The 71,369-nt window shown below is 44.2% G+C and overlaps 3 protein-coding genes and 2 long non-coding RNA genes across 6 annotated transcripts; 1 reads left to right on the forward strand and 4 right to left on the reverse strand.

The window, feature by feature from the left end:
* Positions 1 to 17,853: 17,853 nt before the first annotated feature.
* dhrs13b.2 (dehydrogenase/reductase (SDR family) member 13b.2) lies at positions 17,854 to 23,266 on the reverse strand. Its single transcript, XM_060074190.1, has 8 exons — positions 23,083 to 23,266; positions 22,812 to 22,988; positions 22,431 to 22,706; positions 21,450 to 21,782; positions 19,700 to 20,050; positions 19,302 to 19,391; positions 19,182 to 19,201; positions 17,854 to 19,007 (listed from the first exon to the last, which is right to left on the reverse strand). The coding sequence occupies exons 1-8, from the start codon at positions 23,126 to 23,128 to the stop codon at positions 18,993 to 18,995; spliced, it is 1,308 nt and encodes a 435-aa protein (XP_059930173.1). The 5' UTR covers positions 23,129 to 23,266; the 3' UTR covers positions 17,854 to 18,992.
* A 38-nt stretch (positions 23,267 to 23,304) lies between these two features.
* Positions 23,305 to 30,994, forward strand: gemin4 (gem (nuclear organelle) associated protein 4). 2 transcript variants are annotated; one of them, XM_060074188.1, is made up of 6 exons: positions 23,305 to 23,425; positions 24,080 to 26,146; positions 26,426 to 26,579; positions 28,766 to 29,036; positions 29,777 to 30,511; positions 30,677 to 30,994. In XM_060074188.1, the coding sequence occupies exons 1-6, from the start codon at positions 23,395 to 23,397 to the stop codon at positions 30,896 to 30,898; spliced, it is 3,480 nt and encodes a 1,159-aa protein (XP_059930171.1). In that variant the 5' UTR covers positions 23,305 to 23,394; the 3' UTR covers positions 30,899 to 30,994. The 2 variants fall into 2 exon arrangements, with proteins under 2 accessions (XP_059930171.1, XP_059930172.1); XM_060074189.1 differs by having other exon boundaries at positions 23,350 to 23,545.
* A 206-nt stretch (positions 30,995 to 31,200) lies between these two features.
* Positions 31,201 to 33,551, reverse strand: LOC132473899 (TLC domain-containing protein 3A-like). Its single transcript, XM_060074191.1, has 5 exons — positions 33,324 to 33,551; positions 33,147 to 33,230; positions 32,060 to 32,279; positions 31,827 to 31,922; positions 31,201 to 31,724 (listed from the first exon to the last, which is right to left on the reverse strand). Exons 1-5 carry the CDS (start codon positions 33,443 to 33,445, stop codon positions 31,446 to 31,448), a joined length of 801 nt encoding a protein of 266 aa, XP_059930174.1. The 5' UTR covers positions 33,446 to 33,551; the 3' UTR covers positions 31,201 to 31,445.
* A 2,807-nt stretch (positions 33,552 to 36,358) lies between these two features.
* Positions 36,359 to 36,618, reverse strand: LOC132475298 (uncharacterized). Its single transcript, XR_009529855.1, has 2 exons — positions 36,495 to 36,618; positions 36,359 to 36,440 (listed from the first exon to the last, which is right to left on the reverse strand). It is a non-coding gene; the product is annotated as an uncharacterized LOC132475298 (long non-coding RNA).
* A 21,902-nt stretch (positions 36,619 to 58,520) lies between these two features.
* Positions 58,521 to 61,445, reverse strand: LOC132475220 (uncharacterized). Its single transcript, XR_009529837.1, has 4 exons — positions 61,199 to 61,445; positions 60,763 to 60,857; positions 59,013 to 59,136; positions 58,521 to 58,603 (listed from the first exon to the last, which is right to left on the reverse strand). It is a non-coding gene; the product is annotated as an uncharacterized LOC132475220 (long non-coding RNA).
* Positions 61,446 to 71,369: the final 9,924 nt, after the last annotated feature.

Genomic DNA, 71,369 nt, shown 5'->3' on the forward strand with positions numbered 1-71,369 from the left:
TTCTGACAATATTAGTCAAAATTTGTGTTTATATTATATTACAACATCACAAGTTGAGGAATTTATCACAGAAAGCGATGGCATATTTTAGGTTGTAAGTTTTAAGACGAACACATCGCAATGGAACCTCCGACCACCCATGTGCGCTATAACATTCAAGACAATGAACTACGAGAGCACTTAAATACGTAATAGTTAGAAGTAGTACATTTATGCATTATGTTATTTGCTCAATTTGCTCAACCTCTTAGTAGCCTACCCTAGAAAGCACATTTAACTGTGACTGATCCAAAACGAAGGAAATCCTTTACTATGTACAGACTCAGTTCAGTGCACCCTTTCCTTTGTGAGGTATTGTTTGTTTTCACCACAACCGTACTGTGCCTTTTTAAAATATTACCTATATATAATGGATTACCCGTGCATCGACCTGTTTGCCTGACTAATGTAGTCTCCGACTCCTAGCCTGCTCCCTGCCTGGACTTCGCCTACCCATCAAATTTCCTGTGTATGAACCCCTGCCTGTCCCTTGACCCATCTCCAGCCTCCTCCTTGGGAATTGTGTTAATAAACATTCTATTATGCCTTGCGCTTGAAACCTCTTTTTGGCATCCTTCGTATTCATTACAGTCAGGTTATAATCACAAAACAATTTAAATGTATACACTACTTTTGTATACTTGCACCAAACTTTACTTCTTGTCTCCTGGTATTTTTGGCCACAAGATATTGTGGCTATTTTACAAGGGTTTGGGTTTTTTCTGTAGGGAACAGTTGCAGGGCTCATTAATGTAATGTGTGTTCAACGTTGATATCTGTTGATATTATATAGGATTTCTGAAAGGAAGTCTATTCTAGAATATTCCTCAAAATCAGAAGTTGTTAATTGCAATTACTTTATGCATACATATACATATGTACATCCATACACATATTCATAATATGTACTGTTCATTATATTGACATGGTAGGCATCAACCCTGGGAGCATTTTGAATGAGTGAGTAGAATTCTGCCAGCATGAATTGGCTGTCAGAATACAACGCCCCCCGCCCCCCCCCCCCCCCCCCCCCCACCTGCCAAATGTCCCCTGTTATGACTACACGTCTGAAATTTCTACAGTCACATCCAGTCGCCTAACGATGTAACCCCAACAAATTTGAAGTGTCTCAGACTTTGCAAACAAGAAATAGGAGGGGGGATTGTAATACGGCAGGCTAAATTGCCTGACAGAATACAACCCCCCCCACCCCCCCCCGCCAAATGTCCCCTGTTGTGACTACACGTCTGAAATTCACATCCAGTGACCTAACGATGTAAGCAGGGCTGGACTGGGACCAAAAAATGGCCCTGGCATTTTTGGCCATGGCAGCCCACTATGATTATTTATACGACATGCGGAGGCACACAACATACCAGAGGATATATCCGCATATTGTGCTGTTTCAACAATTAAAATAAAGCGAAAAAAAAATTATACGCTCTTTCACTATACTTGCAGAGACTTTTGCAGCTAGGATAAATCCCCTCTGAAATTACTAATGCTTATAATATTTGGAGTTTGAACCGTCTCACAATCAGCAAAAAATGCAAGAACACAGAACAACAGGATGAATATAAAATATATGTATTATTTTATTAAGGCCTACACTAACTAAAACACAACAAATTATAACACAAGTCAAAGTGGCACCCTAAAGTATGAGAGAGAGAGAGAGAGAGAGAGAGAGAGAGAGAGAGAGAGAGAGAGAGAGAGAGAGAGAGAGAGAGAGAGTCTCCGCGCCTCCTTTACGTTTCTTCTCCATTTTTCTGTCAGTTAGTGACGTGACTGATTGACAGCCGAGGCCCAAGGGGCGGGACCTCGGCCCTCTGCTGTGTGTGTGATAGGGCCAGGGCCAGCCCAGAACCAATCATAATGAGTTATGGCCTGGGCCAAAGTTTTATTGAACTTTCAGGTTAAGTTGGCAGCCCGCGTGACCGAGACGGAAGGAACGGTCCTCGGCCCTCGGCTGTGTGACATGGCTGGCCCGGGCCGGGTGCATTAAAAAAAAAAAAAAAAAAAAAAAAAAAAGTAAACCTCAAGTAAACCCTCGTCGGCCCAAAAAGGCCTGCCAGCCCACCGGGCATTGCCCGGTACGTCCGATGGCCAGTCCAGCCCTGGATGTAAGCCCAATAAATTTGAAGTGTGTCAGCCTTTGCAAACAAGAAATAGGAGGGGGGTGATGAATATGGCAGGCTAAATTGGCTGGATATTGAATATATCCAGTATATATATATATTCAATATGTATTCAATATAGTCAAAATATATATTGGATATATTGAATATATCCAATACCCTTCACAGGCCACCACAGGCCTGTGAGCTGTCACTCACCTAAATTCTCGTGATAATTGTAGAAAGGTCACCTGAAGTTCAAAGCCGAAGACTTCATAATGAAGAAAATGTTGTCTTTTCAGTAACACTCAACACTCAACCGTCAATACGTTTCTCAGACTTTGCAAACAAGAAATAGGAGAGGTGTGATGAATATATATATATTTTTTTTTTTTAACCTTTATTTTTCCAGATAAAACATTAAGAACAGTTTCTTATTTACAATATTGATCTGGTCCAAGAGGCCCCACCAGGAATAAAAGGTACAAATAACAAAAACACAAGCATGACTAATTTCGACAAATATAAAACGGATATACAAATACATAACCTATGTACAGAAAGAAAATAGAAAACACCAATGCACTATAAATAATAATGATAATTAAGATGGGTCAATGTTATATTGTGTGTGAAGGGTGTAATGCAAATGAGAAACAGTGGAATCAACAGGAGCAGGGGGGGTCTACTAAGACATAGTTAAGTTTCTGCTTGAAGGCAGACTGTGATATGAAAGCTGTAAGTTTGAGGGTGTCTTGAATTTTGTTCCAGTCAAAAGCTGCTGCAAAATGAAAGGAGTTTCGGCCGAAGGTAGTCCTGGTGAGTGGGTCGATGAGTTTGATAAGCTCAGATGATCTTGTGCGGTAAGTGCTTCTAGAGAGATGGAGAAGGGAGGAAAGGTAATACGGGGTCTTGCCCAGGAGTGTCTTATAAATAAACTGAAGCCAATGTCGGAGTCGACGGGTTTGGAGCGAGGGCCAGTCCACCAGTTTGAAAAGTTCACAGTGGTGTGTATTAAAGGGAGCATTGGTGGCAAAGCGGATAGCTGAATGGTGAAGAACGTCCAGTTTGTGTAGCGCTGTTTTTGAAGCCATTTTATAGATTGTATCACCATAGTCAACGATGGGCAGGATGGTCATTCTTACAAGTGTAAGTTTAGCAGAGCGTGTGAAGGATGCTTTGTTACGGAAGAGAAAGGCCAATCTGGCTTTCACTTTAATCTGAATATTATTAATATGGGTGGAGAATGAAAGGGAAGAGTCCAGCCAAAGCCCTAGGTATTTATAGGACTTGACAAACTCCAGTTCGGAGTTGTCAGCGCAAACGATCTTGGGGGGGCTGGAGGTGTTGTTTTTTCGATTGAAAAGTATGCATTTTGTCTTTTTAGAGTTGAGCCGTAGGTGAAGGTTGTGGAAAGAGTGCTCAATAGAAGTGAGACTGTCTTGAAGAGTGGAGGCCGCGGAGCAGAGAGAAGGGCCAGAGGCATACAGGATAGTGTCATCAGCATAAAGTTGGATCCGGGAGCTGCCTGCAGCCTTGGCCACATCATTAATATAAATGGAAAAGAGGATAGGCCCCAAGATTTAGCCCTGAGGCACCCCTTTAGTAATGGCTAGTGGCTCCGACAGGATGTTATCTGTCTTGACCTGTTGGATTCGGTTAGTCAGGTAGCTGGCAAACCAGTTGCAACAGGTGGGGGATAAACCAATGCTGGAGAGCCTACCCAAAAGGGTCATGTGATCAACTGAATCAAATGCCTTGGCTAGGTCTATAAAGCTGGCAATACAGACCTGCTTGTTTTCCAAGTCAATAATGATGTCGTCAAGGACCTTATGTGTGGCTGTGATGCATCCGTGGCCAGAACGAAACCCAGATTGAAAATCAGACAGAATGTGATTTGTGGTAAGAAAAAAGTCCAGTTGTTTGAGGACCAGCTTCTCTAGCACTTTAGCCAAGCATGGCAAGATGGAAATAGGCCGGTAGCAGTTGGGGTCGGAGCTAGAGCCACCCTTAAAGAGTGGAAATATCAAAGCTGATTTCCAATCAGACGGGAATGCAGAGAGATTAATGGACAGGTTGAATAACCTTGAGATTGGGTCAGCAATAAGATGAGCGGCTGCTTTGAGAAACTTTGGGTCCAACCCATCAAAGCCTGCAGACTTATTAGGGTCCAATCGGGAAAGTTCATCCCGAACCTCAGTAAATGAGAATGGTTTAAAGGAAAGGCTGGTGGTGATGGAGGGGGAGGGCAAAGTGAGTGGTGGGACGCTATTAAGGTCAGCAGAAGTCAAAGCTAGAGTGGGGTTTACAAAGTAATGATTAAAGAGAGTAACCATGCGACACTTGTCGTAATGACAACCTTGTCAAAAACCATGGATGCAGGTAAGCTTGGAAAAGAGAGTTTGTTTTCCATGGACTTAACTGCGGTCCAAAACTTCCTCGCATCAGTACCACACGATGTAAGCTTCTCCTTGAAGTAAGAGATTACTTCAACAATATGGCAGGCTAAATTGGCTGGATATTGAATATATCCAGTAGCCTATATATCTATTCAATATATCGAAAATATATATTGGATATATTCAATATATATTGAATATATATCCAATATATCCAATATCCTTCACTCTCTCGAAGGCGAGGCTGTGCTCACTGAGTCTGTACATAGTAAAGGATTTCCTTAGTTTTGGATCAGTCAGTTAAATGTGCTTTCTAGGGAAGGCTACCAAGAGGTTGTCAAAATTGAGTAAATAACATAATGCATAAATGTATTACTTTTAACTATTACGTATTTAAGTGCTCTCATAGTTCATTGTCGTGAATGTTGTAGCGTACATGGGTCGTTGGAGGTTCCTTTGCGATGTGTTCGTCTTAAAGGGACTCTCACCTTTGTTGCATTTGAGAATTACAGCACATTCAAATCATCCCGCCTTCCTCCAATGCCCCACCCCCTAAGCGTTATTTTTTAGAGTACAAAACTAAGCGTTATTTTACTGAGTACTGTAACGACCTCGCCGGTGACATAATGATGTCGAGTCATTAGTAGTTGAAGGTAGTTTTAATGAACCAAAACCAGGTCACTGAAACCCGTAACATTATAACCAACGGCAGAAAACCTAGACAAAACAAACCCCGGTTACCCCGGCAACCCCCAACACGGTCTCACTCGCGTGCAGGCCCCCACCCTCCTGTTCTTCCAAGGCCCTCCCCCAGCTGACCTAATGATTCGCCCCCACGCTGATTGACAAGAAGAACATTACAATACATGCACACAGAACAACTGGCATAACGGACAACGAAATATAATGTAACACATAACACACAAAGTATTCAACTGTCCCAGGGTCGCTACAGTACAAAAGTTCTAGACTCCCATGGGTTATGTTTAGACTCCCATGGGTTATGTTTAGACTCCCAGGGGTCATAATATCTACCATCCTGGAGCTCCAGATTAGCGTGACAACGTCGCGTCTGAGCCCGAAATGGGTCCCGTAATCGCACTGAGTGTGGCGGTTGGTTGCCAACGGTCTGGAGGTCTTCCTGGAGCTCCAGAGTAGCGGGACAACGTCGCGTCTGAGTCCGAAATGGGTCCCGTAATCGGACTGAGTGTGGCGGTTGGTTGCCAACGGTCTGGAGGTCTTCCTGGAGCTCCAGAGTAGCGGGACAACGTCGCGTCTGAGTCCGAAATGGGTCCCGTAATCGAACTGAGTGTGGCGGTTGGTTGCCAACGGTCTGGAGGTCTTCCTGGAGCTCCAGAGTAGCGGGACAACTTCGCGTCTGAGTCCGAAACGGGTCCCCTAATCGGACTGAATGGTGCAGTTTCAGTATGCCGTGGACCACTTTGGTCTGCCATCGTCAGTCGCTACGGTCGCTACTCGCTACTGTCTGCCGTGGAATCAAAACAAACCCTCTAGTTGAGGACGCGCCTTGATGACGCGGGCCCGAATGCGCCACAAGAAGCAGACGGAAAACCTTATATATCCATGCAGCAAACAGACAGGTCTGTCGGCCAATAAGGTCATTCGGTCCGAAGAATTTTATTGGTTGAAGTTTTCACTAAATATTATAAGAGTAAAATAATTGTTTGTTTTTACTCCTGGTGGGTCTGTCTTGCATATTAGAGTGTTATTACCTTATTAATACCAATTTAACCTTATCCAAAAAAAGTGTAAAAATGCAACAAAGGTAAGAGTCCCTTTAAAACTTGCAACCTAAAATATGCCATCGCTTTCTGTGATAAGTTGCTCAACTTCTGATGTTGTGATATAATATAAACACTAATTTTGACTAATATTGTCAGAAGGAAGAGCGCCTCGAACTAAATGAAAGTATGGGTCGTTGACAATAAGCGAATGCGCGTTCACGCGAAGGGGAGTTGTAATATGCAGGGGGGTCAAAATTCGGCACAACACCGGCCGCTCGGGAAATCTACCGAACCTCCCGATGGCCAGTCCGCCCCTGGTCTTTGGTGTCTAGACTAGCCCTCCAGGCGGGAAATATGTTAGATATCTAAAACAATAAAGTCATGTGACCTGAGTCCACATCTCTGGTTTGACATTCCGGCCGTTTCTAAATTCCTAGCACGCGTACTACGGACTCGATGACTTGCAAGTACGTACTTGGCAAGTCCGTACTTCAAGCACAGACTTGCGAGCACGCGAGTACGTACCTGCAATTGGAACAGCAGCGGACTCGATGACGTCACCACCTCTGCTCGTCCGTTAACTGTGCTACGGCCTCATTTAGGCATATACTACTGAACAATATAAAAAAATTATAGAAAACAAAATCCCAGCCTCTTTCATTTTCAAATAGTATGTAAATATTCTGAATGAATAAAAATTGAAAAGATATGCTTGTCCTGTCATGTGTATAAGCTATACACACACGACATTATATATATCCTATTACTCGCTTGATGCGTACTTCGAATTGGAACAGTGCTCGGGCAACGACTGATGACGTTTCACGAGTCCACGAGCACACGAGCACGCACAAGTACGCGAATTGAGAAATAGCCTCCGTTCTGTGGAAGACGAAAAAGCTGCAACCGTGCTCTGGGACACGATTCAATAGATTGACGGTTGTGCGCATGAGCACGAAATCGCATGATATAGGCCGTTTCTCAATTCGCGTACTTGTGCGTGCTCGTGGACTCGTGAAACGTCTTCAGTCGTTGCCCGAGCACTGTTCCAATTCGAAGTACGCACAGAGCCCGTCTACGAAGAGCCTGGGCACTTCCTATACGCCCCATTGTACCGATCTTGGTTGTAGTTCCATTAGACATCCACTGGGTGTGATCGCGGGCGAGTCCAGAATGAATGGGAGTCTATGGGGCTAGACGGCTAAATATGTCTCTTTCACCTGCTTGTCGTTGAAATATCGCAAATTGTATTGTAGATTCCGCAAGTTCAATATAGATTATAGTTCAAAAGTTGAATGAATGGGTAGTTATGTCCTTTTGATTTCTTACAGTTTGGGCCGTTGTTGGCCGTACAAGCTAGCATTCTGCTAATGAATGCTGATTGGTCAGGGACGGACTTGCGACTGATTACGACCAGAGACCCCTCTTGACGGCATCTGAAGCTGAAGCACGATCAGAAACATTCCGTCGTAGTAAATTTTTTGCGTACTGTATTTATATTTTCCTGCAGGCCCTTTTATTTTTTATATAGTTATGTATGGTGAAAGTACATGGGCATAATGGAATTTCTTCCATTTCTTGTGTTCAATGTGTTATATACATGGTAGGTAAGGTATGACCACCTTAAATAATACAGTCAATGTCCCGCTCAATATCATTTCATCTGTCATTGTCTATTTTTCGAAAATAAAGATAGTTTAAAAAAAGAAATGCCTCGTAAATGTGCAATGATAAACTGCTCTAACAGTGGAAACGGATTGTCCGTCCTTTCGTTTCCCAAGGACAGAAAAGGGTAACTGTGGAGGTGGGGCGGCGTCTGGCCTGCAGGGGGAATATGGAGCACCGGGTCTGCTGGGGTGATGGGGTCTGATTGCGGACAGGTGTCTGCAATCTGACCCAATCAGTAAGTGTGTATTTATGTGCCTGCTTGAGAGAGCGTCGTAAGAGCACGAGACGGACGGAAGGAACATTTTGTTCGTTTGACATTGTGTTTGTTTGCTCCGAAGGAGAAATAAACAGGAGTTCGCTCCATTTTCGCTGGAGAACTGTGTCCTGACTCTTCTCGTACCCCAAATGGCCCGCCATTGGGTTGTAATGCGCCGCCTTGAAAATCATTTCCCGGCGGCTCCTGGGTACCAGCAACTGGGTAACAATCTCCTCACTCTCAGTGTCACGACCCACCCGATAAAGCCTATCCCTAACGACCACAAAGTGTGGGTAAGTCAGAACTGCGTCTGGCTGTACCCTCGAACCATCAATAGCAATCACTTGGTCGAAGGCTGAGCGTAAAGTAGCGTCACGAGACTGCTCGAGGGGGAAATCGTCCACCGGTGGGAATCTCGGCGCTCGGTCCTCGGGTTGAGAACCTCCCGCCTCCTCCCCCGATTCCTAATCAGCGTCGGACACCCTTGCATCGGCGCAGAACACAGCACATGACCTACATGTCCCTATCTGTTGTGTCCGCACCCCCGTAGACTCGCTAACCGCCCCTGGAAACCCAGCCCAAACTAACCGTAGAATCAGGGGGTGCGTGAGGCTCACACTAACCGCCGCCTTGACTCTATGCGTTTTCCCCCCATAACGAATTTCGATAGGGACCAAGGGATACGTGTGAACATCCCCGTGTATACATCTCACCGAAACGCTCGATGCCTCTATCAATGCCTCGGATCGCACCAGGCGCTGATGGATCATGGTCTGCATACACCCCGAATCCAACAGCGCCTGTTACGTACCCCGCTGTACCTTCACCGGGATACGGTACGCCTCGCCGGGACCGTGGGGAAAAACCGGGGCACCGGTGACGCGGACGACCTGGCCCACCTCCATCAACGGACAGTCCCGCCGAAGGTGGCCCGGCCGTCCGCACCGCCAACACGCCTCCCCTGCCGTCTGAGTGCCCGTCTGCGGGACGGGGTGGGAAGGTGCACTATGTGCCTGCTCCTGACCGGGACCCCCCCCCCCATCTCGCCCTCGGCCCCGGGGTGGGCCTGTCCCGCTGCAGGGCTGCTGCACCGGTCCGCGGGCTCGGGATCGGCGGTAGTCGGTCCGACAGCGGGGGAGCCAGGTGGCCCTCCGCGATGTTGACGGCCACCGAGAGGCTCCCGGGCTGGTGGTACCGGACCCAGGTTGATGTTCTGGTTGGAAGCCCCTCGACGAACCTCTCCAGGGCCACCTGCTCCACTATGTCCTCCAGTGTGTTTCGTTCCGGGTCCAGCCACCTCCTCGCCTGGTCCCGCAGCTGCTGGGTGTAGGTGAAGGGCCGGTCGCCGTTGGTGAAGGCCAGGGCCCGGAACCGGCGGCGATGTTCCTCCGGGTTTAGGCCCAACCGGTCCCGGATTGCCCTGGCGACGATGTTGAAGTCCTTCTGGGCCGCCGCTGGTAGGCTGTGGGCCGCGAGCTGGGCCTCTCCCGTCAGCAGAGGCAGGAGACGGTGGGCCCACTCCTGCGGCGGCCACTCTGAGACCTCGGCCACCCCCCGGAAGGTCTCCAGAAAGGCCTCTGGGTCGTCAGCCTCCCCCATTTTGGGGATATATATTTGTCGCCCCGGTCGGGCTACCCCGCCGCGTTATCCGGAGCCGAGTAGCTCCCGCATGGCCTCCCGGTCGGCGGCCAAGGAGCGGGCCAGCTCCACCAGGACCTCGTTCTGGGCCTGCTGTAGCTGGGTCTGTAGCTCTGCTGTTTGTGCCAGGTGTCCGAGGACAGTGGCCAATGGCGATTGTTCCATACTTGACTCGCCCCACATTGGGCTCCACTGTAACGGGTTCAGAAGAGTCAGGACCCAGTTCTCCAGCGAAAATGGAGCGAACTCCTGTTTATTTCTCCTTCGGAGCAAACAAACACAATGTCAAACGAACAAAATGTTCCTTCCGTCCGTCCGTCTCGTGCTCTTACGACGCTCTCTCGGGCTCGCAGAGAGCGTCTTCCTTCTCTCTCTCTCCAACCCTCACTGAAAGACAAGCAGACACATAAATACACACTTCCTGATTAGGTCAGATTGCAGACACCTGTCCGCAATCAGACCCCATCACCCCAGCAGACCCGGTGCTCCATACTCCCCCTGCAGGCCAGACGCCGCCCCACCTCCACAGTAACGTTCTTGCTTGCTCCTGTATGAATGGTCCTAGGCTACCTGAGGCTGCACCTGGTAGGGAAAGTTGCGCTGGAGCCCGGTTAAAATCGCGAGTGTCGAGTATCGAGACTCAAGCACTTAACTTACCTTAACCGATTGTTCCATACAAATTGTTTGTTGACGATTTAACAACTTCAACATCTGCTATTACTGTAGTTCTTTTTTTGTAGAACTACTTGGGCTAATGACCTTGCACAGAGCGAAAACCATCTACACCCCTGGTCATTGATTGCTATGCATTCACTGATCTTTACAGATGGGTTTGTTTTAAGCCATTGAATATAATTACTCTGCCCTGCAACACATTATAAGCTACGCATGTTTGTTAAATGAGAAATATGGTCTGGGTCACATTGAAACAGTAACAGTTGTATAACAGTAATTATACAAACATTATACCAACATTGCAACAGGCAAGTTTATTCAAACATCACAATAACAAGAACACAATAAGAACAGTAACTAATAGTAAAAAAAAGAAAAAAAAAGGGGGTATCAAATTGTTTCACGAATATCGGTATTTATTATTTTTAACGTTTTTATTAGGCTATCATTGAATTCTCCAACCCGTCAAATCCTACTTGTTTTTCTCAGACGTTTTCACTTTTTCGGAGCGGGACAGCTAGCTCGCCCGGCCAGCTTCAGCAATCAGTCCTCAGTTCATAGATGATTACCTATTATAAAAACCTCAGGCAGATAGCCGTAACTCGACAGGACTTGATATGATGGCCTTTATTATGCATTCAATTAATATAGGCTTACACGTTCTATTTTATCAAGGGACAATTGAAGAAACAAGGGCCCTCATCGAGTGGTGGCGGCAAATGAAGCTCGGTTCACTGGCCTCCGCAACTCCTCTGCTACGGGATGGGAGTGAGTATTGATTGATTTTGAGTGCTTTTATTTCTTGGGGACGGTTCAAGTCGGGTTTCAGTAGTCTTAATTTATTATGAATAATATGTTACATGTTATTATATTATATTATATTACATGTTCCTCTCCTGGAACCGTCACCTTATCGTGGTGGAGAGGTTTGCGTGTCCCTGTGAACCTGAGGGCTGTGTTGTCTGGAGCCTCGTGCTCCTGGTAGGGTCTCTCATGGCAGAGTGGTCTCAGGTCAGGGGCCAGACTAAGAATGGTTCAAAAACCTCATTGAATAACTTAAGAAGAGGAGATGTCACCCGGCCCGGAGGAAGCCCGGGGCCCCCGTCTGGAGCCAGGCCCAGACGGAGGGCTTGATGGCGAGCGCCTGGTGGCCGGGTTTGCCACGGAGCCCGGTCGGGCACAGCCCGAACAAACTACGTGGCACCCCCCCTCTCTTCATCCCATGGGCTCACCACCTGTGGGAAGACCGGTTGGGGTCGGGTGCGCAGCCACATTGGTGGCAGCGAAGGTCAGGGGTCTCGACGGACCAGATCCGGGCGGCAGAAGCTGGCTCTGGGGACGTGGAACGTCACCTCGCTGTGGGGAAAGGAACCGGAGCTTGTGAGGGAGGTGGAGCGCTATCAGTTAGATCTGGTGGGGCTTACCTCCACGCACAGTCTCAGCTCTGGTACCGTATTCCTGGATAGGGTTTGGACTCTATTCTTCTCCGGAGTTGCCGAGGGCGTGAGGCGCCGGGCGGGTGTGGGGATACTCATAAATCCCCGGCTGAGCGCCGCGGTGTTGGAGTTTACCCCGGTAGACGAGAGGGTCGCCTCCTTGCGCCTAAGGGTTGTAGGGGGGAAAACTCTGACTGTTGTTTGTGCGTATGCACCAAACAGCAGTTCAGAGTACTCGGCCTTCTTGGAGACCCTGAATGGAGTCCTGTATGGGGCTCCAGTAGGGGACTCCGTAGTTCTGCTGGGAGACTTCAACGTGGGCAACGATGGAGAAACCTGGAGAGGCGTGGTGGGGAGGAACGGCCTCCCTGATCTAAACCCGAGCGGTCGTTTGTTATTGGACTTCTGTGCTAGTCATAGATTATCCATAATGAACACCATGTTCGAACATAAGGGTGCTCATAAGTGTACCTGGTACCAGAGTACCCTAGGCCGAAGATCGATGATCGATTTCGTGATCGTGTCATCTGATCTGAGGCCGCATGTTTTGGACACTCGGGTTAAGAGAGGGGCGGAACTGTCAACCGACCACCATCTGGTTGTGAGTTGGATCAGGGAATGGGGGAAATTTCCGGATAGACCTGGTAAGCCCAAACGAGTAGTGCGGGTGAATTGGGAACGTCTGGAGGAGGCCCCCGTCCTAGGTATCTTCAACTCACACCTCCGGCTGAGTTTTTCTGGCATTCCTGTGGAGGTTGGGGGCATTGAGCCGGCGTGGGCGGGGTTCAAAGCCTCCATTGCTGAAGCTGCGGTGGCTAGCTGTGGCCTCAGGGTCTTAGGCTCCTCAAGGTTCGGTAACCCTCGGACACCGTGGTGGACACCGGTGGTCAGGGAAGCCGTCCGATTGAAGAAGGAGGCCTTCCGGGGTATATGATATCCTGGAGGACTCCTGACTCGGTTGCAGGGTACCGACAGGCTCGAAGGGCTAAAGCTGCTGCCGTGTCGGAGGCTAAGCAGCGGGTGTGGGAGAAGTTCGGAGAGGCCATGGAGAAGGACTTTCGGTCGGCACCAAAGTGTTTCTGGAAGACTATCCGGCACCTCAGGAGGGGGAAACGGGGAACCATCTAAGTTAAGTTACTCTTAACTTATATATATATTCATATAATATATAATAATAATAATAATAATAATATAAGATAATATATAAATATATATATATAAAGTCGTGTGTGTATAGCTTATACACATGACAGGACACGCATATCTTTTCAATTTTTATTCATTCAGAATATTTACATACTATTTGAAAATGAAAGAGGCTGGGATTTTGTTTTATATCATTTGTTTATATTGTTCAGTAGTATATGCCAAAATGAGGCCGTAGCACAGTTAACGGACGAGCAGAGGTGGTGACGTCATCGAGTCCGCTGCTGTTCCAATTGCAGGCTTGCGTGCTCGCAAGTCTGTGCTTGAAGTACGGACTTGCCAAGTACGTACTTGCAAGTCATCGAGTCCATAGTACGCGTGCTAGGAATTTAGAAACGGCCATAGGCTAGGACTGTGATATACAGTATATATATATATATATATTTATTGTCATTTCACGGTTCCCTGTGAGACCAGGTCGACTCGCTCATTGAAACGGGAATCCGTGTGTGTGTCACGGAATATCAGTGTCATTTACTTGCATTGGAGCAAATAAAGTGCCTGGTGTGTGCCACGGAATAACAGTGTCATTTACTTGCATTGGAGCAAATTCCGTGCCCATATCACGGAAATCGGCGTATTTCCGTGATGATCCCACAGATTTTGAGTTAAGCGTCCCCGGTCATTTCACGGATTCCTGTGAGACCAGGTTGCTCTGGGTCATGAGCTTTGAGTACGTGCACGAAGGGATCACGAGCGGGGAGCGGGGGTGCAGTACGACCGTGATTGACGTACTTACTGTCCAATGCCACTCGGTGGTTCTGGAAATCATTGGCTGGAGTTTTTCAAGCCCTGCCCGTTCCACAGATGATTGACTTGTTTAATTTGCATGTCAATACTTCTAACTCAGTGGCTGTAAGTGGGTTATGATAAGGATTTCAAGTAATTTTGCAAAAATTGCCAAAAAAGAGATTTCCATGCACAACCTTTAACAACGTTGGTGTATTACAATTCATTATTTGGGTAGGCTACTCCAACTTCGTTGCTGGTCGATATGTAACCATTTACTTTTATATCAATTATTGATTGCATTTTTCATAAATAGTTAGTTGTAAGGATTCTGTTTCTTAAGCAATAACAGAAGACAGTACAATACAGTAGGCCTGATTTCCTCTGAATATTGAAATGAAAAGATTCTCACAATTGTATTTCTGTCATTCAGATCTGACGGGTCTATGTATGGTTCGTTCTTTGAATATTCAGATTTAAAACAGTGGTTTTTTGTTTTTTTCTGATTTTGTTTTGAATCTGAAAAAGGGCAAAAGGAATAAACAAATAATCGGCATTTTATTTGTGTTTGTGTGTTTTGTGTGTTGGTTTTTTAAACCCGAAACAGAAAAACAAAAATAGATACATTTATAGTTATAGGCTACACCAGAAGGCAGAACGCAGCGAAGAAAAAAGAGCCAACCACCTAAACCAGCAAGACTGTCTGTTATATTTAGCCTTAGTTATGGCCGCACTTGAACCTTATGGTGATTTTATTCGTGAACTATTTGACACTGGAAAGATACACGACGCAATCAGTACCGCTCTAAAGCAATCTGGTGCCCCGAAGTGCTCCGTTATGACGGTGAGGAGGTTCTGTGTGGAGCAAAACCTTCGAAGAAGAAATCTAGTTTCCGATTTAGTTTCAGATCGTCCACTCGCAGACTAAGTCGCCGGCTCCCACGGAAAACAATAAAGCTGGCCATTGTAGAATGCGAGAGACTCGATGGAACGTTTGAAACGTCTTTATATGTATTTTCTTTAAATCTGCGTGCCCTTTTCCCGGCATTCATTGCGGTTTTATCTAAATATCACGCAAACAAAACAAGCAACTGGATTATTCAGTTTTCCCGTTTTGATTTAAAAAAGAGAAAAATACAGTTTATTTGTAATCCGTGCATGGTTCGTTCTTTGAATATTCCGATTTAAAACAAAATCAGAAAAACCAAATAACAGAGTCGTTTTTTGTTTTTTCTGATTTGGTTTTGAAACGGAAAAAGGGCAAAAGGAATAAACAAATAAACATAATTTTTCTGTTTTTTAAATCAAAACGGGAATACTGAATAATCAATCCGTGTATGGTTCGTTCTTTGAATATTCAGATTTAAAACGAAATCAGAAAAAACAATTAACAGTCGTTTTTTGGTTTTTCTGATTTGGTTTTGAAGCCGAAAAAGGGCAAAAGGAATGAAAAAAAACCCGATATTTTTCTCTCATCTCTCATCTCATTTTCGACCGCTTATCCGGGGTCGGGTCGCGGGGGGAGCAGCTCAAGCAGGGGGCCCCAGACTTCCCTTTCCCGGGCCACATTGACCAGCTCTGACGGGGGGATCCCGAGGCGTTCCCAGGCCAGTGTTGAGATATAATCTCTCCACCTAGTCCTGGGTCTTCCCCGAGGTCTCCTCCCCACTGGACGTGCCTGAAACACCTCCCAAGGAAGGCGCCCAGTGGGCATCCTTACCAGATGCCCGAACCACCTCAGCTGACTCCTTTCTAAGTAAAGGAGCAGCGGCTCTAATCCGAGTTCCTCACGGATGGCTGAGCTTCTCACCCTATCCCTAAGGGAGACGCCAGCCACCCTTCTGAGAAAACTCATCTCGGCCGCTTGTACCCGCGATCTCGTCCTAGGGCAAAAGGAATGAAAAAAAACCCGATATTTTTCTGTTTTTTAAATCAAAACGGGAAAAGTGAATAATCCAGTTGCCTGTTTTTTTTGCGTGATACATATAAAGACGTTCCATCGAGTCTCTCGCATTCTACAATGGCCAGCTTCATTGTTTTCCGTGGAAGCCGGCGACTTAGTCACTGCCCTCTAGAGGATTTATTGCGTAACATCTATAACGCTGAAACCAGACGGAGGTATGAAGTTCCGGAGGCAACGTTTGGGGCGACGGACGAATTTCGTCCGGATCCGGAGGTATGAATCGCCCTTAAAGGGCCATTCACACCCTACGGTAAATACGGATACGGACCGTTTCGTCCGGTCCCGGAGGTGTTTCGTCTGTCAATGGGTCCGTCGCCTCTGAGCTTACGAATCCGGAGCGCTCCGGGAGAAACGGAGCAATACCATTGTTCCCCTGCTTTGGCAATGAGTTGTAACTGGTCATTTAACAACATTTTGAGGAGATTATCTGCGGGATGGTGAGGGGTGTAACATGCCACGGCACTTTTTGCACTCTTTTGCAGATTTCATATGATGTAGGGTTCTTAAAGAGGCGGCCGTTGAGCATGCTTCCTTCCTTGACATTGGGAAACAGCACACTTCGCGATTTGACCGTTTTGAGTTTTCCTTTCAGTACACTTATTTTCGCCCGATTTGAATCGGAACGCCCTACGTACTCAAACTTCGCCTACTGCACCGTCCGTTGACTGATCCCCATTGACTTTGAATGGGGACGGACGCGCAATGCATTGTGAATCTGTTCGGTCCGTTGGAGCATTCGGCACCGTAAAAAAGTTGAACATTTTTCAACTTCTTCGGCAGCAACGGATCCGTCATCCAATCAGATTGTGTATGCAAATGTGTGCAATGTCTCGGGCTCTGACGACCCCGGAAAGCTCCCCCATCCGTCAGCCAAGCCTTCCGACGTCCTTTGACTGACGGTGCAGTGGGCATGAGGCGTTAAGGCCGATTCATACCTCCGGATCCGGACGAAATTCATCCGTCGCCCCAAACGTTGCCTCCGGAACTACCCTCCATACCTCCATCTGGTTTCAGCGTTGTTATGGATGTTACGCAATAAATCCTCTAGAGGGCAGTGACTGTCGTTTCACAAATGAACGGCATCGACAATCGCAAACATGACATCTGTAGAGATGATTTTGCTTTGTGTCATCTGAAATCGGCAAAAAGTACAAAAAGTGTGCAGTGGCATGTGACACCTCACCAACCCGCAGATTAACTCCTCAAAATGTTGTTAAATTACCAGTTACAACTCAATGCCAGAGCAGGGGAACAATAAAATAAAATAAATAAATTGTGACGCTCAATGAATGAACGCGAATGTTCATGAACCTTCCTATCGTTCGACGCGATCGTCCGTTGCCAGGCTACGTTCGACGCGATCGTAGATTGCCAGGCAGGTTTGGAATTTTCGAATGCGGATTACGTAGGCGGTACAATTTTCGCCCAAAGTACAATTTTGGTGTAACTATACTAATATATCATATTTTCCACCCAGAATAAAAAGTTTGTCCGCCATTTTCACAGAAAAATATCCTATTACCTCCCGCCACCTGTGTAGGCCCTCGTTTGCTCGTTTTGGATAAGTTCCAATGGGTCGTAATCAGTGGCGGAACAAACCACCTATGTGGTTTGCCTGCAGAAATTCTCCGACACCCGCTGGTCTCAGCATGATTCATGTCTAGTAGCCTATGTCTTCTGTCATTGATCAATATGAGGACATTTTAACCACGATGGTTGAATTAAAATCAGAGGGAGAGAGTAAGTGCAGCTCGATAGCAAACTCCCACACAAGAGCAATGGAATAATTTTATTTTATTATATGCCTTGTGACGTGCCGTTTCATCGATAAATTTCGGCCGCGCATGTATTTTTGGAATTTTAAATTGCTGCAATAAATAATGTTGTTGTTGACTTCTAAAATGTCTCTATCTTTGCTGTTTCAATCTAACAGTAGTCTATTAGTAATAAATCAGCGGTAACCACTGTTCTTGGTTGCGAAATTGCGCCAGCTGGGCATTCCGTGGTATTGGATGTGTTTGAATAAAACACATCCAATACACGGAATGTCCGCTGGTGCCGCCACTGAGGCTATAGTAGGCTAACGATGCTCTTAGCATCCTACGACTACCCCTGGAGTCCTCGTTAGCTACGAGCGTATTCACGAGGTTCGTTACCAACTATGCTTTCGGGAAACGGTGTGAAAACTGTACGATGCTCGTACGACGCACATTACGATCCACTTAGGCTAACGATGCTTTCGGGAAACGGGGCCCTGGCCTGGTGTCTCTTGTGTTTTCCCTCTCCCTTGTGTCTCTGCGTATCTCTTGTGTCTCTAACCCTAAAAAATAGTAATATCTAATAATATAGGATGATATTGGACCTTTAAAGAAACTATGTTGCGTAGGACAGTCTGTTGGCTATTATATTTAAACCAGGACGATTTTGCAGCAAAAGAGGATGGAAGGGATAACTTAGAGCCGATAATATCCAAAATGTGTGTTGACATTTTTTAATTAATGTTTATTTTGTTTATTTAAATTAACAACAGTTTAAGAGGTAAGACTGTTATCGTCTTAGCTATTGGCCACCATTAATTTATATTTATTATTTCATTTAGAAATAATAAATTTGGTCCACCCTCCATTTTAGTGTTAGACTTAATCTTTGTTGCCGAATAGATCCATCATTAGAGGATTGCTTTTGGTTTATCAAGCATGTGATTGAAACACATTTTCAAACATAAATTGTACAAATTATAGTCATAATGACAATCCAAAAATAATAAATATAACAAATTCATTATCATTTTGAGAATGAACATAACATCTCCCTATCAGGTAAAATACACCTTTTTGTCAACTTTTTATTGAGAAAACTTCCTACAGTCACACCATTGTCTCTCTCTGACATCTACCAACCCCCCAAATAACACACATACACAAAGTAAGCTAATGTGTTCATGGAGAACAAACAATCATCAAACCCCTGATCCAAACCCCTGATCCAAATAAAGTTGAATTGTACCCGAGAGAGTGTTCTCTTATCTACCACCCCTGACCCCATCCCAATCCCTACCCCCCAGCCCAAGAGGACCCCTCTCAGCCAGGGATCCACACGCAGGGGACCTATGTAGAAACAGTTAATAGGGTTTGCTCTGCAGAGGAAACACACACACACACACACACACACACACACACCCACACACACACACACACACACACACACACACACACACACAAAAACATCAGTGTCGTTACATTGAAGACATGGTTTCTAATCTATAATCAATCTGGGAACCTGTAGCCTGAAATGTTTTGCATTATCTTACCTTCCTCGACTCTTGACGGGCTAAGACACGATGATGAGAAGAAGAAGATGGTGATGATTACTCTCCAGTATCAAAAATACTGGTCTTGTACAGAGTTTGTATATCAAGCCTCAGACTGACCTGTGTACAAGTAGTGTAGCATTCTGAATATGATCAGAAATATGACCAACGTTGAGACCACTGCCAGGTAGAACCTCCAACTGGTTGGCTCTGGTAGAGAACATTGGCAACATATTATTGACTATTGTCAATATTGTCATCATTCAACCTCATTATTTAAGTGTTTCCATAATAATTTCCACCAGTATGTCATTGTGGTAGCAAACCGTAATACAGTGAGTATAAATGAACATCCTTTTCACTATCACTATACAGTGAAAAGGATGTTCATTTATACTCACTGTGGACCAGCAGGGTGAAGCCCCCCTAACACACCCACGTGGACCAGCCGGGAGAAGCCCTGACCCCTAATAGACTCACCGTGGACCAGCAGGGTGAAGCCCCCCTAACACACTCACCGTGGACCAGCAGGGTGAAGCCTATGCGGACAGGGGTCCTGAGGGAGCGGTGCATCACCCTGCAGGTGAAGCGCCGCCCTGTGTCCAGGAGCGCCGCCCGGTAGTAGAAGAAGGCTGAGAGAGCGAAGGTGCCCTCGCGGTTGTGCCTATGGCTGGAGAGCAGGACGTTGTTGAGCTTGGTGGGCAGTGGAGCCCCGGCCCTGTAGTCTTTCGGCTCCCCGGGGGGCTCCTGGTACCATTCCATCTCCACGTCTAGAGGGTAGTAGCCCTCCGCCTCACACACCACCTTCTGCTCCGCGCCGGCTTGCAGGGCCAGCTCAGGGCCCACGTTTAGAGACACGCTGGGGGGTTCTGGGGAGGAGGGGGGAAGGTCACTGCTCTGCTGGTAGGGTTTTACCCTGAGAAACCATCGGGGGAAACCTCCTTCAGAGAGCCAGAGGGGTCACACAATCTCGAACTGTCAAAGATATATAATTCGATTTTTTATGTGTATTATACTTACCGAATAAAACATGACAGCAAGGCTTTTTACGAATGAATTCTATTACTTGTTAATCATGTGATAGATAAAATAATGATTACAGGGGAACTAATACTTCCTGAGGAGACAGAGGCATTTCATGTTGGAGACCAACATATAAAAGAAACCCTTGATGGGTAAGTGCATAAGTATCCATATGTTGCTAAAAACCACACCGTACATTCAAGACGCGGGGAACTGTTCACTACCCCGCGTCACATCGCCGTAATTTAGAGCCTGAATATCTGTAAAATATCCAATATCTTTCTAACGTAAAGGTTGTATCAGTGTTGTTGGGTGACGTCACCTTTGTTGGTATTTGAAGCGAGAAACAAACAAACAAACAGAGCCAGCTCGCTCCTCCCTTCCGTGTTTCGTGCATCCAGTAAAAACTATCATGAACGCAGCGCAAAACCCCACAACACCCACCCCTTTTATTTTTGGCAATTGGTTGGAATACTATTGACTATATATACTATTATATTAGAAAATATATTTTTTGGTTTTGGGTGGTTGGTAGTGGTATCATTTGTTTTCGTGCCACCAAGTGGGGGCCATTCTCCATTCATCTCCCGCACTCAACACCAGCCGTCAATCCTCCATCAGCACACGATATTTCGACCCGGTTCTCCAGACAATCACGAGATCATTGTTTAACACGTAACAGTAAGTACCTCATCCCTGGCCCTCCCTAGTGTCTGGATTGTTAAATCCTTGTGTTCCGTCACTCACCATAACAATCTCCTCCCTGTGTACAGTGTTGCCAAACCCCCTACTGAAATGATGAGCCCATCAGCTCATCCAATGGAAAGTCAGCAAGATAATGTTATGTTACTACTAACGTTAATGACATAACGTGACTTAACGTAACACGGATAAAACTTGAATACATTAAATCGTCACAAAGAGGATTTCTGCATAACTCACGACAGAAGAAAACAACTCCCATAATCCCACCTTCATCACTTCGTCATCAAACTACGTCTTTTGTTATTGTTTTGATTGATTGACCCCTAGAAATATTTTTTTTGCTTTAACCAGTATTAAATGCATTGTTCAAATTTATAAGGTGGCCTGAGACTGATTAGACTCTGGAGCCTTCTTCCATCTTCTCATTTATCCAATTCCTAAACGGTTTTATCATTCAACACCCCTATCCCAAACTCAACGTAGACGTGCAGCACCAGGTCAAGGTTTGCACCACCTCCCCGTCCCTTGTCCTTAACTCACCGTAGACATGCAGTGCCAGGTCGAGGCTGGCGTCTAGCTGCCCCACGGACACGGAGCAGACGTACTTCCCCTCGCTGGAGATCTTGACGAAGGGGATGGAGAGGGTGGCGTCCCCTGTAGACAACAGCCCCTTTTGATTGACCCCCGACCCCCGGGTCACTCCTGAGTGGCTGTCGTGGCTGTACAGCTCCACCCAATCTCCTTTGATCTGCGCGCGCCACCCCACTTTGAACTTGGGCCCCTTGTGGTCCACGGAGAACCGACATTGGAGCTTCTGCTGGGACCGCAGCGCCACCTTCAACACTACGGAGCGTGTGTGCAGCACCATGGAGGCTGGGTGGATGAACACACACAGACAGGATAGGACAAGGATGGGCCTAGAGGCATATCTTAAACATCTGAGAACAGGGCACTGCAGCAGTACATATGTGAAGAGGCTTGAGAGAGAGCAAGATGGAATCAAATCGGGCAGGTATTTGTCTTTCATACTGATAAACAAAAAACCCTCTTACTTTCATGACAAATAAGTTATAACGCATGCTAATTTTTTTTAAAAGGCCCATTCATAGGCTCTCAAGACAGAGGAGGGTATGCTGCTCCAGCCGACATGTCTGTGCTTCGGTAGCCATATTTTGAGTAGCTGGAACAAGAAATCTAGAATCCTATACATTTCAACCAATATCAACACAGTGTTATGTATGCATGCATTACAATCGCCTGCCACTGTAAAGTTTCCAAGGGAGATATATTTGCATGAACATTTTGTGGTGATTGGGTGAAATGTCCTGAAAACCAGTTACTGAAAACATTGCAACCTAAAGTACAGACCCTATTTTATCGTGAAGCCTGCTTGAGATGAGCCCATTCATATCCAATATGTTTTTTTACGGTTTAAGAGTTCTGAACTTACTTGTGGTTGTGTGTTTTTGTATTGATATTTGTCGTACCAAGGAGGTCAACATGGCTGAGGCTGGTGGTTACCTGAGGCTGTGATCAACTCTCTGTCCCCAATAGGAGGAAAGCTGTCATAATCCTCCATTGATGAGGGGGGCTGGCTTGGTGTGTGTCTGAGGTAGCCGGTGAAGGTGAAGGAGTCCTCTGGATGTTTGACGGTGCAGGTGAACCAGAGGTCATAAGGCATGGCCCCCTTGCTGGGCCAGAGCCCCTGGATCCCCCTCATGCTGTACCTGCGGATCTCACACTCGAGGGGTTCTGGACTGCCCCCCACTATGTAGGAGCGCAGGTCCACCCTGGAGGCTACCGAAGAGAGGACGTTTTAAACTGGTTTAGAGTGGATCAAGGATCGTTGAGCAACCAACTCTGCTAACAGCCACAATGACGTTTATGGCTTGAGATCCCTACCAGTAATCAAGAAGGTGATTGTGTGGGGGTTGACAGGTGGACCGCCAGCTGGACCGAACTGCAGAAGAGCGTCTCTGGGGTGGAGCTCCGTCTCGCGGTGACCCTCATTGTTAAGGAACACGCGTTCATCGATGAATGTACAAGCGAGCCACGGGACCTGCTCCTCAGAACAGATCACTAAGGAGAAACAAACACACTCAGAAGTTAAGACCAAACGCACATTGTTTATCTACAAAATACAAACAGAAACACAACGAAATTAAACACTTACCTCCGAACAAATACATGCAAATAAATAGTTTTAGAAATACACCCATGTTAGTTCATCTATGTTATACTCCTATATTCAGGCAAAGCGTCGTAACCCTCGTAAGACCCTCCAGATATTCAAGTTCAAGTCTGAAGCGTTAGGAGATTTTGACTCCTGAGTTTTCACTTTCGTTTAATCGGAACGCCCATGAGGGCTGTCTCCCGTAGGGTGGCGCTGTAACATCGCGAGAGTACATCAGACAGACACGGCTCGGGACGAACTCGTTGGCTGTGAGATACGGAAGTACTTAACGCGTGCTTTCCAAACTCCACCATGGCTCTGAGTTTATCAGAGCTGCACGTTGGTAATATGAATTTAATAAAGTATATATTTTAGACGAACGAAAGTCAGAATAGTACCGTTGTGGACATGTAATATATCCTTAATTCTATCCGTCTAACCATCAGATTAAATATGGACAAAGGTGAGGTTAAATATTTATTAATTAAATGGTTTTAGTTTATGGATGTGTTGTTGAAACTGTCTTTGTGTGTGTGTGTGTGTGTGTGTGTGTGTGTGTGTGTGTGTGTGTGTGTGTGTGTGTGTGTGTGTGTGTGTGTGTGTGTGTGTGTGTGTGTGTGTGTGTGTGTGTGTGTGTGTGAGAGAGAGATATTATATGAGATGGGAGAATGGGGTTTTATTACCCTTAGCAACTGATTGCACAATGTTTCTTATTTCCTTTGGCCATTACTTATTATTTGTAACTCGTAAACTCGTACCCCTTTGTCCATTAAACTCGTACCCCTTTGTCCATTTTTTGAAAATCAACAGATATGGCCATAGCATATAAGCAGTCAATGCAATCAGCTTTTTTTATATCGACCAAATGGTCTGTTTCAGACGTTGGATAGCAGTAATATAAAGTGGAATGGGCGATTCAAAGCCGTGATAGAAAACCCTCAGCCGGGAACTTGAAGCATGCATCAAAATGTAATAGCCACTTTTCCCAACTTTTCAGAGGCGGCAATTCTTCAAGGAGGCTTTCTCTCAGCCAATAAGTTGTGCCATCCCTCGTCGCTTCGCTCCGTTCAAAAGGGAGACTGGAAGCGTGTGAGACAGCCCATCCTAGATGCTGTTGATGAACTCTGCAAACAAGTTGAATGCAATGTTGGCCTGGCCTCAAGCGCCATCCAATGCAAGACAAACATAGTGACCGTTCTGTGGTGCAAACTGCTGTGCAATGAAAGGAGAGAGGACGTGGAAACCGCCTGGAGGGAGAACCTCTTTTTCGCTTTACAAAGTGGCCTCCCCGAGATCAATCGAGTCGTGCTGTTGGAGCTGGTGAAGGAGAGAGCAGCTGCCGGTATATACGGGCAGCTTCTCCTCCGTCTACCCGACCCTCAGATCTGCTCCGAGCTGAGCTTGCTGGTAGATCATGTGGTCTGCAGCCCAACCTCAGAGGGTGACATCGGCCTCCTCCTGGACGTGTGGTGGGAGCTGTGGAGGGGAGGGGTCCGGGGCGAGGATGGAGGGATGGGTATCCCGGAGGACGTCTTTGCCAATGAGTTTGCACGTCTCACTTCCAAGCCGTCCCTTGAAAACGGTGGCGTGTCACATCAGGCCGCCAAGAGGTTCAAGTTGGACACATCTTTCCCTTTAGAACCTCTGTCTTCACTACCAGTGTTGCGGTCCTCACCCCCTTTAGACATCCTTTACATGCTACTTCAAACGCTTTGGGACGTAAGAGACTGTATAGCCACTGCAGACCTCAGCCAGCAAGCCCTTGTAGTCGCCCTTGATGCCATCTACACCTCGTTCCTACTTGACCGAGTGGTCATTCTCACCACAGAGGAAAAAATGCACTTCCTGACAAAGGTCGTCAGCCTCAAGGAGAAAGAAGACAAAAAATGGAGCCTGGCGCTTCTCAGAGAGGCCCAGCTTGACCTTCGCACTTGCAGCAAGCCTGCCAAGTTTCGACCCGACATCACGACACTGCCCCGTGCTCTTCGGATCATCACTGAGCTGACGCAGTGTTGGCTGCAGAAGGGTCTTCTGAAAGTGTCTGACAGCGCCGATCCCAGTAACTCTGCCTTCAGACTACAACAGAGCCTCCAGAGAGGCCTTGTGGCACTGGAAAACGGCACCCTGTACCAGTCAATGAGCGGAGCAGAAGACCAACAGACGCTGAAAGACTTAGTAACTTTAATTAGAGGTGTACAGGATGAGTTTTCTACCTCTCCTGCCGTTCACTGCAGCCCAGAGGCATGCGCCAGGCTCACCATGACCATCATTGACCACCGCCTGGAGGAGTACTTGGACTTTGCTGCCCTATTTGCCAGGGAGACCAGTTGGGCTACTAGTGGCAGCGAGTGGACAGACTGCCTGGAAAGGAACCAGGCTGTGTTCCGTAAAAAGGACACTGTTTTTGCACTTGCCACCATGCTGATAAGCATATGCAGCAGGGAAACTGTGGACGTAAGCCATTGTAAAAGAATTTCCAAAATCATTGCCAATATTTTCTTGGAGCTCCCGCTGGGGGACAAGAACCAGGCGCTGGCCAGCATGCTGAGGCTGTCCAGCAGGGGGCTCTTCGGGGGACAGCCGCCTCCAGCCTTGGTGCTAGGCTTCGACCAGGAACTCAACATGGCCTTCAACTGCATCATCCAGGGAGGGGACTCGGCGGGCACCAAAGCTGGCTCTCCTGACAACCTGAGCACGGCCACGTCCCTTGTAGCGCGGGTGGCGTTCCAGAACCCAGAGGCAACGCTGCGGAGCTGCTGCAGTGCAGCCATCTTCAACAAGGGAGCATTCATCCTCATGGCCAAGATCCTGTTGCAGCTGCCCGGTCTGAGGGGAGGGGGTATCACAGAGGGGAGTCTACTCTGCTGCTGCCTGCGGGAAGCCATTGGGAACAAAGCGTTGCTGGCATGCGAGCAACATCAGTTTGTGAGGTTTCTGGCGCTGCTGATGGAGCCGGTCCCAGAGGATGACTGTGGGGTCGAGGGACGCCACGGGGGGGGTTGCTTTCTCTCTCCCGCAGATGTTGTTAAAACCTTCGTCCTGCCCCACATCTTTTCTCATAACGGTAGGATTGCTTTATCGATATACTAATTTCTCTTCCTTTTAAACTGTTTTACAAAGCAACATAAAAAGACCCAACCTAAATGGGTGCTTGATACATACATGCATTCTTATTTTACCCTGCACCAATTGGAGGTAATTAAATTAATGTGAATCTCATTAGGCTGTCTTAATCATTGAATAGGATACACTGAGGCTGATTACTCACAGCGTAGCATCCTAGCAAGTGTGAATCAAGTAAGGGTATTTGAACGATGAATAATTACTATCTTCTTTCCTCCAGGTGGCCCAATAAGTGTGGAGCTGGCTGTGCAGATACTCCACAGTGCACTGTGTGTGGAGGTCAAGGAGCCCCCTTCCTCTACTCACTGGATGCTGCTGTGTTCTCCATTCCCACTACTTTACGTTCTGGCACAGCATCTCAACCAAGCATTCAGGTCTGCTGTTACCATGCTGCTCTATTGAGTAATGTTACTATCCCATTCCCAACCTTGATATACTACTTATACAGATTTCCTCTTTCCTTTTTGCAAAGTTTTTGACTTTATTTATTTATCATGATTCAGCTATTGTAGTCCCACTGAGTTTCCTTTCCTGTTTGACTGTTTTTCTTTACTTAACTACCTCAATTAATCTAAGGGCGCACTCACACCAAGCAAAGTTTCCTGTACCGTACTCAAGTACCATTCCCCAACCCCCCCGCTGTGCTGCTGGCCTGTGCTCACACTAGGCAAACTCAACTGGGCCTGAAGGCGCGTTCACCGTCCTGTTGATACGTCATCGCCAAGCGTCTGCTGCTTAGTAGAACAACAATGGAGAACAACACAGAACACAATTGGCACTTTGCTGACTTTGTTGCTTATTTGGAACCGTTCTATTGTGATATAGGCCTCTCTCGCTGAGCGTTTTTACACTGCCAAATATGCAGTTTTATGCACGCCTTTTTCGCAGCACGGTCCGCGCATTTAGACTGCCCAAGGTAAATTGCCTGGCTGAGCTAGCACCCCAATTTACCCTCCCGGACCTTGCACACATTGGCGGTTTATTGGGTTTCATTCTGTTGTAAATGCGACGGCTCCGCGCTTCCGGGGGGTGGGGGGGGGGAGGTATTGCGGCACTGTCTCCACAGAGACAACGCAGCAATATCATCATGAGCAGTTCTAACAGGAGAGAAAGTGAAATCCGCGAGCTGCTGATCATGTGAGAGAAGGTGATGCAGTCGTATTAAACAAAGACGTTGAAAGATGGTGCGATCTACGAGAGATGCAGAGGAACTGTCCTTACGAGGCTTTTGTCTGGAAAAAAAAACAAGTGGTCAGGAAAATAAAGAATATGTTGTCGTTTTTGCACTTGTAAATAGTCAATCGCGTTTGTAGCGTACACTCAGACATGAACTTATACTTGCATGCTGGTGTTTTCATTCATAAAAAAAAATAAAAAATTCGGAGGTATGCAATTATTCTAAAGAGGTCTAGACTCTGTGCGCAGCCCACCTTCTCCAGTGAACCAAGAAAGTCTGCGCCGTGACGAACGGCGGATTTTTGATCTAACACTCGCTCTCGCACCAAGGGTGCCATGGACTATTCGTCATCCAGCTCAGGTTGCGTATCCGTGCATGTGCGCGTGTCGGCTCATTAGCATCTGTACCGTGGCCTGAGCACACCTCTCCAAAGTGTACTCAGGCCACGGAATTGAACTGTACTTGAGTGGAGTAGATTGGATGGTGAGCTCACACTAGCCAACAATCTAGACTTTAGGGGAAAAACGTACTTGAGTATGGTTCAGATTGGCTAGTGCAGGGGTCACCAACACAGTGCCCGCGGGCACCAGGGCGCCCGCAAGGACCATATGAGGGGCCCGCAGGCCTGTTCTGAAAATAGCACAACTCATTCTTGAACAACTCTTTCCCACCTTTTTTAAGTCATTGTTGATAATTATTGTGAGAAATCAGTTTCATTAAAGGGGACCTATTATGCTTTTTCGACTTTTATGACCTATAAACGTTGTTATAATGATTGAGTCATGTTTAACCATACTAAAGTGTCAAATAATGACGTACATGCATTTCGACGTATTCCCTGCTGACAGTCTTGGGTGGCTGTGCAGAGCGCTAAACACTCGGGACAACGTTTGCGTTTCACTTGTTCACATTTCCGGGAAATCATCTACGTAGAGGCACTCCTGCCGCGCCCCCATATGCCTGGTCAAATCTGCCCGCGCGCGCTTCAAGGAAGGTAACCAATCACAACGGAGTTGGGTTGGCAGGAGGGGGGCGAGGGGGCGGAGAAGGACGAAACCGAGCGTTGACAGAGAAGGCTGAAAGCGTATCCCGAAAATCGACATCGTTTTTTGTGTATGATTAAACATGACTCAATCATTATAACAACGTTTATGGGTCATAAAAGTCGAAAAGCATAATAGGTCCCCTTTAATCAAAATTAATAATATATAATTAAAGGCAAAATCAGCAAATTTGTTATTTCAGAAGAGTGTATCAAACTGGGTGCCCTTCGTATGACTCAGTACCCATGAAGTAGCTCTCAGGTTCAAAAAGGCTGTTGACCCCTGGCCTAGTGTAAGTGCGCCCTAATATAATCTCTATGTAATGTCATCTTTATGTTAGATGTTGGGAGCCTCCAGCAGGGGGCACCACCTCACCTTTGTCATCAGACACCAAGGAGCTGCTGGTGTGGGTTCTGGGCACTCTGGGACAGGCAGTGGGCCGAGTGGTAGCGTCTGAACCATCCACCTGGTCCAGGGCCCTGTCTTGGCTGTACAGCAAAGTGGAGGACCTTGACTGGACCGTGCGCTTCCACTTCCAGCCTGTCTGGGGAGAGCACTTCAAAAATGAAGTGCCCTCGTCTCTGCTAGCGGTTTGTGATCTTGCTGAGCAGGTAATAATTGTACCTGAATGTCCATACCGTAAAACTTAAATTAATAGGCCAGGCTTTTATTTGTTTGAATCACTGAACTCAACCAGCTTATATTTGGGACAGGAGTCTATGTGAAACAGGGCTTTAATTCCTTTCGGCCCACTGATGGTCCAATTCCTTTTGGTCCAACTGAAGCACGGATGCCATCTACTGGCGTAAATTGGTAATGCCTGGAATACGTCTGTCTGATGTTTTCATGCAACCTGGCAAGGCGCTGGGGGTAGAGGGCAGAACACTCGCGCTACAATCTTCTTCTTGTTCTTGGTTTACGGCGGTTGTCATCCAGTTTATTGGTGTATTATGCTAACTTCTAGAAAAAACTGAATGGGTGTCTAATGGAGACCAGCGTTTATTTGTCAAACGTGTAGCCACACCCGGCCAGTAAAACGGACTCAGCGTTTAATTGGACTCTGCTTTTAATAAGTTGATTTTATTTTTTAGAGTGAAGGATCACGGTTAGCACTATCTCTGAAACACTGCGCGAGTGGTCAGACTGTTGTTTTGCGACTGTACTGTAACCCAACTGACAACAATGTAAGCCATTTACAAACTATAGCATAATGTTTGGCACTGTCCCTACGGTATGTCCCATTTGAACTTCCACCTTCACAATCCCTAATTTTGGTGTTTTATTTTCTTCAAGTGTTATGTTAATCACATTGTGCGGTTACATTCATTGTTACCTATATTATTCTCTCCAGGAGTGGTCGGGTTTGGAGCTGCCCAAGTACGGCCAGGGTTCAGGTCTCTTGGCCTGGTTGGAGTGCTGCTGCGTATCCGACTCCCTGCGGTCCACAATGCTCTCCCACCTCTGCGTGGACCGCCGTCAGCCCGACCACATCAACATGTTTAGCAAGGGCCTGCTGGTGGCCCTGGCCCAGATGCTGCCCTGGTGCTCACTGTCTGAGTGGCGGCGGCTGCTGGGGGCCCTGGGGGAGCTGCTGGACTCTGGTCTCCTCCACACACCATACTCCCTTGAGTATGTGGACTACCTGCCCCTGCTGGACCTGCGCTGCTTCTCCAGCCAGCTGCGCCTCTCTGTTCTGCTGCTGCGTGCCTTACAGTTCCTCTGTGGCTCCAGCTGTGACGGCTGGCTGCCGGTCCAGGGATGGGCGCACGTGGGCAGGCTGTACGCCTACGCCATCAGGCAAACACTGGAGGTGCTCAGGACCAAGATGGGTCTCTCGTCCTCATCAGTCAGCTCGGCTGACCCGACCTCCGGCTCACCCAATCCTCCCAAGAGCAAGCCCAGGACCCAGTCCGGAGAGGTTCAACAATGGAAAGAGGTGGCTCCTGAGAAGTCCTCTTCCAGCCTCCATCCAAAGTCTACCAAGTCCCCTGCCGTGGTCCACTCTGCAGAGGGAATAGTGGGAGATCTAAGTGCTGAGGTTCTCTTTGTACTCGGCCAACTCTTTTGTCATGTCCAACATGTCCAGGTATGAAATACTAGGACACCCTAATGTGCTCACAAATTTGTAAGAATTGTAGGGCCATAAGCCTTTTGGGGGAAAATGCAACTTGCACAAATAATATACAGATGTTTAGCCAAGATTGCGTTGTTTGTGAAGAGATAATCTAATACTTTTGTTTTCCTTCATGAGGTGATGATGCCTGGTGGACAGTGCGAGGCTTTGTTCCTGTGCGCACTAGAGACCCTGAGCCTGTATGAGAGCGTCATGGCCTCCTACCCTGAGAGCAGCTCTCACCTGGAGAGCGCCAACACCAGACACTTCTTCACCACCATCACAGACAACCTGGAGAGTCAGGAGATGAAGGTGGTACTGCACCAGAAAATAGCCAAGCTCTTGTCTTCTATCGCTTGAAAAAGAAGCCATGCTCTGCTATTCCTTTGTTTCAAATACTGCCCTCATTACAAGATTTTTTTGAAATATAAATAAAAAGGTTATATCAAAAAATAACTGGCCATGGTTTCATGCTACACTGGGATGTGTTAATGATTTACCCACCAGGATAAAGCTAATACTTCAAAGCATCACTTCACTGCCATCTATCCGTAATATGGCTCTTCAATTTCTTACCACTTGACTGCATTGTCCATTTAGAATAAGGAAAGAGACATCTCATCTCTAAGCTTTTGACTTAGTTTAAGACACTTACAAACATGTTGACAAGCAGAATACAATTTTACTTTATTTTATTTGGAAAGATTGAAATTCCCCATAGAACCACCAGCATTACAAAACAAACTTAATATAAGGACAAAATTTGCTAAGATCCTGTCAGATTTTGAATTTATAAATTCATGTTGTTTCGTATGGCACGTTCACAATGGGTTTAGTGCCTCTGGGGACAAAACCATCAATTAATTAAACTACCTTTCAATTGTTTTTAAAGGTGCCATTCAAAGTTTCACTCATGTTTTGGCCCCTGTACTTTAACCTTCCTCCGGTAGAGTCTGTGTGCCTTCTTCACCAGCAATATGAACCAGTAGACCTGGGGGACCATGATAGAAAGGTTGCCCACGTTGCAGTGCAATGGCAGGTGGAAGGGAACACTGTGTAGGGGGAGGTCAAACTGCTGACCGTACATCCAATACATGTAAGGGAAGAGCAGTATTCGGCAGGTGAAGAAACTGCAGAGAACCATGACCCCATTGATCCAGTGGAGCTTGCTGTTCTCCAAGCCCAACTAGAAATAAGCAAGTGTAAACCATTAGTGAGATTAGGAATTGGTTAGTACATAAGAAACTAAAAAGTTAACAGCATGTTTTGTTGGACACAACCACTTTACCTGAATGAGAATCTTCCCCAATGAAACAAAGGGAGTGCTGAACTCTGTCATCCAAAAACAAGCTATAAAGAAGTCTCCAAGGTCTCTTCTGAAGAACTGATGGACACACACAGACGGTTCAGCCAGTCCAAATATTGATCCATCTATCTTTCTACGGTTCTATGCATCTAGTACATAAAGCATTCTACAGTTTGAGTTTCATAATTGAGGGGGTTCAATGAAGTCTTGCATACCAGAACAATGGGCATGAAAACAAGAAGGAGGGCCATGTGATGGAAGACCAGCAGTCGCTCCTTCGAGAGGAACGCCTTTACCGTCTGCAGAGAGTGGTTCTGGTGAGCAGTACTGTTGTTTATCAGTCTCTGCTGGTGGTAGTGGCTCAGGTACATGGCGTAGAGGTCATAGGCCATGTAGGGGGCCCCAAAGAGCACAAAGCTGTTCACCAGCCAGTGTCTACGATACAATGATACAAAGCCAGTTTGTGTGAGAAGGCAGGCAAATGTGATGGGAAAATCCATATGTTGTATCCTTTTAATCCTCTTAAGCTGTTTCCTATTCCTTGTTTTGTCTAGCCACCCTACCTTATCTCAGTGTCATATAAATATTAACCTTTGACCCTGGGGTAAACCTAGCCTGGCCCAGCCCGCCTAAGTTCTTCCGCTAAATTTGAATTCCCCTTCAGTACTACGTCTGGGTCTGCGGTATGTTAGTGGGTTTTCTCCGTCCAAATTTTGGTGCGTCCAAACAGCAAACAGAGGGAGTGGCTGAGAACAATGACGTTAAAGTCAGCTCTCGTTGACGGACATCTTCACGCATGGCTGTTTACAGCCTGCGCGCAACGTGATTCCCGGCCAGCGATTGGTTATGGCAGATCCAGAGTGGCACTGGGGAAATCCAATAGTTTTAAATGTCAACAGACACCCGCCTTCAAGTGAGTTAACGTTAGTCAATTGAGTGGGTCCAGAGACTCTCTGTGCAACTTAAATGAAGTACGAGAGTCTGGTAGGAACAGGCAAGGGTAAACCGGTCACAAGGGAGAAGGCATCCCCTTATGCATTCTTCTGCTTGATGAGAACACAGGCCACTCTGTGTCTTGGGTAAACATAACCTGATTTGATTATTAACATCTGCATTGTGGGGAGGATGTGTAAAAGTTAAAATAGCTCTGCCTAACTGTATTCTGGACATGATGGATACAAACATTAAAATAATTATAATAACTTTTGAGTGCTTGTCCTAGACGAAATATCTCTTAAAGAAATTGTCACGATCCACATTGTGCTTCGGTTTGTATGCAGTTTCATTAGTGTAAACTCCTACCGGTCATTCATTACATCCCTGCAGGTGTTTACCACCAGGACTCCAGACACAGTGGCCAACGACGCATGGACGGAGGAGACCAATCTGGAGCCAAAGTGTGACGTTAACATACGATTCACCTTACTTCCATTTTAACTGTCCATTTAACATTCCAGAAGGTCATTTTTTAGTCATTACCTTTCGCTAACAACCACCACATCCGCATCACTCCAGTGTGTAAATGCGGACTTCAGCACTTTCCTCAAGCCGTAGAACAGACCTGGGAAGAACACCATTCCACACGCTAAAATAGAAAGCATTGTCTGAATGTGCGGACACACTTTGCAGAACAAAATAAAACCAAATATAAGTACAGTCGAGTTGAGTACTATCAGGGCATAGTTATAGAGTGGCGAAGTCACGCCCCTTCCGGTAGGGCTCATGGGACCTATGAGATCGAAAAATATGAATGGGTGTCAATGGAGAGAAAATAATTATTTTCTGGTCCCGGTCTTTATATGCCCTGGATTACACATATGTTGTTTGTGGATTTAAAGGATAATTTTTCATGCAAAGAGTTCGACCGTTTATTGTGCAATTGTTCAGATAAAGGCTGTAGAGAAAACACAACGAGAAAGACTACACGGCTCGTATGTGACGTCACGCTCCCTGCGACTGGCGTGGAGAAGACCGACAATCTTCCCATCGGCATAACTGAAACTCTGCACGTGCCCCGATTTATAATGGTTTTCACCTCTTTCGATGCTTTTATCCTCCCCTTGGAAAAAGCGGTGAAGTGGGGCAGAGAGATCGCCATCTCTGTGCCGAGTTCCAAGGGCGGGTGTGTTGACGTATATCATATGCGTCGAGAGCAGCGAAGAGCTGTAGTTCACAAAGCGGCCTCACATAAAACCTAAAATTATCAAACTTCTTCACGAACATTTTTAGTTTTCTTTGCATGAAAAATTATCATTTAAATCCACAAACAACATATGTGTAATCCAGGGCATTTAAAGACTGGGACCTGGGACCAGAAAATAATTATTTTCTCTCCATTGACACCCATTCATATTTTTCGATCTCATAGGTCCCATGAGCCCTACCGGAAGGGGCGTGACTTCGCCACTCTATTGGAGCAACCGCGATAAGTCTCGTGAGATAGCGTGATCTCGCGTGTGTGGACAGCAGAAGCTCAAGGAGTAGGGTAGGGTCTTGGTGCGTTTTAATCATGGACACTGGTTTTAATATCCATCCGTCTCGGAGGTCCGAGGACGTTGCCTAGCGACAAGCACAAACACGCCCCTTTTCCTCGGACGGCGATCTCGCCATCTCGGTTGAACTCAGTAGTGACCGAGCGAAATTCCGAGACAGAATTCAAGAATTCAAGATGGCTGCGCCCATTGTGACTTGAAGTATGAACTGTTTTCATTGTGCTTGGACCACTTTGGTGGCTTAAATTGTAATTTCAATCACTCATATTACTGCTAGTGGTGCCGAGATGATGCCTCATGATACATCAAAGCCTCGCAGCCAGATGAACCACCAAAGTGGTTCATGCTCGAAGCTTCAAATGAGTACGCTAGGGATATCTAGTGGTGAATGAAATTATGACAACCCAACCCAAAATGTGATTTTTGCTTCGTGTGCCACTGCCGATACAACATTAAATCATTTGAGAATTGAAGTCACTTCAGTGATACATGTGTGTGAGTGTGCCATTCATAAAATGGCACAGAGCTCATGCTAGAAAATAAATCATTTGGCAAAAGTGTGTCTTAGCAGACGCTTTTATCCAAAGCGACTTACATCGGTAAATACACACATTGACGGCAGAGTCAACCATGCAAGGCGACAGTCAGCTGTCGCAAAGTGACCGGGACACAGCAACACTGAGCTAGGAGGAGCTGGGGATTGAACTAGCAACCTACCGGTTACAAGTCAACTGCTCTACCTCCTGAGCTAAGCCGAGCGACCCTGCATGATAACTGACACCGGGATCCCACCGGACGCGTACGCGCCGCGGAACGGCTGCGCCGCGGAACGGCCGCGTCCTCTGCCCTGCTATGGCAAGCCGAGTGTGCCACAATTCGACTTCAATTAAACGCGTTCTGAAACGCCAGCACGCGTGCCCAGAACGCGTTTTGGTTTTCCAGAACGCGTTCCGGCGTTTCAGCGCGCGCGCCCAGAACGCGTTCCGGCGTTTCAGCGCGCGCGCCCAGAACGCGTTCTGGCATTTCAGCGCGCGCGCCAAGAACGCGTTCCGGCATTTCTGCGCGAGCGCTCAGAACGCATATTAGTATGGCAAGCCATCCCCGCCAGAAAACGGCATCATTTAGACGCGTATCACCTTCATTACGCCGTAAAAAACGCCGTAAAATGTAGAAAAACGCCGTAAAATACGCCGTCATGCGCAAAAAAGCGCAGCTTTATACGCCGCAATTAAGCCTTTCAAGACCGCGCGTAAAAAGCGCCGTTTTGAACATCAAACCGCGCGTAAAATACAGCGCTTTTGTGCACATCACAACGCCGTAAAATACGGCGTCTCTCTTGTATGCTAATAATCTCTGCCCTTCTTTTCTCTCAGCCAATGCATTTGAAGTGTTTGCGCCCAATCACTGAAAAAGACAAGCAGACCAAATCAGTTTAGCACAGATCTGCTTTGAGGAGTTCTCCTCTCATTTGTTGTTAGTTGTAGCGTCATATCGATATATATTAGTAAATCCAGTTCCTACAGTGTGGTCACCGTGGCCGTGGCCCAATCGATAGAGACGCTTGCTCTGTAGGCAAGAGTTTGTTTAAAAATAAATAATAATAATACATATAAAGACGTTTCAAACGTTCCATCGAGTCTCTCGCATTCTACAATGGGCAGCTTTATTGTTTCCCATGGGAGCCGGCGAAACTAGATTTCTTCTTCGAAGGTTGTGCTCCACACAGAACCTCCTCACCATCATAACGGAGTAGCCTACTTCGGGGCACCAGAATGCTTTAGAGCGGTACTGATCGCATCGTGTCTTTCCAGTGTCAAATAGTTCACGAATAAAATCACCATAAGGTTCAAGTGCGGCCATAACTAAGGCTAAATATAATTAGACAGTCTATTGCTGGTTTAGGTGGTTGGCTCTTTTTTCTTCACTGCGTTCTGCCTTCTGGTGTATAACTATAAACGTAGGCCCTATCTATTTTTGTAGGCCCTATTTGTTTTTCTGTTTCGGGTTTTAAAAACCAACACACAAAATCAAATGCCGTTTATTTGTTTATTCCTTTTGCCCTTTTTCAGTTTCAAAACCAAATCTGAAAAACCAAAAAACAATCCTGTTAATAGTTTTTTCTGATTTTGTTATAAATCGGAATATTCAAAGAACGAACCATACACGGATTCTCCTACCTCATCACTTTACTGACACACACAATGTGTGGCAGTAAAGTGACAGGATCATTCCATAGACAAAAATCTTTCCATCTAACTAATTTAATTTAGGAGGATAGTCATTGCACAGATGTAAGTTAACCAAATATTCTCATTATAGCCTAGTTATATCCTATTTTCATATTTCATGTGGCATCTGTATTTTTATGTAGGCTACAGCATCTGTATTTTAAATGTAGCTTATATCTTCTTTTTACATTTTACCTGTTGCTGAGGTGGGCGCTGTATTAGCCTACTGTATAGGCTGTCTGTATTTGTGTAAGAGTTATTTGTATTGTGTAACCTGCTGGATTATGAAAGTTAGTTTGGGGTAAATAAAGTGTCTGTCTGTCTGTCTGTCTGTCTGTCTGTCTGTCTGTCTGGGGGAAAATGCCGTGAAAAATGTACGCATGGTGCGTTCAGGATTAGGACTGATATTATGTCGGCATAGGCCTAATCAATCGGGTTTTAATATTTGAAGCATTCATATCAGTCTATTCTTTTCGGCTACTCTGCTGTTGGCCTTGATGGGGAGATATTTTTTTGCTTCCATGCACAAATAGTTGAATCCAACAACATTCCTGCGTCTCCAGAGCCCATTTAAGCACCGTGTCAGACTCAGTAGACTGTTACAAGCCTCTGAACGTTGTTAAAGCATGGCTCCCCAGTTCATCAGTGTCTCTCTCTATGGCTCCTCGTCCTTTCCACTGTGTATTTATATCGATTGAACAAGAGAGGATGTTACGATAACTCCGCGAAAATAAAGGCTCCATGGCTGTAATAATTTAAATATAATTAACTTATAAAGCGTGTAACAAGACACCTAGATGATCTGGCTGGCTGACTAAAAAGGCACTGAATTTGGAACTTATAACACAGGAGGTCTGGCTTGCGGACAAAAAAGCATTGCGATCATAAAAGCGTGACCATCTGACAAAATATAGAATCGATCCGACAACCTCTTCCCTACATAGCAAGCGTCTCTATCGATTGGACCACGGTTATCACAACGTTGAAACTGCATTTACTAATATATATATCTATATGAATATGACGCTATAACTAACGCCAAATGAGAGGAGATCTGTGTTGAACTGATTTGGTCTGCTTGTCTTGTTCAGCGATTGGGCGCAAACACTTCAAATGCCTTGGCTGAGAGAAAAGAAGGGCGGAGATTATTAGCATACTAGAGAAACGCCGTATTTTAAGGCGTTGTGATGTGCACAAAAGCGCCGTATTTTACGGGCGGTTTGATGTTCAAAACGGCGCTTTTTACGTGCGCTCTTGAAAGGCTCAATTGCGGCGTAAAAAGCAGCGCTTTTTTGCGCATGACAGCGTATTTTACGGCGTTTTTCTACATTTTACGGCGTTTTTTACGGCGTAATGAAGGTGATACGCGTCTAAATGATGCCGTTTTCTGGCGGGGATGGCTTGCCATATATTAGCATATTAACAGCACGCGTGCTGTTAATATGCTAATGCGCTCCTCCCCTCAATTTTCTCAGCCAATAGATTTGAGCCGTTTTCACCTAATCATATGCTAGGGCAAACACACAGACAACATCAGTCGAGACCAGAGCTCTTCTTTCGCGAATCTTTTCTGTTGTGTCGTTCTTAAAGTCGAAAGATGTTAAGATGTTTCAAATTAGGTGGTTAATGTGGAGGTGGTGAACACTACAAGTACATACACTTTGACTATACACTATCTAAGCTACTTGACCGAACATTGTGTATGGTAAGTGCCGTGGCAACTATGATAACATAATTAAAAAATACTTTTATTTATAGCGTATCGTTTATTACATTTATGTTATTAGTATGTTATTACTATATTGTTATTAAGTGAACATCAGTCCATGTGTTACAAACAAACAGCAGAAATCAAATGCCGGGAGGAGGGAGAAGCCTGTCTGGGCAGGCTCTATACACTGCGGTCCCGGTCCAACCAGCACCTGCCGACAATCTCCTGATTAGGAGTGAGAGAAACACAGGCATACACACAGCAGGGGCCGGGTCAAAGACCCGCCTGGGTCATCACACCTGCAACTGAACACCTCCAAGAGAAATTGTGGTGGATTACAGGAGGACTAAATGACATATGCTACCAGTCTCCATTGAGAGGGGACAATGTGGAGGGGGTCACCACGTACAAATGCCAACACAGATGCACTCTAGAAAGAGCAGAGCCGGCTGTACTTGCTAAGGAGGCTGTGGTCCTTCAATGTCTGCAAGGTCCTCAGGATGTTTAGCCAGTCTGTCATTGTACTCTTCTATATGCTGTTGTGGGGAGGCAGCGTTAAGAAGATGGATACTGGGCGACTGGACAGGTTGTTAAGGAAAGCTGGCTATGTTTTGGGTATAGAGCTGAAGTGCATCACTTCAATAGCAGAGAAAAGAAGACTGAAATGGATTATTATTGTATTTTTTCTATTACATTTTATATATTCTATATATATATATAGTTTTTTCTATCTGTCTCATTCCAACTGATGAAGTGAATTATACCTCGTCTTATAGGCTACTACCACGTACAGGCTAAAACCTGCAACTGCATGTTAATACTTCAGATGGACTTATTTACTTCTAATGGAATTTTAACTCTAACTTCTGAACTCTTTTATTGTTTTTATTGTACTCAGAAGACGAATAAGCTGACTCATGTAATGCTGTAATAAATAAATGTAATAAACGATACGCTATAAATAAAAGTATTTTTTAATTATGTTATCATAGTTGCCACGGCACTTACCATACACAATGTTCGGTCAAGTAGCTTAGATAGTGTATAGTCAAAGTGTATGTACTTGTAGTGTTCACCACCTCCACATTAACCACCTAATTTGAAACATCTTAACATCTTTCGACTTTAAGAACGACACAACAGAAAAGATTCGCGAAAGAAGAGCTCTGGTCTCGACTGATGTTGTCTGTGTGTTTGCCCTAGCATATGATTAGGTGCTAATATGCGTTCTGAGCGCGCGCGCAGAAATGCCGGAATGCGTTCTTGGCGCGCGCGCTGAAATGCCAGAACGCGTTCTGGGCGCGCGCGCTGAAACGCCGGAACGCGTTCTGGAAAACCAAAACGCGTTCTGGGCACGCGTGCTGGCGTTTCAGAACGCGTTTAATTGAAGTCGAATTGTGGCACACTCGGCTTGCCATACCCTGCGTCCATTCCTACCGGGCGCGTAACGGCAGCGTAGCGCTGCCTTGCGAGCCAGCCGTATTCACGCGAGATCACGAGATCACGCGATAATCCTAAACCTAATGTACTCACCTTCCACTCCCAAAACTATTGCAATTAAATGCCACGCTTTGTCCTTTCTGACATTTTCCTTATAAAAAGGATGATTTGGTACATAAATGACTTCATGTTGCTGAACTTCGACAATGAGTCTCTCGTCGTCCATGTTGCCGACCCTCTGAGACCCACCGGTCATGACGTAATAATGTTGATGTGAAGTTACATGAGCTGAGTATTGTGTTTTATTTTGAAAATTGACCGGATGCTCTATGGCTTTTACTTTTCACTTCCTGCCCGGCTCGACCTGCTCTGTCGAAATTGACGCGGTTTAGCAGCGGCTCGCGTCAAAAATAGAATTGGACGGAAGCGCCGCGGCGCAGCACGCCGCTCCTGGGACGCTGCTGAAACGTTCCGCGGCGCGCCCGGTGGAAATGGTCTCATTGATTATAGTGGAAGCGATGCGCAGCCGTCCCGCGGCGCGTACGCCTCCGGTGGAATCGAGCCTTGAGAAGGAGTTATTAATTTAATAGCCATTAAAGTGTTCTGGACAGTGGTTATTGAATTCTCTTTTTGGCAAACTCCATGATGAATAATGAACGTGATATTTCGATTGATACTACAGAAAATGCAATGCTCAAACTACTACGATCACAGACTAGTGGTATATTGAATATACCACAAGGTTGTGATCGTATACGGGACATCTTTATAGTCGAAATCTCCCGCCAATACTGAACCCATATTTCGAAGCAGTAGCCCGAGGCAATGCCTCGAACGTCACACCCTACGTCATTTCGCCAACGTGAATCCTACTCGAAGCGGAGCTTCGCTGGGGGAGGAGCCGACATACTCGACACACGCCCCGAACCCGATGCCTCGACGCAAAACGTAACATCACTAATTACTGCAATACCTTACTGCGTCCGTATCTCTGCCTATGTACACAAATATATTGTATTTGTGTACAGCACTTCGGTCAACTACTGTTGTTTTAAATGTGCTATATAAATAAACTTGACTTGACTTGACTATGGCCTATAGCCTACTTATATTGGATCGCCTGGTCCTCTGCCAATGCTACCGCGACAACAGCTTTCCGGGTGGCGTCCATGTTTTCAAGTGTGGGCGTGGCGTCAGATCCGAGTCGGTTCGCAGAGAATACTCGAACGCACCATATCTGCAGCCGGAGCCACTTGCCAAACACGCCCATTGCTCTGCCAAACACACCCATTGCGCTGCCAAACACGCCCACCGGAAAAACACGACCATTGCTCTGCCAAACACGCCCATTGTTCGTTGCTATCTAGAGTGGCGAAGTCACGCCCCTTCCGGTAGGGCTCATGGGACCTATGAGATCGAAAAATATGAATGGGTGTCAATGGAGAGAAAATAATTATTTTCTGGTCCCAGTCTTTATATGCCCTGGATTACACATATGTTGTTTGTGGATTTAAATGATAATTTTTCATGCAAAGAAAACTAAAAATGTTCGTGAAGAAGTTTGATAATTTTAGGTTTTATGTGAGGCCGCTTTGTGAACTACAGCTCTTCGCTGCTCTCGACGCATATGATATACGTCACCACACCCGCCCTTGGAACTCGGCACAGAGATGGCGATCTCTCTGCCCCACTTCACCGCTTTTTCCAAGGGGAGGATAAAAGCATCGAAAGAGGTGAAAACCATTATAAGTCGGGGCACGTGCAGAGTTTCAGTTATGCCGATGGGAAGATTGTCGGTCTTCTCCACGCCAGTCGCAGGTAGCGTGACGTCACATACGAGCCGTGTAGTCTTTCTCGTTGTGTTTTCTCTACAGCCTTTATCTGAACAATTGCACAATAAACGGTCGAACTCTTTGCATGAAAAATTATCCTTTAAATCCACAAACAACATATGTGTAATCCAGGGCATATAAAGACCGGGACCAGAAAATAATTATTTTCTCTCCATTGACACCCATTCATATTTTTCGATCTCATAGGTCCCATGAGCCCTACCGGAAGGGGCGTGACTTCGCCACTCTCTTATGCTGCTATCCATTTGGATGGTACGCTGGTACGAACGACGAGCTTCAGCGAGAACGTGACGTATTTCACTTGCTCCAGCCTTCCAGTTTGCTATTTGTGTCCGACGAGTTTAAGAAGAAAACTACTTTGGAAAAAATAATTAATCCAGTGTATAATGGTTGCCAGCCTTTACAGAAACATTAACATTGCAAGCCTTTTACATTGCAATAATATTTTGCCATTTTCGCCAATTTTTCTTTCAACAAGTGCTGTCGTGTTTCTGTCGAGCCACGAGGGGTAGTAGCGGGCTAGTCATCATTAGCAACATAGCCTCTTTGGCAAACCAGCTTGAAAGCACAACTTTACATTGAATTTCACGCAAAGCAAGACCATAAATTGGTGACCGGATTAAAGCAGCAATGAAATCAAGTGTGTAAGAGGATTTAAAATCGACATTACAACCCCCAACGTGGTACAAATACAAAGAAAATACTGCTCAATCCCCATTGACTATGGGCACAGCCATCATCTTTGCGAGTTGTACAGCTCTGCTCGCTCTACTTTGAAAGCGACGAGATACTACGACCAAAAGTACTCATTGTCGAAGTTCAGCAACATGAAGTCATTTATGTACCAAATCATCCTTTTTATAAGGAAAATGTCTGAAAGGACAAAGCGTGGCATTTAATTGCAATAGTTTTGGGAGTGGAAGGTGAGTACATTAGGTTTAGGATTATCGCGTGATGTCGTGTGAATACGGCTGGCTCGCAAGGCAGCGCTACGCTGCCGTTACGCGCCCGGTAGGAATGGACGCAGGGCAGAGGACGCAGCCGTTCCGCGGCGTGTACGCGTCCAGTGGAATCCCGGTGTAACACCGGGATTCCACCGGACGCGTATGCGAGGCAGCGTCGCGCTGCCTTGCGAGCCAGCCGTATTCACACAAGATCACGCGATAATCCTAAACCTAATGTACTCACCTTCCACTCCCAAAACAGCCGTTCCGCGGCTGCGTCCTCTGCCCTGCGTCCATTCCTACCGGGCGCGTAACGGCAGCGTAGCGCTGCCTTGCGAGCCAGCCGTATTCACGCGAGATCACAAGATCACGCGATAATCCTAAACCTAATGTACTCACCTTCTACTCCCAAAACGATTGCAATTAAATGCCACGCATTGTCCTTTCTGACATTTTCCTTATAAAAAGGATGAATTGGTACATAAATGACTTCATGTTGCTGAACTTCGACAATGAGTCTCTCGTCGTCCATGTTGCCGACCCTCTGAGACCCTTTGATTGATTGACTGCTGACCTGGTGCCAAGTTACATGAGCTGAGTATTGTGTTTTATTTTGAAAATTGACCGGATGCTCTTGGCTTTTACTTTTCACTTCCTGCCCGGCTTGACCTGCTCTGTCGAAATTGACGCGGTTTAGCAGCGGCTCGCGGCAAAAATAGAATTGGACGGAAAGATAGCGGCGCGGCGCAGCACGCCGCTCATGGGACGCTGCTGAAACGTTCCGCGGTGCGCCCGGTGGAAATGGTCTCATTGATTAGAGTGGAAGCGATCAGCAGCGGTGACCGCGGCGCAGCCGTCCCGCGGCTCGTACGCCTCCGGTGGAATCAGGCCTTTAAGCTGCACACTCAATAAAAGTTATTCAAATGTTAAAAAGGTTTGTAAACCTAAGAAAAAGCTGTGATCCCTTATGAAGGAAACTATGGATAAGAAGAGAGGCACCAGGATCAGTAGCCCACATGACAAAAGTGGAGGAAAACTTTGAGACCCCTATATGTGTAGTAGAGGTATTTGGGTATGGGGCAGGGACCCAGGTCCATTCATGGGAAGGGACTTTGGGGTCGGTACCTTTTGCAGCAGGTCTAAACCATAGGTCCATGGTCACAACGAGTCACGTTTTTAATCCATCACTGAGACAGAAAGTGGACATTTAAAATGTCAATGGGTGGATTATTTTTTAACACAAACAGCTCGTATAGACAGACAAGAGTCGTGGCTTTAAACACAGTAATGTGTATTTGTGAAAGGCTACTATTGCCTAACCCTAACCCTAACCCTAACCCTTTATTACGTTTTTATTAAGTTTGTCTGCATCTATACAAAGTGAATGGAGCTCTGTTTAAAGACAGCAACGTGTATTTATATGTGTATTTAAGGCATGTTTTATTACATTTTTAAAGCCACATAGCCTCTGTTAAAAGCATGTTTTTCTTAATTTTGTAAGCTTTGTAAAAATCTCATGCTTGAGACATTTTAGACTATTTCTATCTAGAAAATAAATAAAAGTAAACCAGTGGCAACAGAGAATCAGTACTTGGACCCTTATTATTGTATTGAAAAGCTCCCAATAAATCCAAAAATGTGTGTGTCGTAAACCACAACTCGAACATTGTGATGATAAATATTGGCTAAAGGTGAAGACAGCAGATTGCACTAGAGACTTTACATGCAGTAGCATCATGTTCTCACCTCCAAATATTGGCATATATATATATATATATATATATATATAGAAAGCTCCATACCAAAAGTATTTTAATTATTAAAGCCTGTACCAATAAATGACTTAACGGTTGGTAAAATGAGAAGTGGTAACTCCACTGCCCTAAATGGATACACAAATTCACATAAGTACAGCTCTGATGGTGGACATTGTCTTTGTATGCAATTAACTTTATACTAACCATCTCCTTAGGGAAGTAAGGCCTCTTATTGTAAGCATGGTCCTCGTCAGAGTCCAATGGCATCTGTAAACCAAACATCATTATTGCGCCATCATGTTTAATATGCAAAGGTTTACCACTTGAAAAAGCGATCCAAGTTGGATTCAGAATGACACAGTACCAAACTAAACCTACTGCAGGAGCCATAAAGATACATGAAATACTTAGCGGTGACCACTGTGCAGCTTGAAAGTGTCCTTTTTCATTTCGCTTTCCTGAAGACAGGTGGGACATTGTCTCGGAGGGTTGATTTTCCTTCCTCAGTAAAGTGGGCGAACTTCCTCCCATACCTGCAATTAAAACACCAGAGCATTACATTTATTACCAGGTCTTATCCCAAATTCCTCTTGATAATCAGTGTTGGGGTAGTTACTCAAAAAAAGTAATTTGTTACTTATTACTAGTTACTTCTGTAAATTGTAATGAGATTACTTTACTAGTTACTGCATTTAAAAAGTCACTACTTATTACTTTACTTATCCCGGTTCTTAATTTACTGTGTAGATGAATTGACAAACATCATAGCTCTATCATCACCTTGTGTTTATTGTAAACATGTATACAAAATGGCTTATACAACCATAGGAAGCAACAATAAATCCAGAAAACAACAGGATAAAGGAGGCTGTGGTGGTCAATCAGTAGCAACAAGTTTCAAAACACAGCCTTTGGGAAACATGAGAATAAAACCAGCTTGTTATTAGATTCATGGTCAATAAAAATATAAAAATCTTTATCCCTTAAAATTAAAACAAATGAACTTTATGGGCTCATAAAAAGGAAACAGAAATGCAATTAATTAAATAAACAGAAAATTCCCGTCATCCCAAAAGCCCATAGTGATCGATTTAAGTTAAATCGATCACAATGATAGGCTGATGTGCCGAGGCAAGAATCCTATGCCACACAAACCTATAAAAGGTTTGTGTGGAATAAGAATTCCCCTTGTTAATTTGGTTTGTGTAGAACCGAAAATCGGTTGCTATGGAAACGTGACGTAACACGTAAGTACTCTATTGCCGGAGCATGGCTGACTCCGACCGCTACGCTAAGTGGCGCTGTTGCCCTTTCAACAAGTGGTAGCAGAGCCACCGGCTATTTACCCGACTCTGCATTTAAACGCGCAGAGTTAAACAGATCGTAACATTACACGCAGGCAAACACGGCTTGGGTAACGCAGGAAAGTGCATTACTATTGTCTTGTAAAGTAGTGTAGTTACCGATATTTGAAATGTAATGCGTTACTTTACTTCGTTACCCAAGTAATATCGTTACTGTAACGCATTACTTTTTAACGCGTTACCCCCAACACTGTTGATAATACATAAATAAATACATATTATGTTTGTAGCACCGCAGCAAACCCTTCCAGCCCAAAGTTTTCCACCAGGACAACACACCACCACCGTCTCAGGAAAGACATGTCATGCTAAAGAAAGATGTTCGTCAAAATGCATTCATTTCCTTAATGAATATTTACAGATTCTGTGTTTCATAATGTCAACTTAATTTGAATGAATCAAAGTGCGGGAGGCAAAAAAAAAACAGCTAAGGTAAACGGGTAATGTAGTAAGGCTAATGTAGTAGGCTAAGGTAAACGGGTAATGTAGTCACGATCTTGAGAAAGCCTAAAAAGAAAGGTCTAATTTACAGTCAAGGGAAATTGTTCTTACCTCCATTGTTAATTTCCACTGAATATCAGCGGCGGTATAATATTAATATTAATTAACAACTTAATTCTGTAGCGTTACGCACGCGCACAAGCTATGGGCATGTTTGGCAGAGCAATGGGCGTGTCTGGCAGAGCAATGGGCGTGTCTGGCAGAGCAATGGGCGTGTTTGGCAAGTGGCTCCGGCTGCAGATAGACCCTACTCCAATCTGGTACCTACACCGGTTCCGTGTTTGGGGGTCTGTGCCGTAAAGCAATTCGTTACTTCGCGAGACCCGAGACTCCCGCGAGGGTGGGCGGCGGGTCGCCGGCAGAAACTTGCATGGGCCTATTCCCTTTCTCCGCCAAGATGCGCAAGGTGGAGTCGAAAAAACGACCAATCGAACAAAAATGCATAATAGAACCATCGCAATGACTCTTAACCTGTTATATTAAGGTAAATCAGGCCAAAAAAGTTGCATAGTTCCCCTTTCACTCGTGTCTGGTCTCTTTTCTGGTCCAACTTCTTTTTATTCTTCTTTTGTTCCACCGACAGTCGCCTCTTGGGTCCCTTATCAGTCGATTGATCCATGATGAATGCAACAATTGCCTCGCAACTGGCTGTTTGTATCTAGCCGGTGCCATGTTTGGGGGTGTGTCTGTGCCGTAAAGCATTTTCGAATTTTGACTACATTTTCGAGGCGCGATTGGATACTTCCACTGCATCACATCCGGATTGTGTCGGTCCAAACAGAGCAAGTTGCATGTTCGCTTTTTCCTTGGAGAAGCGACTTTGGGCAATGAAACACCCTAGCCTGGCACTGCCCACCTACCTACTTCCACCGTGGTGAAGTTAGTTTGATGTTGGTTATTCGACAGATATTCAACAGATATTCGGCCATTCATTTCCTATGGGAAATTGCTTTTTGCTCAATAGCTTCCGAGTTATGGGACCCAGAGGCCCCAGACCAATGTTGACCTGTCCTACTATGTGGTACTAACAACACACACCTCACTAAAAATTAATATTTTGCACCTCCTATTTTATTTAAATATTTTAAGAATCCCATTCATTTCCTATGGGAAATTGCTTTTTGCTCAATAGCTTCCGAGTTATGGGACCCAGGCACCCCAGACCAATGTAGACCTGTCCTACTATGTGGTACTAACAACACACACCTCACTAAAAAATTATATTTTGCACCTCCTATTTTATTTAAATATTTTAAGAATCCCATTCATTTCCTATGGGAAATTGCTTTTTGCTCAATAGCTTCCGAGTTATGGGACCCAGGCACCCCAGACCAATGTAGACCTGTCCTACTGTGTGGTAATAACAACACACAACTCACTAAAAATTAATATTTTGCACCTCCAATTTTATTTGAATTTTTTAAAAATCCCATTAATTTCCTATGTAAAACGGCTTTTTGCTCAATAGCTTCCGAGTTATGGGACCCAGAGGCCCCAGACCAATGTTGACCTGTCCTACTATGTGGTACTAACAACACACACCTCACTAAAAATTTATATTTTGCACCTCCTATTTTATTTAAATATTTTAAGAATCCCATTCATTTCCTATGGGAAATTGCTTTTTGCTCAATAGCTTCCGAGTTATGGGACCCAGGCACCCCAGACCAATGTAGACCTGTCCTACTATGTGGTACTAACAACACACACCTCACTAAAAAATTATATTTTGCACCTCCTATTTTATTTAAATATCTTAAGAATCCCATTCATTTCCTATGGGAAATTGCTTTTTGCTCAATAGCTTCCGAGTTATGGGACCCAGGCACCCCAGACCAATGTAGACCTGTCCTACTGTGTGGTAATAACAACACACAACTCACTAAAAATTAATATTTTGCACCTCCAATTTTATTTGAATTTTTTAAAAATCCCATTAATTTCCTATGTAAAACGGCTTTTTGCTCAATAGCTTCCGAGTTATGGGACCCAGAGGCCCCAGACCAATGTTGACCTGTCCTACTATGTGGTACTAACAACACACACCTCACTAAAAATTTATATTTTGCACCTCCTATTTTATTTAAATATTTTAAGAATCCCATTCATTTCCTATGGGAAATTGCTTTTTGCTCAATAGCTTCCGAGTAATGGGACCCAGGCACCCCAGACAAATGTAGACCTGTCCTACTATGTAGTACTAACAACACACACCTCACTAAAAATTAATATTTTGCACCTCCTATTTTATTTAAATATCTTAAGAATCCCATTCATTTCCTATGGGAAATTGCTTTTTGCTCAATAGCTTCCGAGTTATGGGACCCAGGCACCCCAGACCAATGTAGACCTGTCCTACTGTGTGGTAATAACAACACACAACTCACTAAAAATTAATATTTTGCACCTCCAATTTTATTTGAATTTTTTAAAAATCCCATTCATTTCCTATGGAAAACGGCTTTTTGCTCAATAGCTTCCGAGTTATGGGACCATGAGGCCCCAGACCAATGTGGACCTGTCCTACAAAGTGGTAATAACAACACACACCTCACTAAAAATGTATATTTTGCACCTCCAATTTTATTTGAATTTTCTAAAAATCCCATTCATTTCCTATGGCAAACGGCTTTTTGCTCAATAGCTTCCGAGTTATGGGACCATGAGGCCCCAGACCAATGTGGACCTGTCCTACAAAGTGGTAATAACAACACACACCTCACTAAAAATTTATATTTTGCACCTCCAATTTTATTTGAATTTTTTAAAAATCCCATTCATTTCCTATGGAAAACGGCTTTTTGCTCAATAGCTTCCGAGTTATGGGACCCAGAGGCCCCAGACCAATGTAGACCTGTCCGAATATGTGGTACTAATAACACACACCTCACTAAAAAATAATATTTTGCACCTCCAATTTTATTTGAATTTTTTAAAAATCCAATTCATTTCCTATGTAAAACGGCTTTTTGCTCAATAGCTTCCGAGTTATGGGACCCAGAGGCCCCAGACCAATGTTGACCTGTCCTACTATGTGGTACTAACAACACACACCTCACTAAAATTTTTTATTTTGCACCTCCTATTTTATTTAAATATTTTAAGAATCCCATTCATTTCCTATGGGAAATTGCTTTTTGCTCAATAGCTTCCGAGTTATGGGACCCAGAGGCCCCAGACCAATGTAGACCTGTCCGACTATGCGGTACTAATGACACACACCTCACAAAAAAATTATATTTTGCCCCTCCTATTTTATTTAAATATTTTAAGAATCCCATTCATTTCCTATGGGAAATTGCTTTTTGCTCAATAGCTTCCGAGTTATGGGACCCAGGCACCCCAGACCAATGTAGACCTGTCCGAATATGTGGTACTAATAACACACACCTCACTAAAAAATAATATTTTGCACCTCCTATTTTATTTGAATTTTCTAAAAATCCCATTCATTTCCTATGGAAAACGGCTTTTTGCTCAATAGCTTCCGAGTTATGGGACCATGAGGCCCCAGACCAATGTGGACCTGTCCTACAAAGTGGTAATAACAACACACACCTCACTAAAAATTTATATTTTGCACCTCCAATTTTATTTAAATTTTATAAAAATCCCATTCATTTCCTATGGAAAACGGCTTTTTGCTCAATAGCTTCCGAGTTATGGGACCCAGAGGCCCCAGACCAATGTAGACCTGTCCGAATATGTGGTACTAATAACACACACCTCACTAAAAATTTATATTTTGCACCTCCTATTTTATTTGAATATTTTAAGAATCCCATTCATTTCCTATGGGAAATTGCTTTTTGCTCAATAGCTTCCGAGTTATGGGACCCAGAGGCCCCAGACCAATTTAGACCTGTTCTACTATATGGTACTAACAACACACACCTCACTAACAATAAATATTTTGCACCTCCTATTTTATTTGAATTTTTTAAAAATCCCATTAATTTCCTATGGAAAACGGCTTTTTGCTCAATAGCTTCCGAGTTATGGGACCCAGAGGCCCCAGACCAATGTGGACCTGTTCTACTATATGGTACTAACAACTCACACCTCACTAACAATATATATTTTGCACCTCCTATTTTATTTGAATTCTTTAAAAATCCCATTCATTTCCTATGGAAAACGTCTTTTTGCTCAATAGCTTCCGAGTTATGGGACCCAGAGGCCCCAGACCAATGTAGACCTGTCCGACTATGTCGTAATAACAACACACACCTCCTTAAAAATTAAGATTTTGCACCTCCTATTTTCTTTAAATATTTTAAGAATTCCATTCATGATATACTAATCAAACACACCTTCATTTGTTTTCCCATTTCATTATGTGTACTTGCAAATTATATTTTAGCTTCAGACCTTTCTGTAATATTTCCTTCTTGCAATCCATGGCAATGAATCAGACTATGCACAGTATTGGTGTAAAGCGATTCTCAATCAACGCAGCTGTTGTGTTTTATACACTCAACAGAATCTTTTGGTAATCAGGCATTGATCTTCAGTCATTACGGTATAGCCTAGGGCAGGGGTTTTCAAAGTGTGAGAGAGTGAGCCCCCCCTCAGAGAAAAAAATTCAGCTGAGCCCCCCCCCCCCCCACACACACACACACACACACACACACATTTAAAACATCTCTGATCATAATTTTAAAACATTTGAAACATACTTTTGAAACATATTTTTGAAACCTGTTTTAAACATTTTAAACGTTATTCTGAAACATTACATCTTTGTGCGTTTTTAAACACATTTAACACAATTTAACAACTTTATCTAAGCAAGTTTTAGCTTAACCTTTTTTAAATACATTTGAACATCTTAATCTGTGTAAACTGCCAGTCGAATCAGAGGTGCATTCAGAATCGCAAACATAGGCGAACGTTCGCAAACGATTTTAAACATTTTCCGTTAAACGAACATAAGCAAGCAAACGTTTACGAACATAGGCAAACTGTCTGAAGAGGTAGTTCTCCACAAACAGAGATGGATCGCGGACTGCAAGAGATGTGCTCCCAGATGGAGATTAACATGGGTATGTGTTGAATTTCATGAAAATATCGTATAGCAGTTTGAGTTGTTAATTTATCTTTGTCTCAGTTACGTTGAGAAGCGTATTTTTTCTGAAAGTGTAAATGAATGCTAGTCTTATTTCCTTAACATACGTTAGCTTTGTTGTGTTTGACGTTTTTATTAGCTTATCATAGATACCCAGTAAAGACATTTAAATATGCTTGATTGAAAATTAAAATATAATAATCAGATATTACCTTATCTGAAAGGTAATAGTTGGTTGTGAGTAATACGTAGGCTATTTAACAAAAGTGTGTTGAGTAGAAAAGTGCTACATAGTTCCCGTACGACCCTGGTGCTACACAAGGTGCTAAAAAGTAGCGCTTTAGCTGCTAGTTTGTAGAACAATGTTACGCCCACAGTTGTAAGATGTGTCTGCATTTGCTGCTGTAGGGTGCGTAGAAAGTTGAGGTTTGTTACAATGTAATAAACATATTCACGGTACCGATTTCCTCTCCGATCCGCAGACGCACTTGACCAGCCACCAGCGGACGTGGTGGTAATCATTGGCAGTAAGTGGAAAGCTGTAGCAGCTCATGTATGTGATATAAGGATAGTGTTCCCCCACTTAAAATATCACCACTAGGTCACTACAACACTGATGCTTACTGTATGTTAGAAGGACCACCCATTTTGGGGATTACTGTAGAAAGGTTGATTATCTGTGAGGCATTACTGCAGGAAGATCGTCATTTTGTTAAGTAGGCTGGGTTAATTTAGGGGTTAGTTTTGAACATGCAACTAGTCTAGTATTATTAAGTGTGACTGTCTTGAGAGTGTAGAAGAGTGTCAAATGTTGTCTTGTTTGTTTACATTCCAGATAACTGGCCCCACACCGCTGTTTTGCTCCTCATAGAGACCTGGAGGTCTCTTAAGGAGAAGTTTGAGTGTCCCACCATAAAAAAAAAACAAGCTTGGGAGATGGTTGCGGAGTGCCTCAGAAAGGAAGCAGTTGTGACATGGCAGATGTGTGACAACAAGTGGAGGAACCTTAGGCACAGGTAAGCAAAATCACAAAAACTCAACCCCATGAAGAGGAGAGTCACTCTCGCACACACTTACCTAAACAGCTGGGTAATTTTCATCTCAACATTTCTAATGCTCTTTGCTCTGCACTTTTTGTCTATTCTTTCTATAGATACAAAATCATCCGTGATGGTGATGGGCATGGGAAGACAGGGCAGGGCCGGCGAAAGTGGGAGTATTTCGCCGTGCTGGAAGAACTTTTTGCTGGCGACCCAGCAGTGCAGCCCACAGTAGTCATCTCCTCAACCCCAACATTCACAACCCCTCCCCCACCACCACCACCAGATCAGGAAACACCATCAACTTCAGCTACCATGACTACGCCACCGGTGAAGCGAAAACAAAAAAAGACAAATTGGATGACAAATAAGAGGAAATCATTAAATTACAAAAAGAAACGATAGCTTTTCAAAAAGAAAGAAATGACATCCTTAGGCAATTCACTGCAGCCATGGTTCGCATGTCTCAGGGCAATGAGCAGTAACTTATTTATTTTATTTTAATATTTGACATGTGCTGGCAATTACTTTAGGAATGGTATAAATTAGGACCATGTCAAGGTGGTGGAGTCTTCCCCATTTGCATTTTAAAAGTCCAAAGGCACGTTCAATGTGCACCCTTGTTGAGCTGTGGATATTGTTATAATGTTTTTGACGCTCAGTTAAATGTCCATTGTCTCGGTATGGGACAAGAAGGTTTGAGTCGAGTGGGTAGGCAGAATCACCAAGTAAATGGTACTGGGCAGGGAGGGGATGAGCCGTCAGCATGGCCTTTAGGTCACTGTTCCGGTACACCCTTGAATCATGTACAGATCCAGCATTTCCAGTGTGTATGTGTGTGAAACGCAACTGGCTGTCACATACAGCCTGTAGCTGGAAACTAGCATATCCCTTTCTGTTAATGAAAGCATCTCTATGGGTTGATGGCCCTTTGATGGGGATGTGAGTGCCATCAAGGCATCCCAGAACACCAGGGAAACCTCCCTTTCGCTCAAATCTTTCAGCCGTAGCAGGGTATTGTTCAGGCGATGGCCAGCGTATATATCTTGTCACTAATGCGCTGAGGCCCTCAACTACTTGCATCACATAGTAATGTAAACTGCCCTTGCTGACCCCAAACCTATCAGCCACTCCTCTGAAGGATTCTTTGTTGGCTAGCAGCCACAGTGTTGCCAAGATGCGTAGCTCCAGTGCAGGTTCATCACATTGATTTAGATGAGGTCCAAGGTCTTGGCAGAGTATCTAAAATAGACCAAAAGACATTTCTTCATGCATACATAGCCCACTTTGCAGAGTTGTGGACTCGAGTCACATGACTTGGACTCGAGTCAGACTCGAGTCATGAATTTGATGACTTTAGACTCGACTTGACTAAATCTAAAAAGACTTGCAACTCGACTTGGACTTTAACATCAGTGACTTGTGACTTCACTTGGACTTGACCCTTTTGACTTGAAAAGACTTGCTACTTTCCTCGAACCTAAAGATTAAAATGTATGTTTACACGACACTGACCGCTCTATCTCCCTTTGCACGTGACCTGTGTGCGGCACGACATCCAATCAAATTAGATCCACGTTGTTTCTATATGATACATACATTGCCAGTAGGCAAAAAGTGGAAAAGTGGATTTATTGCCTGATTCACGTCTTTGTTATCACTCCGTAAAAGTAGTCCGGTAAGCGTGTCCGGTTGCTTAGCGACGGGACATGGGTGTTTATTAATGACGTGTCCGCGCACGTCCGAAATAACTGTAAATGAGTAGGCTACTACTAGTACTTTTGCAGGCTGAATGTTAAAATACTTCTTAACTTAGAGAGATGGCATCTGCAGTAGTGCGCAATTGGACCTTCGAGGATTCCTGGTCACTAAATTCCCATAAGACCACTCTCTTCCTCCAGTCTTGGCTGCGGACTCGCATCCAAATTCCTCTTGTTTGCGGCGGAGCTTAGGGTAAATATAAAGATCTGACGAGAAATTGACATTGCTGCGCTGTCCTGCTCCTTCTTAATTGAAGGAGCAGGCAGAGAAAAGCTCTCTCCTGCTGTGCTTTCATTAAAATCCAATTTAAAATCCCCGATAGTGAGAAGACATCCATTATGTCGCCGCCGGTCCAGAGATGTGTCAGGTGTGCGCGAGAGACATAACGGACACTTTTGTTACTGCCATGTATACAGTACTTTCGGAACACATTTTAGGAACAGATCTATGCCGCAACATAGAAATCTATGTGGATCAGATGTGCCATGTAAACGCGGCTACTGTAGATTTGCAAAGCGCTGCTTACGTGGAACTCATCTCCACGACATTCCATTGTTTAGGTTCCATTGCTTAGGTTCCTTTGCTTATGTTCCATTGCTTAGGTTCCATTGTGTTCAACGCAGCTTAGCAAGCCACCAGCACCAGCAAGCCACCAGCAACAGAAAGTCCTTTCAACGTCACTGCACACGCTACTATTACATGTAGATTATTTTATTTTATTTAATTTTTGAGAGTGAGGATATCTTTTATAAAGTGGTGACATGCTTGAAAAGGTTAAGCTTACACTTTTGAAATGAGTGTTTGAACAATGTTCTTCCAAAAAAAGGCTTAATAAATACAAATCTTAAATATTATTTCTCTGTTGTTGAAAGGACTCGAAAGGACTCGAAACTCAAACGGTAGGACTTGGGACTCGACTTGAGACTTGTCGGCCTTGACTTGTGACTTGACTCGGGACTTGCCTGTCTTGACTCGGGACTTGACTCGGGACTTGACGGCAAAGACTTGAGACTAACTTGTGACTTGCAAAACAATGACTTGGTCCCACCTCTGCCACTTTGTGTAGCCGGGATAATAACTAATGGCGAGGCAGATGTGTATCTTAAATAAACAGAGAGCCTATGTAACATTGATTGTATCAAACGGTGCTCTCTTCGGCTACGTGACATTCGTTGCCATGGCATTAAACTAAACTATATTGAAATCATTTACTCCTTTCCTACACAGAAAGCAATAGATAAAACGTTTAATATAGCCTATCTACACCCTTACTTCAACTGTTGTCTTTTGCATCCTAAAATGCGATTTGAACGTTATATCGCAGTAAGTGGGTACAACTTCGGTGACGTAGCCCTCTATTCTTGAATTTTCCGTACTGGTTGTCTGCAGCAGGGCCGTCGGACTGTGGGGACAAAGGGGACAGTTGTGGGGGGGCCCAAGGCAGAGGGGGGGCCCCTAAAAAAAATCTACCGGCTTTCATCAAAAAAAATAAATAATAATAATAATCTTTCATCTACTGGCCACGTTTCAACCCCCCCCCCGTCAACAACTGAGCGCAGGGGGGTCCATCAGTACCTATAGTATAGGGGCCCAGGATTTGGTGCTACGGCCCTGGTCTGCAGTAGGCTTTCAACGAGGTCGACCACTTGCAAACCCTCTTCTGTAAACTCTTCCATTAACATGGAGGCTGCCGCTAATACCATGGCCTTCGTATCCATTTTTTTCGTTTACAGTTTGTTTAGAACGGTGTTCAAAAATCATTCAAGATTAATTGTTTAATGTCAACGCGTTCCTTGCGAACGTTCGCCTATGTTCGCTGAACTTGAACGAACCTCTGATCTGCCTTTTCAGTCCAGAGATTCTACTATTCGGCGGGGCTTGTTTACCGGTGTAAGTACCAGATCGGCTCGGGGTCCGTCGTCTGCTGATTACGTCACACAATAGCTATCTACAGCAATAAGGTTTTTTATGGCTTAAATTAAAGAGCCTGTAATGATCTTTCATTTTGAACATAGACCATTCCCAACCTATCTGTATGGATAGTTTTCTTCTAAAAACAAAACATCCCTCGGAATCATCTTGGCTGTTAAGATAAGCCGTCCGTGTTGCCAGATTGGGCACATTTTCAGCCTGATTTGGCTACTTTGAATCACGTTAGGCTGGAAAAACTGGACATATGCCCAATCTGGCAACACAAACCGAAACTAGACATAGACCTACTCGCGCTCACACATGTGCTCGTGGTTGCTATGACTACAGCCAGAGCTACAGCACAAAACAGCCAATCACAACTGTCCGACGTACAGCCAATCACAATGTACGCCCATTCAAGCGTACAGCCAATGATATTGTGTAACATAATCAGCAGACGACGGACCCCGAGCCGATCTGGAAGCCGAGCCGATATGGTACTTACACCGGCGTTGCTATGGTGACCTAAATTATTATAAGCAACTGAAAACGATGCCGGTTTGAAACTAAAACTGTGATTCTGAAAAAAGTATAAATGCTATCAAAATTCCGTTTCGATATAATTGAAGATACAAGTGTGTAGATTTGTTTAATCGTTTGAACGATGGTAAACGGTTGAAAAAGGAATGAGTTACGATGTCTAGAAGTAGGTGTATCAGAATGGGCTGACGTCTTCAATGAAAACAGCTGAAAACGAAGCGGTATGAAACTAAAACTGATTCTGAAGAAATTTTAAATGATATCGAAATTCTGTTTAGATATTATAGAAGATACAAGTGTGTAGATTCGTTAAATGGTTTGCACGAAGATAAACGGTTGAAAATTGATTTAGTTATGTTACTTCCAGTGAAGTACGACTTCGACTTACAGTTGAAGTACGACTGATGATTTGAATCATCGACTTTCAGGGGGTTTTTCGGGTTTATTTTTTTCTCACGTCGCGCCCCCCCTGAAGTACTCTGGCGCCCCACAGTTTGAAAACCACTGGCCTAGGGTTAAAGTAAGTGGAAGGGATCCAATATGAAAGTGTATATGGCTGTAACCAGAGAGAATAGATCAAATGGAAATGTGTGTGTGTGTGTGTGTGTGTCTCCCCATTCATGCTTTCCACATTTTCTGATGTAAACACACCTTTTAAGTTTTTTTGAATCACATTTCTAAACAAAACCTGGCACTTGGACGAGGCACAATTTTCCTCAACCTTGTCATCGGCATAAAACACACAGCCATTGCCTTTTCTTGACTTCCTTTAACTTATTTTGGTCCATGTTCAAGCAAAGGTTATGGAACCACCGGTCACAATTATCACACTGGATCTGTTGAATTGAAAAAACAATTAATGATTTATTCATGTACATGACTGTCACTTGGTAGGACACTTAGGTTTAAGTGGTATGTCACCAGCATTGGGGAAGTTACTTCATTACGTTACTTTACTACCATGTGTGGAGTAATGCCTTATGTCACTTGTTACTTTTGCGTTACCTGACCCTCCAGGTGAATTTAATTGAGCTGAAATGTCCTTACGGGGCAATTTGGTTCAAAACAGGTAAATAATAATAATAGTGATAATAATAATTTCCATTTATATAGCTCCCTTCTCAAACCCAAGGTCACTTCACATAGTGGAAATGAAAATACAACCACAAACAAACAACAATACAAAAAAAGAGAAAAACTAAACTAAACAAAGGGAGCCTCTAGAGGATAGAGCTATGTGTTTGGAGGGGGAGAGAAGTGATCATTAAACAGAAAGGTCTTGAGATGAGCTTTGAAGAAAGGAAGAGAAGGACAGTTATGCCGCGATCCAGTTGTATGGAACTGGCCGTACGAGTCGTAAGGTGTAAGCCTAGGCTACATCTCCCAGCTGTCTTGCGGCATTTCACGGAGGCACGCCCCCTTTTGGTGGAACGAACCCTGTAGAACGAGTAGAACGAACCCTGTTTTTGTTGGTTAGACTCAGGTCACCAAACCAGCAGATTATAGCAAAGGTTAAATTTGACTCAAAGAAAGTTTTCTGTGAACATTGAACCCCTTCAACTTTCTTGGCCTTTTTACATATTGCTATCAAAATTTAATTATCTTTGTTAATTAACTTTGTTACTAGTTACTACCAACACTGTATGTCACATTACGTTACAAAATGTAAGTGCTGCTCACAACAACTCACCCAGTCTGTAACGGGAGGTACTTGTCCAGGGGGCTTGTCAGCTCCACACATCGAACAAGTCTCCTCATCAAAGACTGAAAGAAAGTGTATTTGCATGACACATTTAGGGCCCAATTTTGGGGATTTTATCGGCAAATGGTATGTGCCTTTTTTAAACCCGCAAGAGGTAATTGTTGGAGACTCTGATATGGGCAAGGCCTGTGGCTAAGGGAAATTGCATTCGCCAATCACATTCACCAATTCTGTTACCATTTGCCGATATCATTCTCAAAATTGGGCCCTTAATCAGAATATATTTGGAATGCCTTTAAGTTATTCAAAAAAAAATGTATACTGCATTGTATACCTGATGATTCAAGGACTTGGAGAGCCATATCTCGCCTCTTCCATGGCTCTCCTTTTTGTTGAGAAGTTCATTTTGGGGAACTCAGGGAAGGCTTCCATCACTGCTCTGGCCATCTGAATTAACAACACTAAAGTGATTGTCTTTCTCTTTTAATAGATAACTAAACCATTTGTCAACACATGCTTGGGGGGGAGGTTTTAGAATCACTGCTGCCAGCTTCTAAATGGTTGCCTATGGGCATTCATGGTTCGTAAATGCCCATAGGCAGCCATTCTGAAGCAAGCAGGGTCGATTCTAAATGAGCCAAATACCCAGAGACAGGACCAAACGTCAACATTTCAGTGTCAACCATTCTATTTCATCCTAGCCAACCAAGAAAGGGGGCTCAAAGTACACAATAGTGAACTTATCCTTTATAATCATCTTGTATATCTGTGGAAACACCCAAATATAAGCTTATCTCCACCATCACAAAAATTTAAGAAACATCATGTTTCCTCTATACTACATAGATCAACTTACTTCAACAACAATGACACCACAGCTGCAACCATCCCTTTGCACTGGGTGGGGCATCACTCCTCCTTTCCACTTCACATCCACCCAGTCAGTTTTCCCCTGATATTTTCTAATCTTCAAGTATTCCCTGAAGAAATGTGATACTTTTCTTCAAGTGCTACCAAAACATTGTCCATCCACAGATACAATTTAGCAAAGTTTGTATTCAATTATAAGGTATATGGAAATATCTTCAAAACACCACAGCTGCCATTGTAGATGTTACGACCCACCCCGTTGGTGTCCAGGGGGAAGGGGGGGGGGCAACAATTAATATAAAACCAGGTGTTTAAAGAACAGAAGAGTAGCAGGATTTCAACCAACATACCATTTATTACATAACTGAGTCCTAAATCAACACAGAAAGAACCAATGACAATATCCCTCCACTGAGGGAGCAACAAACAACACTAACCCTCCACTGAGGGAACAACAAACGACACTAACCCTCCACTGAGGGAACAACAAACACTAACCCTCCACTGAGGGAGCAAGCAACAACACTATCCCTCCACTGAGGGAGCAATGCCACGACGAAGAGCCCACATAGCTCCGACTCGCGACCGACAGCGACCCCACTCTGTTCGCCTATCTGGCCCACTGGCCACGTCTGCTTTCATCCCTGCAGCTTTATAGCAATCCACGTGATTGCTGAGGGGCTGCAGGTGTGTCTGATCAGTCCGATGGGGAGGGTGGTACCTGGAACAGCACACCAAACAGCAGGGGAAAAACACACACACGTAACAGTAGAATAAAAGTAAACATGATTGACATTAGGGCTGGGCGATATATCGAATATATGCGATGTATCGCGAGATGTTCTCCAGAGGATGTATAAAATGCCCCTATCGCGAACATCGAATATAAATTGGCACGCAATGTTTCTTTTTGCCGCCGCCGGCATACTCGTTGTGCTTTCACGCGACGGGGCGACAAGATCTCATACAAAGTGAACGTAGAGACGCGTATCTGCCAATCAGCGTTCAACAGCGTGGCCACTGAGTGACATGTGTAACGTAACAGCCAACCAGCGTTCAACCGTCAAACTCAGTGCAGTGCAGTCCGGGGTGAACTGCAGCACGGAGGAGAAAGTGATTGTTGCCGTTTGCGACTCCCGGAGCTCTATATATAATAATATAATATAATTGTTTATATAATATCACGGCCAAAAGCTCTGTGCGCCTCCTGATGGCCGTAGCGTGGGGAGCTCATAGGGATTGGGCTTCTCGGGGTTTGTTTAACGCACAGCGTTCCCTTCTCTCGCTATTTCCGGTGGCTCTCTAAACACACTCACTCCCGCCCATTGCGAGTCCACGAGATTCTCATGGACGCGCGTGTGTGACGTAGTCTGGAAGGCGCGCTGCTGTAGGTGTGTCGTGTACCTCCGACCGGTGAGTGAGAACAGCGTGAGAGAAAAAAGGATGGAAACTGAGGATTTGGTTTCGAAAAAGAATAGCATTGGATCCTTCGTCTGGCAGTGTATATATAATAATTATTATTCAAACTGTTTTTTTTTAATTATTACTGACGTAACATTATGCCAGACATGGTTGAATCGAGCATTGATGATGTGCTCTAGAGGAGATTCAAAATATATCGAGATATATATCGTGCATCGAGATATAGTAAAAAAATATCGAGATATTCATTTTGGCCCATATCGCCCAGTCCTAATTTACATTTTAATGTTTAGAATCCTAGCTTGAATATTTACTGTAGTCTCTGAGCCGCATGGGTAGAGTCCTCAAGCTCAGAGGATGCTGGTGAGGGATCCATTTGGTACACAGTACCAGACTTTGCATGAATGTACTGAGAAAAAAGAGAGGGTATTCTTTAACTAGAGATGCAATTCCCAGAAATAGCAGGGAGAGTGCATGCAAAGCAAGAAAAAAGGTGATGGGTCAAAGTCAACTTAGAATCAAAGTTTCCCTATGCCAATTTCACAATCGCCAAATGAGTTGAGTGGATGAAATAATAAGCCAAGTACAGTTTCGGAAAAATACTGTATTGAGAAGTTGATGAGTATCCATCACTGCATGTGGCGATCGATACACATGCAAACCAAATTTACCCACGGGTATGAATAAAGCAACCTTGACCTTGATACTCGCCGCACATTTGAATGAATGAATATTAATGAATCAACATACCAGCATGTTCCAGTGATTTTTGTTCACGTGGACAAATGACAGGATTCCGTCAAAGTTATCAAAGTTTACCTACAGCATGAAAAAAACAATGTTTTATGATGATTTTATGAACATGTTAGTTAGCTGTCTACCTATGATAAGTATAGTTAAGCAATAGATCAGGACAGGCTGTGGTATGTGCTCATTATACCACTGTTAAGGGGCGTTGTTCGGCCCGACGCGCAGCGGAGGGCCGGCGACCCCCTTCACAGTGGTATAATGAGCACATACCACTGACTGAAGTGATCTATTGCTATAATATAACGGTTACTATTACGGCAAAACGAAAGTCATAGACACACTACATTTAAAAAAACGAACAAGAAAGTCAAAGTAGCTGTTTTATTAAAGAATACAAAAAAGTAGTCCCTCCTGGCTGCCTTCAAAATGCACGACGGTCACTATGCAACACACTTTAGCGTCCCTCCGAGAGAAGGCTCCGCTAGAGTGGTACGCCGGCAATTTATCCTATGGAGCAGTTCACTCGCCGTGTGCCTAAGCTTTCGTTAGTCTCTCCATCGCCTTGCTCACTCCGGGAGTAACAACATTTACACCCTCTCCATCATTCAACATATTTTTTACTTTGTAACTGTTTCTACTTTCAGGCGCGGAGTGATATGCAAACTTTCACAAAATGATTGGGCGTCATAGCAGTTATGTATACGCTTATTATACAACAGTTAGGAACCAATCAGATCGCTGGATTCAAGCCACCCGTTGTATAATATAGTATATATAGCAGCACAATATGTGTTGCAGAAAGGAAATTAGTGCAATAACACTTAAAGGCCCATTATGCAACTATTTTAGCCAAAATTACATTAAGTATGAAGGTTGAGAGTTATGCTGATGGTTCTGCATCCATTTCTGGGTCGATTGGTGGGTGTGTCATTTACCCATGTCGCCTCTCCAGTGAAAAAGCGCATATGCAACTTGATCTGTTCGGACCGACACAATCCGGATGTGACGCAGCGGAAGTATCCTCGAAAATGTAGTCAGATTGTAGTTTCGAAAATGCTTTACGGCACAGACACACACCCAAACATGGCACCGGCTAGATATAAACAGCCAGTTGCGAGGCAATTGTTGCATTCATCATGGATCAATCGACTGATAAGGGACCCAAGAGGCGACCGTCGGTGGAACAAAAGAAGAATGGACCAGAAAAGAGATCAGACACGAGTGAAAGGGGAACTATGCAACTTTTTTGGCTTGATTTACCTTAATATAACAGGCTAAGAGTCATTGCGATGGTTCTATTATACATTTTTGTTCGATTGTTCGTTGTTTCGACTCACCCTTGCGCATCTTGGCGGAGAAAAGGAATATGTTTCTGCCGGCGACCCGCCGCCCACTCTCGCGGGAGTCCCGGGTCTCGCGAAGTAACGAATTGCTTTACGGCACAGACCCCCAAACACGGAACCGGCTCGATATAAACACAAGTCACTAAGGGATTGTTATATTCATCATAGATCAGCCGACTAAAAAGAGACAGAGAAACCCAATGTCGGAGGAACAGAAGAAGAGAAAAGGGAGACTGACCGACAGAGAGGCCTGACACGAGTAAACGTTGGGCAAGCTTTTCAGGAATAGCGTGAACTGAAAGAAAAAGAAGACTGCAAATCAGACGCCGACTTGGCCGTGTTGCTTTTGAAATTGAAAGTACCCTTGGGTGGCCTTTGTCTTCGTGGTATTCTTGATGTTGATAGTCTCTGTACAAATGTGTTTGCTCAACCATTTTGTTGTGAGCCCTGTAAAAATTGTTTTCTCGACCGTTTTGTTGTGAGCCCTGTATGTTTCTAGCTTGCTTGGTTGCAACCATATAAACACCTTTGTTTCCATGGGTGTTTTGCTGTTCGTCTGTCTCGTCCCCCAGATACAGACTGAATCCCCGAATCCAGGTTCTTGTTTATTTAGATTATTATGTTGGCCAAACCTCTTACACTGATTGTTCTGTTCAACCTAAAATAAAACAATTATAATCTAGGATATAAATTCTCCCCGACAGTCCCCGTCAACTATAAAAAAGGATGGATTTATGTTTATTGCAATACAAATACACCCTTTTAAAATGTATAACCTTGCCTACACTTTATGAACATCTACTTCGGACATGGCTCCACGCAGAAGTGCATGGGAAAGGGTCGTCAACGAGTTGTTACGACAGTGTTGTGAAATATCTACTACGAAGCTGTAGGGGGCGCTGTGTAGAGAAATGTGCGTGCCAAAACCAAGAAAACAGCGAAGAAATGCCCGAAGTTGCATAGTGGGCCTTTAAAACGCACTTATCCTTTACGACATCTAAATGACACATCAAAATGGTACCACTTTACTTGAGGTCTAAAAAATTGATTCATTATACTGTAATAGTGGTGTCATGAAAGCCAGTTCTGTGACATATCCTGTCATACAATTATCTAACCAAGTGCTAGAGTTTGTCTGTAACCTTGCACATCTAATTGTAATAATGATTATGTCATCATGTCAAAAAGAGGTGGATTTTCTGTGTATGTTAAGTTTTCATGACAAAGTTCATGACAAGAGTCATGTCACTCTTATGTAGATACCTTCAAATAAAGTGTTACCTTCTCATCACAGTTATTTCATGCACTGTAGTAATTACCCATCACGCAACACACCGTAAAATGCACAAACATACACTGAACATATTACCTTAGGTAAAGTGTGGCGACGTGTAGTAGCTCTGTCACCAAATAAAAGTACAACTGCGGTGTAATAATCCATTAAGTAAATGGTGTCCACCACGTTGTACGTGAAGGCACTGAGATGCATCAATCCCTAAATTATCTGATAAACACAACATAATGTTTGATTAGCATTAGCACACAGCATCACCATCTGAACACAAACTAGTTTCTTTGGCCATTGAAATTAATAACGAAGTTATGGCCTACTGTTGGCTTATCATGAGAATCACCACTCACTCAGAGGGGGGTGGCTTCATCTCAGTGGTTTTCCATGTACAACAGAAAGAAAGACAGGTAATAACAAAGAGGGATAGTATGTCTGTCTATCTGCCTGCCTGCCTGTCTGTGTGTGTGCGTGTTGTGATATCCTTAAGTGCCAAGGTATCACCACAGTTTTAATGTACTTCAACTGATGTCTTTATTCCAACTGTGGACAAACGCAGACAACAAGCTCTTGGCTAAACTTCTTGCTCTGCCTATTGTTCTGTACTAGCTTGTTTCTTAGCTCCAGAACGTTAGCCCCCTTTATAGGATATATTAATGCTTGCATGTTAATGCTTTTTCACATTGACATTATTACGTGTGTGTGTGTGTGTGTGTGTGTGTGTGTGTGTGTGTGTGTGTGTGTGTGTGTGTGTGTGTGTGTGTGTGTGTGTGTGTGTGTGTGTGTGTCTGTGTGAGTTAATGGAGGTCTTCAGTCCTCCAAATACATCAGTTTGAAGGACTACAAATTGAAAGAATTTGTAGTCCTTCAAACTGTAGGCATATTAAAAGCTCTTCCTCTCACTGCTAGTCTATACTAGCAGTGAGAGGAAGAGCTTTTAATATGCCTACCTCTCCTGTCAACCACAGGTGGGGTCGTAGACACCGTAGATCAGTGTGGTGGATGAAGAGGCTCCGACCCTTCACTTGGGATGGCAGGGTTGCAACAATTATCTCTGTTCCCCTCTTTTTCCACAGCAAGTTTAACTGAAAGTCAGAATTAACATTGAAATCCATGTAGCAATTAAGGTCTATGATCTATGGTTTAAGTGTACGATGTGAAATGTGAGGTTCTATTAGTAATTATATTGCATCCTCATTGTCTCTACCTAGGGCAATGAGGAGGAAAAAAAACCTTTTCATTTCATGTCCTTTATCTTACACCTGTCATTTAAAAAAACGTCACATTACTTACTTGTGCATCTTCAACCCGTTGATTCTGCTCCACTTTTATGATCTTCTTGGTTTTGGTCTTGGTCTTGGGGTTTGGAAGGTTTTTTGGAGGATTGAAATATTTTGACTTGCGCTTTGAACTGCCAGAAGAGGTGTCCCTCTTACACCATTGCTCTTCTGGGTCATCTTCCAGCTTAACAGAGCTTTGAAGGTTTCTCTCAAGTACATCAATTGGCAGGCTTTGTTGAATCACATGTTCAACATACCTCCCCTGCACTGAGGCAAACATTTTAGAGACAAACTCTGCAGGTCTAAGGTATTTTCTTTTACACAGAATGCTGTGTTTCACCAACCTAAACCATAGTTCGACATGGCAGTTGGTTTCCCGTGTTTTGCAGCATGTTCCTCTTGTGATAGATCCTTTAGAGTGCCTTGATAGATCAGCGAGTAATACACCACTCCACAAGGGAAAGATGCCCATGTATGTCTTAAGCAAGACATTAATTATACCTGGGCAGTGGTAGTTGTTGTTTTTGTCTGCTGCTTCATCAGACAGGACGTCACATGTGGCTTGCTCCCTTCTTAGGTCAAAAGCCTGCATGAATGGGGACCTTGCAAGAATGCCATTGGAAGGGTCACTGGAATCACAGATCCTGCTCCCCTCTTGTATTTCTTCAATATCCATGTCTTGACTCTGCAAAATGCAGCCATTCAGGTACCTTTCACTGGTATTGATTGAGTCTGTGTGCTGTTCTGCATCAAACAGCACACACTTGTGGTAGAAAACCTCAAGTGCTTCTGGCAAGCTTGTACAGTTCAGCAGGTATGCAAAACTGTATGTTGCATACTCCTTTATGCCTCTGTCACTGGTTGTTCTCCCAAAGGCCTGGGAGACTGCCTTAAGTATATGTGCAGAGCACAAATGGAGCACAGTGAATTTTGGAATGTCTTTGAGTTGTCCCGACACAATTTGGAATGCTCTGCAAAGGTATGCAGAGACATCCTCTTGGTTAAAAGAGATGAGCACACTGTTCATCAACGCCCAGCTGTAATCTGTCTCTATTTGTGCAATTTTTCTCCCGGTAATGTGGGACAGCCTCCTATTGAACTCCATAAGCCAGTGGGATATTGATGGAACACTATGGCTGTTAGTCACGAACTCCGCGACTGGCAAAGGCGGCTTGTCCTTGCCCATTCCAGGCAGAACCAGGGCATAATAGAGCACTCTTTTGGACTGATGGGGTGCTTTCTGAACTACCCCACCTGTTGCATCAAGGTATAGGGTAGTGGGCATGGGTCCTCTCAAATGTTCAGCCAAAATTTGCAGGCCCGCATCAGTGTATAAGTGGGTTGCAAAAGGGTCAATCTGGAGGAGCTGCAGATAGCCGTTCGATGATGCATGCCGAGTTTGCCGACCACTCTCTCTGATAATCCTCTGAGTTAGCATTAGCTCCAACAATTGGTAATTGTGAAGCCTTGCAACGCTTCTGATCTCGTAAGATATGATTTTTAAGACGTCTTTTGTGAGGCTTCTGGTTATATTACCAGCCATGATCTCCTCGAAAGGTGTGTTTTTCAGCAATTCGTAATAGCAGTTGCTCACACCACTTTTTACAGCTTTTGCTATTTTTCCTCTCCTGAGGTATCTTGCAGGCCTACATTTTCTCTGTGACTTAAGGTGTCTGACTTCCCCAAACCGTGTCACCATGACAGTAATCTTTTTTGCGTTGGATTTTGGTGGGCCTTTCCTGGTGAAAGTGTAAACCGCCTCACAACCTTCAAACGTGCACTTGGCTGTGGCGCGGAGGTATGGTGAATTTATTTTCCGGCTGTCACGTGTTCTAATATTTTGGTATTTAAAGGCTAATGTGCACGATGGGTTGCTTTTCCTAAATTCATTGTAGAATATAATGGTCCATGGGGGTCTCAGTTGTCTTTTTCCGGCTTTATTTTTATCCAATTTTTTCTTGCAACCTTAAATTTTAATTATTTTGGCCCGACTCTGCACGTCCTGTACGTGTCCTCTTTATCTTTTTTTTTTGTGTGCTCTTCTCCCTTTGTCTCCGAAATTTGTTCTTCTTCACTGTCACTTTCTGTGAGTTCTTGAACTGTTGGTGATGGTTGATTTGTAATTTTGTAATCTCCTTCATTTGTGTCATCACTTTCTTCTCCAGAGTCAACAGCTGTTTTTACCTTTCTCCTTCTTGTCTTTGTCGCTGAAATTTGTTCTTCACTGTCACTTTCTGTGAGTTCTTGAACTGTTGGTGATGGTTGATTTGTAATTTTGTCATCTCCTTCATTTGTGTCATCACTTTCTTCTCCAGAGTCAACAGCTGTTTTTACTTTTCTCCTTCTTGTCTTTGTCGCTGAAATTTGTTCTTCACTGTCACTTTCTGTGAGTTCTTGAACTGTTGGTGATGGTTGATTTGTAATTTTGTCATCTCCTTCATTTGTGTCATCACTTTCTTCTCCAGAGTCAACAGCTGTTTTTACTTTTCTCCTTCTTGTCTTTGTCGCTGAAATTTGTTCTTCACTGTCACTTTCTGTGAGTTCTTGAACTGTTGGTGATGGTTGATTTGTAATTTTGTCATCTCCTTCATTTGTGTCATCACTTTCTTCTCCAGAGTCAACAGCTGTTTTTACTTTTCTCCTTCTTGTCTTTGTCGCTGAAATTTGTTCTTCACTGTCACTTTCTGTGAGTTCTTGAACTGTTGGTGATGGTTGATTTGTAATTTTGTCATCTCCTTCATTTGTGTCATCACTTTCTTCTCCAGAGTCAACAGCTGTTTTTACTTTTCTCCTTCTTGTCTTTGTCGCTGAAATTTGTTCTTCACTGTCACTTTCTGTGAGTTCTTGAACTGTTGGTGATGGTTGATTTGTAATTTTGTCATCTCCTTCATTTGTGTCATCACTTTCTTCTCCAGAGTCAACAGCTGTTTTTACCTTTCCCTTTCTTGTCTTTGTCGCTGAAATTTGTTCTTCACTGTCACTTTCTGTGAGTTCTTCAACTGTTGGTGGTGTTTGCGTTGTCATTTTGTCGTCCCCTTCATGTGTGTCATCATTTTCTTCACCAGACTCAACAGCTGTTTTTGCCTTTCTCTCCTTTGTCTCCCTTGCCTCCGAACTTTCTTCATTTTCACTCTCATTTTCCTTGTTTCCGTCAACTGTCTCCCTCTCATTTTCCTCTCTCCCTTAATATAATAATATAATAGTAACGTTATTGATAAATATTAAAAGTTTCAATGTCATTAATCTACAAAAATACAAAAACAATATACAACAATATGTTAGTTTTCACCTACTACTGTAGGTGAAAACTAAATCCTGTTAGATACAGTAGCATCACGGTAAGCATCCCTTAACTATGAGGGGCCACCTGGGACAGAATTCATACTTGGTCTTACACACACTATTATAATCTTGCATATACACCACTATACTCATACACACACACTATTATACTCCTTTTACATGCATGTATGAGAGTGTATAGTCGTGTATTTGAGAGTATAGTAGTGTATGTGAGAGAGTATAGTAGTGTATGTGAGAGAGTATATTTGGGTATGTGAGAGAGAATAGTAGTGTGTGTGAGAGAGAATAGTAGTGTATGTTGTGTGTTTGAATGTGTATGTTTGAATGAAACGGACAGAGGTGGGACAAAGTCACTGTTTGGCAAGACCCAAGTAAGTCCCAAGTCTTAGTAGTCAAGTCCGAGTCGAGTCCCAAGTCAAGACAGGGAAAGGCAAGTCCAGTCCAAGTCAAAGTCACACCAAAGCAAGTCCAAGTCTAAGTCCCAAACTTTTCAAGTCTTGAACAAGTCACCATGTATTTTTCTTAATAATGTCATTATTAGACTATTGATCATAATTTCAACATATCAATTTAATGTACATTGTCACAATGCTCTCGATTTTGTGGAGGGGGGGGGGGGGGGCATATATTAACATGTGACTGCATACAAATGTGTCCACAGACATGGTGACTAATGTATGATAATAAGCATTATTGGCCCTTAACTCTAATATTCAGAAACAACACTTCCTCAAAAGGCTATTGGCTTAAGCAAGACCAGTAGAGGCATATTCTTTTAAACGTTGCAAACGTTGAAACGTGCAAAAACATAATTATATATTCACGTGGCATTAAGTCCAATTTCTAAAATATATCTGTGGCATTCACTGACCAAGTGTTTCTTTCTGTTCAATAGATAGAATTTTATCAATCCCCTGTAGGAGAATCTGAAGGCTCTACTTAACCACTCCCCCTACTCACTTTGTGGTAGAAATTAGTGAGTATATTCTATAGTAAACCATGATTATTAATTAAGGTTAATATTTTAAATAGTGGAAAGCACATGACGCCTGAGTCTGGGTTCACACCAGATGGTGGGCGCACAGAAATCTCCTGGGAACTGCGGGGTCAAGTCATGTTGACCTCCACCTTTCAGCCTTGGGTCATTTTGGCTAACAAGGCTAATCCATGCAGACCACTGAACTGGGCAGTTGATAACATGCTGTGACGAAGATTGACGGGCGGAAACCCCGTTGTGACTCCATTGTAAACAAAGAAATTCCTATACGTGTATAAGTGAGGCTGCAGCCCAATGTGGGGCCAGTGACTTTGTAAACCTACTCAGGCTGTTGTCGTTGTTGTTTTTCTGCACGATAAAGTCTTTTGTCAATTCTTGCTCCGGACCCCTCGATTTCTTTTGCACTCTCTCTCTCTCAAATTAGTCTAAGTGTTTTAAATCTCGATTAATCTCCGTTATATTGGCGTCACGACCAGGAGGAAATAGGGACTCGTCAGCTGCCGGGCCAGAGGACGGGACGCGAACGGATCATACGACCAGAGCTCAAGGGTAAGTTGTCTTGCCATATATAGGATAGAGTCGTTTGATCTGTTCTTGCCCCGTCTGAACGCCGAGCAGCAGGTAAAGTGTCTCTTTGATCAAACAAACTAAAATTATAGATAAACGAGCGAGTGAGAGAGACGGGAGCTCCGGAAGAGATTGACGTGCGCACGCACATATGCCCTAGGCGCTGTGGTTCTAAATGACCAAGACGCATTGTGGTTCCCTATTTTGAAACGAGTAAACGAGTTGTTGTTATTTGGTGTTTTGGTATTTTGGTCAAATAGACCTATTATAAAGTCCTGTGGCTGTATTCTAGAGGATCGAATTAGTGGGAAAGATCCAATAGGACAGTACAGGTCCGCAGGTTGATAAAAGTGCCTGTTGGATGTTTAAAAATATCCCAAAAGAGCTGGGTTGGAATTCATTGCCGTCTATGAATTCATTTTTATTTTAGAGAGGTTTCCTTGGAATGTCGACTGGTGAATTTTCAATTCTAATCTTGCAGCGTTTGAACTGTAAATCATGCAACAATTGATGGTGAATTTTTAGTTCCGATTTTGGCTTTTTTTTTTGAGAAAGCAGACTTCTCGCACTTTTGAATAGATAAGGTTCTTGGTTGGGGTACCGTTTGAGTTGGTATTTTGAGAAGTTTCTTGTCTGTTTTTGATCTGGTCGAGTGTCTATGTATTCAGCCATTGTTTTGGAAGAATAGGCTTGTTGTTTGGAATACCATGTGAATGAGTTGAATGTGCTGATCGTGGACCGATTGAGATGCAGCTCTTGGATAAACTGAAATAGTTCATTTATAATTCTGACCTTGGCGCTGCGAAGCGATAAGTACTTGTTTGAAATTCTGGTTGGTTGATTATACATCCGACCGTTCATGTGTTAACCAAAAGGCCAGTTTCTACACTCGGTCAACCTTTTATTTGTAATTAATTACAAACAATTCAGACATTTTTTAATATAAGATAAAGAAATTGTATGAACCGGCTTATTGTCTGTATTTAACTCGTGTTAGGATTAAGTCCTCTGAGGTTTTTATGACCCGGTTCATTTTTTTGTTGTTGATCCTGTCATAAATATATTAGGCGGACAGAGAATAGTTAATTTGTTTGAAGTAGTTGATAATCATAAATGAATTAGACGGATAGAGAATAGTTAATTTGTTGAAGTACTGAATAAATGTATAAATCTTCTTTGGCTTAAACATTAAGCTGACCCTAACTGCACGTGCACGAGCAAACACACAGGGGACGAGCAGGAGCCTGCAAGGCAGGGTTGAGAATTGATAGCAGTAAAGGGTGGGGGCCACATTCCAACCTTCGGGAGGGAGACGAGCGCTTGGGAAGAGTTCACATTTGTAGCTTAGAGATAGTAAAGTATAGAAAATAACTAGTAGAATAAACTCAAATAA

Source organism: Gadus macrocephalus, chromosome 16 (genome assembly GCF_031168955.1).
Source record: "Gadus macrocephalus chromosome 16, ASM3116895v1".
NCBI classification, from domain to species: Eukaryota; Metazoa; Chordata; class Actinopteri; order Gadiformes; family Gadidae; genus Gadus; species Gadus macrocephalus.

What these genes read in the sequence shown, in the direction of transcription:
- dhrs13b.2 (XM_060074190.1), bottom strand. Translation starts at nt 23,128, where the DNA reads ATGGGTGTATTTCTAAAACTATTTATTTGCATGTATTTGTTCGGAG. An exon ending in AGAGTTGATCACAGCCTCAG is followed by an intron (nt 21,783 to 22,430) that starts GTAACCACCAGC and finishes TCATCCACCCAG; the next exon opens with CCTCCATGGTGCTGCACACA. An exon ending in GCTACACTACTTGTACACAG is followed by an intron (nt 19,202 to 19,301) that starts GTCAGTCTGAGG and finishes ATCGTGTCTTAG; the next exon opens with CCCGTCAAGAGTCGAGGAAG.
- gemin4 (XM_060074188.1), top strand. Translation starts at nt 23,395, where the DNA reads ATGGCTCTGAGTTTATCAGAGCTGCACGTTG. An exon ending in CATCTCAACCAAGCATTCAG is followed by an intron (nt 26,580 to 28,765) that starts GTCTGCTGTTAC and finishes TCTTTATGTTAG; the next exon opens with ATGTTGGGAGCCTCCAGCAG. An exon ending in TTTGTGATCTTGCTGAGCAG is followed by an intron (nt 29,037 to 29,776) that starts GTAATAATTGTA and finishes TATTCTCTCCAG; the next exon opens with GAGTGGTCGGGTTTGGAGCT.
- LOC132473899 (XM_060074191.1), bottom strand. Translation starts at nt 33,445, where the DNA reads ATGCTTTCTATTTTAGCGTGTGGAATGGTGTTCTTCCCAGGTCTGTTC. An exon ending in TTTTCATGCCCATTGTTCTG is followed by an intron (nt 31,923 to 32,059) that starts GTATGCAAGACT and finishes TGTGTCCATCAG; the next exon opens with TTCTTCAGAAGAGACCTTGG. An exon ending in TGGGGAAGATTCTCATTCAG is followed by an intron (nt 31,725 to 31,826) that starts GTAAAGTGGTTG and finishes GCTTATTTCTAG; the next exon opens with TTGGGCTTGGAGAACAGCAA.